The 72,089-nt window shown below is 34.1% G+C and overlaps 1 protein-coding gene and 1 long non-coding RNA gene across 2 annotated transcripts; one reads left to right on the top strand and one right to left on the bottom strand.

Moving 5' to 3' along the window:
* The first annotated feature begins 34,151 nt into the window (after positions 1-34,151).
* On the top strand, positions 34,152-71,711 carry OSTN (osteocrin). Its single transcript, XM_006188868.3, has 5 exons — positions 34,152-34,447; positions 46,110-46,208; positions 49,424-49,638; positions 65,466-65,562; positions 69,066-71,711. The coding sequence occupies exons 2-4, from the start codon at positions 46,110-46,112 to the stop codon at positions 65,548-65,550; spliced, it is 399 nt and encodes a 132-aa protein (XP_006188930.1). The 5' UTR covers positions 34,152-34,447; the 3' UTR covers positions 65,551-65,562; positions 69,066-71,711.
* LOC116664290 lies at positions 49,499-58,379 on the bottom strand. Its single transcript, XR_004320729.1, has 3 exons — positions 58,071-58,379; positions 50,911-51,133; positions 49,499-49,613 (listed from the first exon to the last, which is right to left on the bottom strand). It is a non-coding gene; the product is annotated as an uncharacterized LOC116664290 (long non-coding RNA).
* Positions 71,712-72,089: the final 378 nt, after the last annotated feature.

Raw genomic sequence — 72,089 nt, 5'->3', positions numbered from 1 at the left:
TATTGGAGGTTTATAATTCCTCTAAATTTCTACAGCTTTAATTATCTATAACACAAAGAATATTTATCATAACTGGAGGAGGGCACTTCCCAGTTTATGGACATCCAGTTTATGAACAATGTAATTCCTGTTGAACATCGGGGGAGCTAACTATTAAAAATTCTAAGATGTGAGAAATGTTCCCTGAATGCGACAATCTGTCGTCTACACTGGTGCTTTCTTCATGGATCCAGGAATATGGGAGGGAGCAGCACTATCTCTAATGTCTTTAAATGGTTTCAAGATCTGCAGTAGCCGATCGAAGCTAGCACTTGAGTTTCACAGGTCCTCTCCTATTGTGCCGTAAGTGATTTTTGTTCTTGTAGTATTCAAACACCCTGAGTTTTCTAATTCCTTCTCATTAATTATTCAACCAGAGAAGAGTAACGAGATCAATTTTACTGTTCACTTGACATGAGTTAAGTTTTCAAAATAGATTGTCAAGTCACTTGGAATCAAGTAGTGACCTAGGAGAGAAAATAACACAATAGCCTAAAATGTCCATATATATATATACAATATGTATATGTGTGTGTGTGTGTATATATATATATATATGTGTGTGTGTGTATATATATATATATACACACACACATAATCTTACAGATCATATAGACCAACAACAACTAAAGTTCAGAAAAGTGAAAAAAAAAAAAAAGAAAATTATATAAGATCACCCAGCATATACCTAAGGTTGGAAACCCAGGTGTTCTGGTTCTAAAACCAAAGTTGCTCCCTTTCCACCTGCAAGTGTTAGTAGCACTGCCAATAGTTGCAGTTTCCTGGGCCAAGATCCTACCACCATCTTATAAATCTCCTCTCTACAGTGATGATAAATTCCTTCTAAGGTTGTAATTAGTAAAGAGCGCTGAAAAGAAGGACAAAAGAATTGTTTCCTTTCCTGAAAAATGTAAAGGATTTATAGGACGTGGCAGGAAATTAGGACCCTTAAACAGCACCCAAGTATCTGTAGATGACTAAGCCTTTTTACGTCCTGGAAGCCATGGTGTGATACACTCAGGGTGTTGTTGAGTTCTGAAACATTCTTCAGCCTAAACTTATAAATAGCTCCCAAGTGATTGTTTGATTTCCTGACTTCCCCTGAAGGTGACTGGCTCCAATACACAATCCTTCAGTAAACTGGCAAGTTTAAGTAAACACTGAGGTTGGCAACAGTCAAGGATATAACAATTTAAGGAGATAATAATAATGGCACCAACATATGAAGCCTTCAAGTGCAGAGATTAAAATTTCAGTAAATTGGCTTCTCATCTCCTCTACAATGATCCTTCCATTCTCTGATTTTATAATGTTAGTATAAATAAATGTTAGATACCATTATTATCACTTATATTCACTATTATTCAAAAAACATGGAATCAGACCTGAATCTTACACAGCTTACAGTTCAAATAGTAAACATATATTGATCATCTAATACATGCCAAGTATCATGCTAGGCTCTGAGGATATAAAAATGAAAAGAAAGTTATTTTCTTTGAGGGATTTGCACGTCAGCAATTCCAGAATACTTAGAAGACTAAAACAGGAAATTACAACTTGCATTTATTCATTTATGAGAGAAGCAGCAAAAAAAAGTTAACACCTTAGTTCTGCAAGGCAAACATTGAGCTGCAGAGATCAGATGCTTCCTGAATAAAGACATCATGAATTAATTTATGTAAAATTCCAAATCTCAAGCCTAGCAGGTGAAAATACAAATGAAAAGCTATAAATTATCATCCTTTAATATCTCTAAAGAAAAGAGAGGTACTACTTATTCTTTACAATACTGGTTCTTTATGAAATTACAAGTGGACAAATGAGGCATTGGTCCCTTAAATTCTATTCTAATATATTTAAAAATCTAGCAAAATAGATGTTTAAAATATATAAACATTGCTCATTTATATCTATATATCTATATATTTAAATACATGTTATTAGGTCTATATATAATGTATATTTAAGTATATATAGATATATAAATATAAATGAGCAAAGTTTATACTCAAAAAGGCTATAAAACTGAAAATTCAATACTACCTAAGGAATATAAAAGTATATTTAAAGGTGTATTTTGACCCAGAGGAACAAACATTTCCTGTTATGTAAACTCTTCTAAATCATAAATTGTAGATAGAAAACTCCTCAACTCACTGTAAGATACTAGATACCAAACCCCCCATACACACACACTCTAAACAAAGTCCCATATGTATACTTAGATTCAAAATCTCCTGAACAATGTATTTCTAAAAATCTGACAAGTAGTGTCTTGAAGGAGTAATATATTCTGAAAAAATTAAAAATTACCCAAGAGAACAGTGAGGATATCTTCTTTCCCTCATCTGATGTTTCTGTAATTTGTTAGAACTTGTTAATATAGAAATTCAACATATGAATTGTTCACTTCACTTTTAAACATTTTAAAAGTTACAATTGTCTCTTCAGAATAGCATTGAACTGGTTATTTTTGTTTGTTTTCTGTTAACTTGCTAGCTCGATTTTACCCAACTGAAAATTGTCTGTCTTTAGAAGGGGAGAAGCAACGCTTTTATATTTACTGTGATCCTTATCTGTCAGTTCTATTTCTCTCATCCATTTTTTTCTCTAAGTAAATAGAAATTTGGAAAAGTGGTTGTGTTTTTTGTTTTTCTCCTTTCATATATTTTGTTGAAATTTATAGAATTGTCTCTTCAACATTTGTACCTCTGGTGATACATTATATCATTGTGATATATTGACATATCTTGTAATTTCCAGTCATTATAATTGAATTTAAGTTTTTTTTCTATTGCCATCTAGGTTTACTTAGTATCTATATCCATTGGATGAGCTAAAGAAACCTTAGCTCAATTTTTACTTTCTTTCTTCCCTTCACCCCATCTCAGGTATCTCTCACTGTACAGAAACCAGAAATTTAATTACAGATTTCTATTTATACCATTTTTAAAATTATTCATCAGTAATTATATAAACTTGGCTTTACTGAGTTCTTCACCAGTGTATTGTACTCTACATCTTCCCATTATTGTATTCTTTTTTAAATTTCATTAAAATATAATTTAAATCAGGTCCTTCAAAATGATCTGAACCCTTGATTATTTGAAAATGTCTTTGTTTTACCTTTCCTCTACGATGCTAGCTGACTATGAATGATTTCAATTTCAAAATCATTTCCTCATAAAGTTGACAAGACTATTCCGTGTTCTCTAAGCAATTATTGTTGCCAGTAAGAACCCTAATGCCAAGCTGCTCCTTTTGTAGGTAACCTGTTGTTATCCTCATCATCATTATTGTTGTGTTTCTAACTTCCTGAGCTTTCACGGCAACTTCACCATTCTCACTCTTATGTTCATTTATTAAGCTTGGCACTTGCCATCTTATATTATCAGCTGTTTTGCTGGTGCTTTTTTTTTTTCCTTTTTCTCATTACTAATGATTTCTCTCCTACATTATCTTTACACTCTCCTTTTGTAACTCCATTTCACTGATGTTGGAATTTCAGGATCCATGCTACTCGTCTCGTATTTTTCTCTCATACCTTCTGTGTCTTTGGCTTTTAGCATCAAAGGGCAATCTTGTGGTCATTTATTTGTTCTTAATCTGTCTTTATTCTAAAATTCAACCTTATTGTTGAGGCCTTTTTTAACACAAATATATAAACATTCAAAGGAAATAACTAATAATATTCACAGCAAATGCTGAATATTTTGTCTCAGTTGTATTTTATAGGTGGATTTGAAGTCCCTTCTAATCACCACCTTCTCAGTTCTCTTCCCTCATTTGCTGAGGTAACTACTATCATGAGAGGTGCATATCTCAAGTCACATTTTATAACTGTTACCTAGGTAGGTATCCTTAATAATATGCAGTCTGTGTTTTAAGCAATACAACTATCATTCTACAACAGATATTGTTTGTACCTTGCTTTTTCATTCAATATTGCATTTTAACTTCTAGCTATTTTGTACAGGTCAGTTGTTTTAAATATTAATATGGTATTCTACCATATAAATATACATTATTTTATGAGTATATTTTCTTATGAGTGGAGTTTTTCCAACAAGTTTTGCTACTATGCGAAGTAAACTATGCTTGTATGAAGTAGGGACACTATTTTGTAATGCTTCAATTTTTGGTAAGGGTACATTGAAGTGAGCACTCTATAAGATTATTGAATATCTTATTCACTAGAATGTACCCAACTGCCTCAAAAGTATCTTATGTGTTTTTTGAGTTATGATTTTCTGCAGTCTTATTTCAATTGCATCTGTTTTTTCTTTCCATAATTCTTTAACTATTATATATGCTTCCTGTTTTCTAGTATTGCAATGAGATGTTATCCACATATAGAAACATAAGTGTGTATTTTTTCATATATATTCATATATTTTTTCAATCCAACCACTTCTGTTTACTTTCTTCCAACTTTTCCTTCACTTTCTCTGTTCCAGCCATTGTAGATTTCTTTTTGTTTCTCACACATTCTGAACACTTGTCTTAGAGTCTTTCCATATACCATGCTCTGTGCTTGGAAAGCCATTCCCTGTTTGCTATCATCTGCTAATTTCTTCTAATTTCTTCTCACCATTTTATCTCAGCCCAGCTTTATATTTGTAGAGGAGAGGCTCAGGGAAAAAATAATTTTCCTCTTCTCTGTAGGGAATAGCTGTGTTGTTGTGTTTCTAAGGCCTGGGGCCTCCCTACTTTAGTGTGAAAGTAAATAGTTTTTATGAGGTGTTAAGAGTTGAGCCCCTTCCTGATGACAGAAACTAAGCTGAAAGATCTCTTGTGTCTGTAAGGACCTAAAGGAGAAGGGTGAACCTGGAAGAGGCTGGGGGAAGAACATGGATAAATAGTGCTAGGTCCCAAATTTGGATACCTGAGTCCCATCTAAAGAGCAACTCAGAGATCAGCCTGTGACCTGCAAGCACCAGGACAAGGGGCTGGAAGGGAAAACAGGACAGCATACAACTGCCCAGGCCCATGCAGGTATTGATCAATGATTTCAGTGCAGGGGCCTAAGGCTGTCTTGTTAAGGCAAGATAAAATTATGGCTGCAATTCTGATTATTCAACTTAGTGTTTGACCTCGAATAAGTCCCTTTATCCTTTTATCATCTACTAAAGTGATAATCTTGATTTTATAATTAACTAGAACCTCTACAAGACTCGTATTCTTTTTTGTTTTTCAAAACAAACGACTTTTTAGTGAAGCATATTTGATTTACAGTATTGTGATAGTTTGAGGTATACAGCAGTGATTCAGTTATGCATAATATATGTACATCCCTATTGTTTTTCAGATTCGTTTCTATTATAGGTCATTACACAGTATTGAATATAGTTCCCTGTGCCATACAATGGGTCCTTGTTGTTTATCTGTCTTATATATAGTAGTGTGTATCTGTTAATCCCGAATTCCTAATTTATCTCTCCCCTACTTTCCCCTTTGGTAACTATAAGTTTATCTTTTACGTCTGTGAAAACCTCAAATTCTTGACAAAGCTGCTTTTCTCAGACTGCTTTTGTGGTCACTTAGGACAGCATGAACTGGAAATTCCCAAGGAAAAGAGGCCAGTTTTAGGCTATTCTAGGTTTGTTTCACCTTGTTATCATTTTGCCCCGTATTTGAGAAGCCAGAAAAGTACCTGGTATAGTCCTGTCTTTCCTGTTCCCCTCAGGTGACTTTGAAATGATTGCACCAGACACAAATTACAGATCCTGCTTAAGCTTTCAAACAATAAAGCTGTAATTTTAGAAACAGCCAAGAAGTGACCCTGTTCTTGTTCTTTAATTAGCTAGAATGTTTAGGGTTGTAAATCTTTTTGGAACAATCCCTCATGCCTAGTTAGTCTTGCTTGTCAGTTTATATGATAGGTCTCTGGGTGCCAGAAAAACATGTCAACCCTGGAATGTGATTTTATGAAGAAGTCCATTAAACTTTATGTCTTCACCTGGGTAGCCATTTCTATGAGCAAGATTTCTAAATTGGCTTACAATGTCAAGCATCACATTTAGGATGCAAGTGTTTTGGTGGTCTGAACAGTGACTAAAAAGGGTTAATAGCAATCAGGTGCACGCAATGTCCATTGAGCTGACGGCTTGCAAGCAGGGCATACTTTTGAATATCAACTCAACTTGTAAAAATAACTTGGACTCTTAAACACTTAGGTCTGTATAATAATTTATGGACATCAAATTAAAATCCCATAGAGTGCTTTGGAAATTTATTTAGGTAGAATTTATTCCAGGAAAATCTCATCATGTAAGTTTGATAGCTAAAACAGTATGCTAAATGTTCCAGTCACTTGCCTGCTGCTAAGTTGAAATCTTGTACACTCAGTATAAAAATTATGGCCACTGAATTGTCAAGAAAAAAAATTTTTAATTTAATTTTCTGTTTGCAATTCCACATTGTATTTATCCTCTAAATTCATAGATCCAAAGAATTAAGAATAAGAATGGATTCAGATACCATCTGACCCACTCCCTATTTTTCATATAAGAAAACAGAGGCCTAGAAGGGGAAAGAGGCTAATATGGCTACAGAAACATTTACTGCAGAGCTAGGAATACAACACAACTTCCCACACCTAGTCTTGTTTTAACTGTACCCCAAATCATGACAAGCTAACTATACAAAAACATAGTTATGTCCATGAATGTAAAGTTTCAGCCTCTAGTTCTAGTCTATCAACTACTAAATTGACACAAATTCTTCTTTCTCTCACTCAAATATGGTAAAGTAAATAGTTTTGAAAGAAAACAATTTTCAACATATTTTTCATCGTTAATTATCTCACTGGTTAGGAAAAAAAACAACCATTTTATCTCTGAATTCTAATAAAATTGGATTTTTTTAAATAATGAATTTCAAGAGTGGAAGGAAAATAACCTAAAAAGAGGAAACAAGAAGCCTTCTAGGGATGTTTAGTCAAATGTAAATAGATATCCTTTTAATATGCCGTATCTGTGAAGTTAGAAGAAATAATAGGGGGAAAAAGAACTTGGAAGAAAATGGCTTCCTCACTGAGTCTTCCAGTTTACTGGGTTATACTATGTTGCACTGTGGTTTAAAATATCATGCCGAGCAATATATGAGGCTAGGAATTTTTGGATATTTTATAGTCAAATAAATTAAACTGTAGATTTTTTAAATTCAAACATACATCATCCTGCTTGATTTGTATTCAGACTCACTCAAATTCAAATCAGTTCCTTCTATAAGGGCGTGGGTGGGGTGGAAGCAACAATAAATACCACAGAGGAGGTTTTTTTTTTACTACCTAGAGTATAAACCTATATATTTTTTGCTCTCTTTTATTATTCAATGAAATGGAAAACTGCTCATTTAAAAGGGCAAATACTCGTTACAAATCTAACATTTCCCCTACCTTTTTTAGACTCATGTTTTTAAAGATAATGAGACTGAAAAGGGTTTTTTAACCCCAAACACAAGGTTTTATGGAAATTTTCAGAAAAAAATTGTGACAGTTTAAGAAAATATTGCTTCAGGGCAATGACACTACAGGGAGGGGATTTCTTAAAGAATGTGGAGGTGTCTGACCCATGGTTCTGCAGACTTAGATTTAGGTGTAAATATTATAGCTCCGTTTATTGCAATAGATAATATTAAAGGGTAAAATTAAGTAAATATACCCAGAGTGTTTCAGATTCCTTTCTATTCATTCATTTTGAACTTTTCTACTAATTGAAGGTCATTCATATTCTAAATTATACAGCTGTATCTAATATATCAAACATTCTCTTTTATAAAAAGAAGTATACCTAAATTTTAAGATATTTGTGTTATTTGGATATTAACTTACGAAGGTCAGGAAACAATTTTAAAGATATTCCTCCTTTTCCTCTGTTCTCTGAATCTTTTCTCCGGCCCATGCAATTCATGTAGAATGTGGAATATTACTGTTGCCTAGATAAGTGTTTTTGGTTTTTTGAATGAATGAATGAATGGACCCATGTATATTTAAGCTTAATCTTGAGAAAATATTTGATAAAATTATCATTAATAGTACTTTTATTATTGTCACCTCTAATTTATACTTTCAATTCATTCCTTACAATTAATTCTTTTAGACCCAAATTCCTACAAACAACTACAAGTCATGGATAGTTAGAGCTGGAGAACACCAACATGTGAAGGACATTTATCAGGGTCAGGAGTGGATAACAGCACAGCAACCAGTGTTCACTGTACATCTTTTCTGCATCAAATTCTTTGTTAAAATCCTTTCATAGATTGCTTTATTGAATCATCAAAATGACCTTAGTAAGTGGGTGCTATAAAATACATCCATAATGAAACAGATCTTAAGAAACTTGATCGATGTTACAGAGTTGGCAAGAGGCATAGCTGGTTAGTAGCAAATCTGGAATTTAAACTTAAATGATATGATTCCAACGCCCTAGGCTAGATAATACCAAACAATTTTTTAGGTCGGAGGAACCAACCTATTTAGGAACAGTGAAGGGGACCATGGCCACTTGAGGTAAATGCCCTTAATGTAAACATTTGAGCTCTCTTATGTAGGGTTAAAAGATATCTGTGGAATACACCAAACTGTATTCCAGTAACAATTTAAAGATAATTAGAAAGCAATCTGTTTGATTTTATCAGTTCACAATTTGTGAGTTTACAATCCACAAAGTGTTTTGTCTGATATTTTGATTTCCTTTCTTGCCTTTGTAGCCTCTTTTTCAACCAGTAATAGAATTGTCTTTCTAAAACATAAATCAAATCACCTCATTTCTAGATTTAAATCCTCTAGTGGCTACAGACACATCTAGAATAACTCCCACTCTTTACGGGTTCTGCAAGGCCCTACATGGGCTAGCTCCTGCCTACCTGTAAGGCAGCATCTCCTTCCGTTTCCTCCTTGGTCACCTTACCCTCCACCACTAGAATCATCGCTCTTCCTCAGATACACCCAGCTCATGCTCTCCGTGAAAAGCTCTTCTCTCAGATTATTACATGGTTCAATTCACCTTTTCCTTCAGGTCTCCACATATGATATCTCCTTAGAGAGGTCCTCCCTCACTAACTTATTTAAAAGCCACCCCAACCTCATCACTCCATTCCCTTCGTGGCCTTCACTACATGTTTATACTAAATGACAGTTTGTTTACTTTGGTATCTATGAATTCCATGGTGGCAGAGAATTAAGAGCAGCAACTCTTCACTGCTGTATGTTCATTGTTCTGACAATGCCTGGCACTTAATAAGCATTCATTAGCTATACATTAGAAAATATATTTTATAATCCTGAATTATCAAAAACTTATTTCTTAGGTCTAGGTAGGCACGCTTGTTCACTTTATTTATTACTTTGTTTTTTTAAATGACTCCTTTTCTATTTACTTATTTATTTTTAACGGAGGTACTGAGGATTGAACCCAGTACTCTTGCATGCTAAACATGCGCTCTACCACTGAGCTATTTCTCTTTCTCCTAAATCACAGTGAATGCAATTTTGGAGGAGAACAATGTTTAGGAGACAGCAAATAATTTTATGAAAGCACATTTAGACTACTCATTCGGTCCAAATTGTCTTCTAGTTTTTATATATTCTAGCTTATATTTTTGCTTTATTATTGTGTATAAAGGAAAAGTGATGATAGATAGATTTTATTCCTCAGTCCTTACATATTTCAAAGTGATTCATAAATAGCTGGACCTCTGATTATTTCAAAGACCAGCAAATGGCATAATGAGGATAGATGACTCAGACAGGGCTCTCTGGCCTATTTCCCTCATTTGCAAAATCAAGGAACTGGACCAAGTAGCCTCTAAGACCTATTCTAGTTGATTGTCCTGCAAATTGATTATTGTAATTTAAAAAAAGCCTCATCTGTAACTCTAAAATACAAAAAATAAAAATATAAAATTCATAAATTTCATAAATTATAATTATAAATGACAATAACTCACAAAAATCCACTTTGATTAGCAAACACGACCAACCAGATGCTCCGTTTAACTATGTGGGACATTAAGGAGTACTTTCATCTTTCTATGCCTCAATTCTACCATCTGCAAAGTGGAAATAATTATAGTATGCACCTTATGAGGTAGTTATTAGAATGAAATGGGTCAATGTGTAACCCACCATTGATGTAGTATGCAGCATATTGTTAAGTGCTAAATAACTGTTGGCTAATAAGCGTAAACATAATTAATGGATTCAAGATTTTAAGAATAAGTTAAAGTGAAACGTCCTATCAAATCTTCTTAAGAATACTGATCAACCTCCACACTCTTTTTTTTTTTTTTTTTTTTTTTGAACAGGAGTGGGGATGGGGCAGATATTTCAAAAGCAAATTTAAACATAGATTCGATTTAATTAACACAAATTCTGAATCCATTCATTTCAGACAAAAGATATTATCATGATTACCTATTTTACCTTCAATCAGTTATGCAAATATATTAGCACTGCTTTTTGAGATTTGGACTATGTTATAAGAAATATAAACAGAGGAATTCAACAATTATAACAACAAAAAGTGTATATATCTCTTCTTTAATAAAACTAGGCAGTGACTTATGCCAAACCTCATAATAAGAATAGTTGGCAAATGTTTCAATATTTGAAGTAAATCATAGGAGAACACAAGAACAGATACTCACTTTTCGAAGTAAGCTGTGTACATATTTTACTAAAAGTTTGTGAGAAGCTCCTAAATTACATAATCAGGATTCTTTTGTTGGAATAATTAAAAAAAGAAAACAGAGATATCAGTGAGACAGAGAGGAATAATTTAAAAGAAAAACAGGTATTAGTGAGCCATGGAGAAGAGAAGTAACTCCTTACGGGTCCTTAGTCATTATTTCCACTCCAAGGAGTGTTAGGGAAGGGGAACCTGTGAAAGGGACAGCACAAACATGTGGTCACCAGCTAAAATCAACTTTGTTGCTCTGCTCTAAAATGGCTGAGAAGATACAAGTAATCATTAAGTAAAGCAAGGGAATTCTGATCTATGAGGCTTCACTGTGAGAAATAACGACCCTCATTCGTGTAATCTGCACACCTCCAGAGGACTCAGATTAAACAAACCGCAGCAGAGAACACCACAAATTATATGAAACATATTCTAAAAATGAGCACTAGCTGCCACGGCTTACAGAGCCCACTTACACCCTTCACTATACCACTGAGCAAATGAGGAGTCTGTATGGTGTTGCAGATGGTGAACATTCAGAGATGATGAGAAGGAAATACACAACCTGCAACAGGATACTTTTACTCTTAAGCAAAAGATAAAGAAAGCAATAAAACAAGTAAACAATGTGAAAATAAACAACATACCTAGAAAATGGAATTTTCTTAAGTAAAATTTCTTAATTATATAAAAAAAGAGAATGTGAATTATTTGCTAAGAAACTTCAAAGAATAAGTACAAGAAATAGAAAAAAGTGATGATAAGACAGAAGAAATGAAAGGTAAACTAGAAAAGATCAGGAAAAACACTGAAAATAACAAGGAAAAATATTAAAATTTGAAAATACATTAAGGTTTGCAAGGTATAAAATAGAGAGCATTAAAAGAGAAGCAATGAGGTAGAGGATGGAGTAAACATGAAAAACCAAGTGGAAAAAATAGAGACAAAAATGCTGAAAGACAGCAGCTATGGAAAGCAAGCAAAAGAGACCCAATCTAGACATAAATAGTATTTCCAAAGAAGAGAAAAATACATAAATGGAATGGAAAATATATATATTAAGAGATATGCTGCTCAGTGAAGGACAATATGGCAAAATAACAAACCACCCTGGCTCCGTCTATCATACTAAAACTGTGGATATCAGAGTAGTGGATGAGAAAATTTATAAATCCCAAATGATAAAATAAAATAGAGCATTAAAAAAGGATAATAAATGCAATATAATATAACAAAGGTTTACAGATTATAAAAGATTTTTATCAATTAATAAACAGAATGCATCTAAATCAAATCATATACATGAAAATTACATAAATATTTGGATAATAATGCAAACATAAAGGTAAAACATTTCTTATAATTTTATCATTTTATATAAGGTAGTAAAAGAATGTCATCAATAATATGATAAATAGGATTCAATGGAAATTTGCAAGATTTGAAAACCTACATGGACAGGATAGAAAGCTATCAAATGGAAAACTGGACACACGAAAAAAAGGAACATTGACAGTGTCCCATAATCATTCTTAAAAATTGAAAGAGCAATCAAAGAACAACTCCTCCTCATTCTGAAAAAAAAAGTCTCCAAATCAAAACAGTTGTATGACCAATTCTCGCAAACTTGCTTTAAGCTCATTGTTATGAAAAAAGGGGGGGAGGGGGGATGCTGTGCAATCCACTTTATAAGGAACCCACGCCTGAGAGTGGAGTGAGGACAGCACAAAAGTCATAGCTCTAGTTCACCAATGAAAATAACTGAAAATCCAAGCTAAAATGTCTGATAGGCAGACTCAAAAGTACTTTAAAATAATATATGTAATTCAGTAGATTTAACTCAGAGCTTCAGATTATCTATCATATTAGTGAAGTAAAGGAGAAAATCAAAGGACTGTTCAATAGACACAGAAAAAGCATTTGAAAAGTATTAACAAATATTTATGTTTAGATAAAGAATCTAAAGCTAGGAATATCTGAAACTTTCTTAATTAGATCAAAAACTCATAGGAAAGCTCATGATTCCACGTAAAACTTTAGGTGTCTATATTATCTTTAAACTCAGAAACAAGATGAAAAGCTCAGGAAGCACAGGCTAATGGTTGGCACAAAAAAAAAATTAGAGGATAAAATGATAAGAAGGGAAGAGACAAAACTGTTATTATCTATAGATGATAGAATTAACTACATTGAAAAGTCAGTAGAGTGAAAATTACTTTAGAATTAGAGAGTTTAGGTGAGCTTCTAAACACAAAATGAACTTTAAAAACGTAAGAGCATGCTTTTAATTAAAAACATGTATTTATATTGGTAATATCTAACTAGATTAGTATAGAGTATATATTAGATACCATTCATAAGAGGAAAAAAAGACAGAAATTCATCCAACAAAGAATTAACCCTGGACAAGAAATTTATGGAGAAAAAATTTATCTATTTAAAAAATAAAATAAATTAAAAATAAAATAAAAATATAGCAAATCATATGGTGTATCTTTTCAATATTTTACAATTTCCTATGTCAATAATACCATAATAAAGCTGATATTTCAAATATATATATTATAAACAAAATAATGCCTTCTTCGTAGGGTTTTTTATAAGGATGAGTTGAGTAATGCACTTAGACCACTAGTGGGTGGAGCGTAAGTGCTCAATAAAGATTAGTTATTATTAATTCACATCAGAAAGGAAAATGTGTCAACTATGTCACAATAAAATTTTTTAAATAAATAAAATAGAAAATTTTAAAAAAGGAAAAAAAGAAATGAAAATGTGCATGCTTTAGTAGACACAGTTGCAGATACTGGTGCACTATCTGGTAAAAAAAGACACTAAGAACTCCAGGTGAATTTTGTAAAATTAAGTATGAAAGATTAAATTATAAAGCTAATAAAGATAATTTCTTTTTAAATTCTGAGAATATAAATCATAAGATATGCACTTGAGGAACTTGATTACCTTAAAATTCACAATTTGTGTTCATGACAGATATAGACAATGTTAATGGAAGGGTAAAGGACTGGGAGGAGATATCTGCAACATGTAATGCTAATAAATATCTCTTAACTATAAAAAGAGCACATAAAAATTATTAATATCAAAACCCACCAAAATAAACAATGATCCAAAATAATTCTAAATGAATGAAGTTGTGCTATGAAAGAAAATCCCGTAAGCACTGAATTCTTTTAATTATAAATAATATTAAACAGCTTTGAAAATTATGGTCATAGAAGATGATGTAAAGTTGTAAATCATCACACTGTAAAAATACCACTCAATAAAAATTTAGATGATGGAAGCAAGTATAGGAGGTAGGAAGAAATATGTACACGAATTCCTCATCCTTTGAAAGCAGAGAAACAATGGTGAAATAGTAGATAATGTTCAAAGTTTATAAATTAGGAAACAGTTTTAAGTAAAGAAAAAATAGCAATCAGAATATAGCTGCCCAAATTACCAGAAAAATACAAAAGCAAAAGCACATTGAAACAAAGCAAACACAGACTAAAAGTACAGGAGATCAAAAGAAAACTGAAAACAAAATCAAATATAAAACTAGTAATCCAACATATGGAACATGTGCTAAATTTCCAAAGCGGTCATCTACATTTTTTAGTATGCTCCATGTTTCTTACCCTATAGTCAGCATCTTGAGAGCTGGCTTGATAGTTGATTCATTTCCATTCCCAGTTCCCTGCACACAGTAAGTAATAAAAAAAAATCATCCATTTATAATGAATGTATACACAGTTCACCCTTTAACAACGCTAGGATTAGGGGTGCCCCTCCGCATAGTCAAAAATCCGCATGTAATTTATAGTCAGCCTTCCTTAGTGGTTCCTTCACATCTGCAGTTCCTTCTTATCCACTGTTCCACATCCACTATTCAAACAACTATAGGTGCAGATGATGCTGTAGTGTTGCAGCAACTACTATTGAAAAAAATCCATGTAAAAGTGGACCTGAGCAGTTTAAACCCTTGTTGTTCAAGGGTCAGCTGTATTTAGAAGCTTAGTTAAAGGGTGGCAAATACTTTTAAAATAGCATTTAAAGTTGATTAATTCCTACTTCTGATGCCAATATTTTAAGGAGATTTGAAGACCAATTTGGAATAACATATTAACCCTTATCTAAGTAGTTCAGTCTAGATTCTTAGCAGGAAAAAAATGGCACACTCAAACTAAATAATTGGAGGAGGGTTTCAAAACAGATTATTGTCAAAGCTATGGGTCTAAAAGAGGGAAAGTATGAGAAATAGAGCAAGAACCTAGGACTAATAACAGTGGAGTTACTCGAGAGTACCATCCCAAGTAATTTGGGAAAGAGGTGAAGTGAGCAGTTTTTTCCCATGGTAGGCAAGTAAATATATTCTGTATTAATAAATATCATGTGTTGGTTCTGAGCTTCTATTTGACACATACTTGCAATCTCTTTCTTCTGTGTATCTAATATCTTTTCAAATAAAATGGAAAAATTGGGTCTATGATCTGGTTTCTGGTCAATAAAAAATAAGTTATGAGTGACTGAGATAGTTTTCTAGTCAACAAAAATTGTCTGACAAGGCAATTCTCAGTACGGAAAAGTTTTTTTTTTTTTTTTTTTCTCTGCAAAGCAGATCCAAAGAAGCACCTAAACAGTATCTTCTCTGTTGGCTTTTAGGGTAACCAATCCTTTGGTGCCAAATCTTACATGACCCTTTTTACCACATCATTAATAAGGACAGATGTTTTGAATTGAGAATCACACAAAAGCCAAAATATGCTGTTGACCTTAAAAGACAGGACCAAACTTCCACTCTACTGTAATGCTTTTTTTCATCCAGAGACATTTATTTTGGGATGCATTCTTTGTGTCAGAAGATTTCTGTCAAATGAATTGAAATAGTTTCTTGGTCCCTCTTAGCTGGTTAAATTTGAGCACTACAGAAACATTTCAACCAGGCTCAATAGAAGATATGGTCACCTAAGAACTGAACTTTAGGTCTCATGTTAAAAAGGGGTAGCCTTGCCATGATATTTTTTCTGAGTTCCTCTCATTTTTATAAGAATTCACGTAAAACATGTGCCAAAGTATAGTTCTTCACAGTAGAGTTCAGAGTTTATGCTGTGTTTTCATATTCTACTCAATTATTTTCCCATCCACCCAATCATGATTTCAAACATTCTAGTCAATTCTCTAATTCCTTTACCTGCCTCCTTTATTCTCAACCTCCATGGCTTATCTTCCAGAATGCAGATCTGAAGAGTTAAGAGATGTCTGAATAGCTCCACCTAGACTGTCACATTGGCACCTAAAACTTCTTACTTCTTAAGATAAGCCTTTTTTTCTGTGATTCCCTATCTCATTAAATAACCTATCTATTACCCAGTTTTCAAAACAGAACCTCAGCCTCATAACCAATTGCCATAGATTGGTTTCCCTGGAAAGCAAACTCTCAAGCAGAAATTAGCAGCCATATATGAAGACATAATAGATGAGAATTATCCAATGATAAAACAAAAGTTATGAAGGTATATGAGATCCAAGCAATTCTTAACCAACTACATTTTACTCATACTCTTGAAAACGTGAAACAAAACTACTATGTAAAAGAAGCTAAAAAAATTTTTTTCAAAGGAGCAATATGTGGACTGAGAGCTGAATCATCAACAGAAGTAATAAAATAAAATGAGATAAATATAGTGAAGCACTATTTTTACAGTGCTAAAATAAAATAAATACAAATCTAGGTTGCTATACCCAGAAAAAAAAAATAAAACAAGCATCTTCGAAAATTAATGGGAAATAAAATTACCTTCATATAAGTAAGATTCTGAGAATCTTTCCCAACAAACAAAGTGAATTATAAAGAAGTATTTTTCAAGCAGAAGGGAAATAATCTCAGATGGAAGATGAGAGGTACAGAAAGGAATAAAGAAGAATAAAAGTGGTATATATCAGGGTGAATCTAAATAAATATATACTATATTAAATAATAATTACTATATCAAATATTAATAATGCCTGAAATAAATGTAGAAAGAGGGGAGAGGGAATTAAAATATATAACAATTGCACATAGATAAGATGTAGTGCTTAAAAGAGTTAAAATGTTTTAAGTCTCTTGGATTTTTTTAAAGGTAAAGTGCCAATCAATTTTGACTAAGTAAAGAATATTACATTCCTAAAATATTCAGAAAAAGAATAATAAAAAATAACTTTCACCTAGCAGAGAAAAAAATGCAGCCATATAAATATATAATCTACCCAAAATTAGCAGAAGGTAAAAATAAGACAAGAGAGAAGAGAGAGAAATGAAAATTAAATAGGAAGATGACAGATTTTAATACAACCATATCAATAGTTATATTACTTATAAGTGGACTAAGTGCTCTAATTTCCTTAATTAAAGGAAAGATATAGGTCTCAAAAATAATAATATACTCCCTACAAGAAACATTTTCTAAAATATATGAGTACTGCTGGGTTGAAGTTGAAAATTTGGAAAAATACATAGAATATAAACATTAACCAAAAGAAAGCTTTTAAATTCTATCAGTGTCAGACAAAGCAAACTTTAGTACAAAACATTGGTATTAGAAATAAAGCCAGACACATCAAATGGTAAAAGAGTACCCACTAGGGTTATATAAAATAAAGACATAAAATGTGTATTTGTACACAGTATCTTTGTCTCAAAATATGTGAGACAAAAAAATAACAGATTTATGAAAAGAAATAGACAAATACTTGATGGGGGATATTTTAATGCAAATTATTCACTAGCTGATAGAACAAACAGAAAAAAGGAAATCAGTAAATGTAGAGAAAATTTGAGAGGATTAGCAAGCTTGACTCAGTTGAAATATGTAGAACACCTCACCCAACACTTGCAGAATACACATTCTTTCAAAAACACTTGGAATACCCATAGGAAATGACTAAACAAAGTAATTTAGAGCATAGGATCTTGGCATTTTCTACTAAAGTTGAAATAATACGTCTTGCCTGTATGATGGAGGAATTCTGCTCAATATCATATTTTTAAAAATCATACATAGAGGCATCAAAAGACACATACAAAATTCTTCATAGGAGCCGTATTCATAATGGTCAAGAATTGGGAAAAAAACCAATAGCAGAAGGATGGATATTTAACTAAGAGCACATTTATACACTGGAATAGTATGAAAATAAACTATAGTAAAAGGCAACAACGTATTTGAACATTATTAACCAAATGTTTGTCTAAAGAACTCAGTAAAGGATAATATATGTTGTATTTTCCATTTATATGTAATTCAAGAATGAAAGGATAATAAAGCAAAACCTAAGAGTAATATTAGCAGTTAGTATTATCATTATGTTTATTCAGAGGGAAGAAACAGTGAATGGAGGGAGAATGGGTGCTGGCAATATTCCATTTCTTCAACTGGGTGACAATTACATAGATGTTCTCTCCGTGACTAGTTAATTGAACTGTGCAAATATGTTTTCTCTACAATCTTTTTCATATATGTGTTATACATTAGAATTATATATCGGAATACATAACTATATATGTATATATAAATAAAAATACATATGTATATACATACACATAATCAGAATATGGAGTATGAGACAACATTACTTTCTCTTATTGAAATCATCATACTATCAAGCCCCTATGACAACTGATAATGGACAGCACTTGACCTTGACAAATAAAGGTGTCTCAGTCTCTTCTTTTTTAAAATAGTCTATTTTGGGGTGTTAGACTGGATATAGCATCAGCTGTCCTCTCTTCTTTGGCCCAGATCCCTTCCCTGACACAGTAGTCAGCATCTCCTCTAAATTAATATTGAACAAATATATAAAGACTATAATATTTAACCAGTGCTAAAATAGTAGACCTCATAATACACCTACGTGACTTACTTGAGTCAAAAATAAAAGGAAATTTAGACATGAAAACTGCACTTATGGGAAATAATATTGATTTGGGGAATAGAATAGGTTTATGTGGATAGTTTATATACAGGCTTAAGCATTCTGTTCATGTTTTTTGTTCAAGTTTACACAGAAATAAAAAGAATTAAATCAACTCAAAAGAACAAGAGGTAAATCAACTGTTGTGTCTTTATGTTAAGGTTAATTTTTTGGCTTAGTTTATGCTAAATAATCAAGATTATTTTCTTGATTCTCACCTGCTTTTCACGTAACAACATGGTAAAAAGGAATGCTAAGATCACCACAAGTAATACGTGTGGAAGTATTTCCTTCAGCAATTATATTTGCAAGGTTTTTCCACTTTCACCCTAAGACTTGGTAGTTGATGGAAGAAGGGGGGTTGGTAACAACAGTTGCTAGTGGTAGCATACCCTGAGGACAAACAGGAGGGAGATCCTGGGAAGTAGCATGGAGAGAACTGTAGAGTTACAGGGAAGGTATCAAAGTAAAAATAGAATAATTTAGAAATCACCATCTTTCTTTGAATACATACCCTGGTAGTCAAAGTCCACAAACAGAAGCTACTTGAGCCAAGACTTCCTTTGAAACCACTTCTGTTTCATGGAAACTAATTTTTAGAGTGCTCAGTGGTTTAGGAACATGCAGAGTCAGTTTACAAATCATCATCCACTTCATGAAAAGAAGAAGCAAAAGAAATCATCAAGAATCCAGACTTTAAAACCATGTACCAGAGTCAAACATTAAGTCATGTGACAAATTAGAGGGACACCGGAGTAATTTCAACACAGTCAAATCATCAGCCTTCAGTCCTCATAGTGATTATGCTCTCAGCTTACATATGTCTCTGCATTACTGTGGCCTCTTAATAACATCTGTTAAAAATCCTGACATGTTGGTAATGTGAGGAGAGGACATCCTTCCGTGTACCTATGCCAATAAGCAAAGGTCTGGTCTAGTTACTGAGGTTTTAAGTCTTTCTGACTATACAGAGCCCATACTTCTCTAATCTCCTTACTTCAAAATGGAGTGTATTGAATAGCCCTAATCACAGGCATGAGGGGAGTGTGCATAAAAATCTGGACTTGGTAGGAGAGCTGCATTAAATTTCTCTTAAATATGAGACAAGCATCTTGTTACTTATTTAAAATTTTTAAATATTTTATGTCTAATATTAAGAGATTTTGCCCCCAATTATTGTATATTCTAGCCCAAATTGAATACCTTCTTTTCCTAGAATGTGCACTTTAATCCACAAATACATAAGTGTTCCTCATCACTTAGTGTTTTTAAACATCCTTCAAATCTTAATGCAAATATCTCCTACTTTATGAAACGGTCCTCCACTCCCCCAGGCAGAGGCAGTTAGGCTACTTCCTTCACGTTCCCACTGAATTTACAGCAGCCATTGCACTTATTACAATAGCATGCTTATTTGTCTACCTCTTCACTCAGAATGAGTTTCTCGGGGACAGAAGTGGCCTCTTGAGCCTAGTTCTGGAACATAGTTGAGAAAAATAATGATTTGTTAAAAGAGCCAAACTACCTTTTGGATCTTCTTTCCCATAGCAGTCTCACCCCAGTATCACATATGCATTTTATTAGACTTCAGACAGTGGAAGGATATTTGCCATTTCACACTTTTTGTTACAATCATTTGGTTCAAAGAGTGGTTCCCGTCTGCATGGCTGAGGCAGAAGACATTCATTGATAGACAGTATAGGAGACCTGTTCTCTGTTGTCTTTTTAGAAACTATAGAAAGCTGCCTCAGCTGCCAGACCTTCTGCCATCAGAGTGTCTTCATCTACATCACTGCCCAGCTCTATGTGAACTTGCCAATACTGCTGGGAAAGATCAACCATTAATTTCCCTGCATGTTAGTGTGCTGATACTTTCCGGTGCACACATTACCTGAGAATGAGAGAAAAATTTGCCCAAGGTTCAAGACAATCTCTGTACTTTATTGGATATGTGATTTGGAGTTGGCCACTTCAATTTGTCTCAAGTCCTCAACCGAAAAATATGATAATGATAGTCATTATTTTATAAAATTTGATTCAATATGAAACTGTGATGATTGTCACCATTTATTGAATACATATTAAGCATTTACACCTGCTTTACATATATTATTAAATTTAATCATCCCTATAGCATTAAGGAATAAGTGTCGGCATCCACCCTCTACAGAAATATATGTGTGTGTGTGCGTGTGCACATGTGTGTATAGGAGAATATATCTAGTATAGGAATCCGGCCATAGTTAGTTGAAATACGACAAATGAACAGGGAGAGAAGACCACTCAGTTAATATGGATTTTTATCAAGTATAAAAATAAAGTTGCCAAGACAATAAACCAGCAATCAGCTTTCAAACAAGAGCTGTTTTATTTTTAACAAAATAACTTAAAATCTAAGAATATTTTAGCAAATAATCAAAAAAGTGATCATGAGATGGAAACTCAGAAGAAGCTGTATGATCCTGGCAAAACTAAAACTGATTGTCACTTGGTTAAGGGAAAGCTTATCTTTCCCTAACACATGTCAGGTATCAAGCTGGACTGCTAAGATGGAAATGAAGAAGGCTTGATGCTGCTGATACGGTAGAGGATCTTACATAATCTAGCGGAGGAATCCGAGATGTAGTAAAAGATTTAAGCTAATAGCAAAGAGAAGTAAAAATATTTGTGTTATGGAATGTCAGAGAAAGAAAGAACTAATCCAACTGGAAGGAAAGATTAGGAAGGTCTTACAGAAGAGATAACATTCATGTGATCTTTGGGAACTGAGTAGTACTTGATAAATGGGGAATAAGGGATATTAAACATAAGGATTATCATGTACTATTTAGATATATCTTCTTGAGGATCTAGTCTATTTGGAAATTATTGAGGTGCTATATTCTAGTTAATGTGTATCCAAAAGACATGTGTCCCCAGAATGAAATCTAAATTCTGGTCAGATGTAAGGAATTGTTATCATATGACCAAAATATATTAATCATCAGAATTTAAACCATAAAATAAAACACAGTTTCACAATTTATCTAAAAAGTATATTCCCAGACAGCACCAAAACCTGTAAAGAAACAAATATAGCTCATGTTTTGCATTTCTTCCAGAAATTCAGCCAAATTTGGAGTGCAAAACAATCAGATTTAGTTTCTTTTTTAATAAGATCTATGAAATGGGAAATAAGAATACTGTCTTTGAAGATACATTAATTATGGAATTAAATGAAATTCCATAATTCTAACTAAGTTCCATCATTCTAATTTAATATTTAGTGAATAAATTTAGTTTTTCACACCAGTTCTATGGATATTTCTCTTTCCAAGCACTATCCCCTTACTTTCTTCACATTTCTCACTCCATGGTGGTAAAGGAAAAATAATTTCTATTCCCTTGTCAGATGGAATATGAGTGAAAGGTGATTCCAAGTAGGACATGTTTCTTACAACTGAAATATAGCTTAGAATGGGAAACTTTTACTTTGATAACTTGAAAATAGAGAGAGGAAAGATCCCAGAAGTCATGCACCAAAGATTAAAATCCAATGGCAATTAAAAAATCAAATAGTCAAACCAAATATTAAGGTGACCAGTGGGAGCCAATAACAAAACCAACTGGTGAGATGAGAAACCAGAAAAACTAAGGATAAAAAGTTGTAGAGTGGACCAAAAGGAAGTGATCTGGAAGTGTTCCCCCGAAGTGGATCAAGGATGGCTTCAGTAGCCAAACCCAAGACAGGTAAGGCTTTTGTGGGTCAGGAAGCATCTGATAGAGCCTGAGAGGAGCAGGGAGGGTGCTCGTCCTTCATATCAGAAGATGTGAACAGTGGATACCAGAAATAAAGCCACCTTTTAAATTTCTGTTTCCATGTATTATTCAGTCTACTTGGTCTGTCTTACAGTGTCCTTGGAACTAAATCTCTTCTTACAGCAGATGTAAACTTATCTGAAAAGAAACTTTTGGAGAACCAAAGTTTTCCTCTGCCTCAATAAGAGTATATATAGGAAAGAAATATAGGAAATATAGGAAAGAAAACAAGACTTTTGAGATAGTAAAAGCTATTTAAGATGGTCTAAATCGGATGAGGTGATAACAAAAAGATTGCACTGCTATTCATCTTTAAACTCATTTTTAGTGCTTTTGAATTTAAGCGTAAAATGTTATATTTTGAACCCAGAATCAATATTTTTAAATCAACTAAAAAAGTTAAATTAAATTAAATAAATCAATTTTGCTTACTGAATTAAATTCGATTAATAAATGAAGCTTTAATTTTAAGATATCAAATTAGCCCTCTTCTTTGCAAGACCTTAATTTACTTGAGGACATGGGGAATAATGGCCAGAAACCTGGCCTCTGGACCATACTGAATCTGCCGATTAACCTGAGTATACCTCAGTTTCCCTATTTTCAAAATAAATATAATTTTAAAATTAACTTCATAGGATTATTGTGATGATTTTAAATAAACTGGTGCATGTAAAACACCTTAGAGCAGTATTTGGTTCAGGATGAGTAATCAATAAATATTAAATATTTATTTTAAAATGTATTTCCAATTCCTAAACATTGAATTATAAATCCTTCAATATGCCTCCTAACCTGAAACTTGAAAAGAAATTTGGAATTTAAAGAACTTTCAAATCACTTATAACTCATTCTCTCTTTCCTTCCTCAGTTTGAGTTCATTGTTAAAAAGACAGACAGAGAAAACTACGTCTTTTTTGCTTGAGAAAACAAAAGTTTACCCCTCCAGAACCGGTTGCCTGTGGTCTGAGTAAATCAGTATTATTTAATATCTGGAAGTAATACTCAGAGGGAAGAGCGAAATCTGACAACGAATACTCCTGACTAGGACTTACGTTCATACCTGCTACCTGTCTACCCCGATTGGAATTGGAAAATTGTATAATTTTGTGAGCAAATATAATGTAATAGGATAATCAATTCTGAAGCAAAAGAGATTAATGATTGTGTCACATATTACACGTATGTTTTATTCAGCCAGTGTACTTGTTTAGGTGGCAAGATGTAAATTGACTTTATGGTAAAGAAGAGCATTATCAAATGAAAATTTATTTTGATTTGCCCAACATGTCTGGCAGCCACACCAGGGTGTGTGTTTTATATTTTCATACTTTTACATGGTAATAACTTTGATATATATGACAGATTATCTAAACAAGCCACTCTTTGTCTATTTGAATATGTTTGCATCTACTTTTCATGGTTGTTAATACAATCACAGAGCTTAGAAGAACCTTACCAATTCTCTAATCTAACCTCCCTTTTGAAGTGGCAGTCTTTTCCTTCAACACTCCAAGAAATCCCTTTTCCTAAGTCCCTTTTGTTGTGGGGGAGCTAATTGCTCTTTGAGAGAAATAATTCTATTGTCAAAACATCTAAATAAAAATGTTATTTATGAATCTTTTGATTTCTATTGATTTCAGATCTCCCTTCCTGTATTTTACAACTCCAGATAAGTATTAGGACTCTACTGTTTTCTTTCTCCCCTTCAAATTAAACATAGTCCATACTTCAAAGTGATTTTTAGAGTAACTGCCTTCCAGATCCCGCCCTGTGCTGAGTCCCCATTTCAGGACACTCTGATTTGTCTGTATCTTTCTCAAAATATGATACAATCTGACAAGCATAGACTATTATCTTCATCCTTTGGATATCATGTCTTCGTCAAAAGTTCTTAGGCATCCATACCATTGTTGATTTGTACTCGGTGTTTTACTTAGAGTCATGCTTTGCTTTATTAGATGCTTAAGAGAATTTAATAACCTTGTCAGTGGCATTTCCTACTTACTTAAGAAGTTCCAGCTTTCTTACCTTAGTTATGGCATATTGAACAAAATTTATTTATTTTGTGATGCCGGAGGCTCCGTCACAGTGCAAGTTCATAGGGATGAATTTCAGGGATATATAATTCACAGAGACACTACTTCTCCACAATGATGGAAGTTGATGGCCTAAATAGATGCATTCCAGGAATGTCAGGGATGCTGGCGCTGTCACATTGACCTTTCAATGTCACTGGTGTAGTAGAGTGGAAAGTGGTGTTGAGAAAGTTGTAAATACAAGGTTTTGGAGTGGCCCTTCATGAACACAAATCCCAGCTCTCGCATTTATACCTCCATGGCTTTGAACATATTCTGAACCTAGTTTCCCCATGATTTAATTTTGGATAATTCTTAACTTTGTAAAATGTTTCTAGGATTAGATGGAGTGACCATACAGTGTAATTGTTAAAAATATGAGCTTTAAGATCAGAACAATTTGGTTTAAATCTTGGCGTTACCACTAACTAGTTTACTGATTTTAGCTAAGTTTTTGTTTCTCCTTTGGTAAAGGAGGGTAATAATCATTTCTCCTTCACTGTATAGAACTGAAGATTTAACAATAATGCTGTCACATGGTAAGTTCTCAATTAATTATGTTGATTATTACAATGACTGTTAAAAAAAAACCTATAGTAAGTACTTGTCTCATAGAAGGTAATCAAAAATGGTTATTCTTAATACACAGTGTCCACCCCTATTTTCCTATAACTGTACCATAAAACAGTTTCTGACTCAACATGAGAGACAAACATACTTGATATGATAATTGGTAGAAAACTTTCCAGAGTATCATGAGCTCCATTAGGAAAAGAAACACTATGAAAATGATGCAAACAAGAGCTAAATAAGGGTGGAGTTCCTCAGAGAATAGTATGGAGTTATTTACATTTCAATTTTGCCTTCCTTATTTGAATAAAGGTTCTTAGAGAGCAGGACCACAAGTTCCACAGACACAGCAGAATTCCTTGCACATCAAAGGGGACAAGGAAATACAATTCTGCATTTGGTGCTAATAGTAGTTGGTGGTGTATAATGGTGTTAATAATAGTTGCCCCATTACCTAAGAATACTCCTGTATCAACAAGAAAACAATTATTATAGCAGTAATATAAATTATAAACAGATTTGTAAGTTTTGAAGTGCTATTTGTTGATAGGCTGTGATTACCATATTAGATTAGTACACCATTGTAGGCAAGTGATTTTCTCCAGGAGGTCCCTGAATCTGTGTGTGTGTGTGTGATGAAACTGAGGAAATACATGGCAATTGGTCTTCTACTGTGGCTTCCAGCATTCCTTGCTTTTTCACGTTCTTAAACTGATCAAGTCCATGATTTGAACTGTAAGAATTCAGCAGATAGAATCCTGTAGTTAATGGAACCAGCAGGGTATGATCTTAATAAGGGAAGATTGTAAAGGGTGGAGGTATCAAATGGCCAGGGCATTCCATCAGGGTCAGCAAATGCTGTGGCTGTAAAAGTTCTTGAAATAAGGCCAACAAGCCTAGTTGAGGCTCTAGCCCTATAAAATAAAGGTGAAAACTAAGCTCTTTGGCCAAAGGTCCGCTGTAAACCTCCAGTCTGTTGTAAAATCCCCTACCACAGCAACTACATAAATGCAATGTGCCCTGTATGTGGAATATATCAGAAATCAATGCAGATCAGAGTAACATGAGGAGTCCTATGGAATCCAGAAGCAGAAATCAGTCTTCTGATTGGGAGATTAGAATATGGAAATATAACCTTCAGGGGTTCACTTCAGGATAAATACCAGGGAAAATAGGAGGAGGCTTGTGGGTACAGTTCTCACACCTCTGAATTCCATCATTGCAGGGATGATTTATACAGATGAAAAATGCAGTGGGAAAGGTAGGGCTTAGCCAAGAGACATGCCTTGCATCTTATTTCTATAGGGTGAGTGCTTTAAAATCCGTTCTCACATCTACAAAATTGGGATGATAATAAAAACAATGTTGCCAGAAAAAATAAATGGAAAGGAGTTATTGAAATGTTGTCATAACTGCAAAACAAGCATAAAAATATATAAGGAAGAAGACTTGTGCTTCTGTTTAGTATATAGGAAGGTTAAAGACAATGTCACTTTGACAAAATTATGCAAAACTTTGAACTTTTTTTGATCCCTTCTGGGAGTTGAGGTCAATAGACAACCAAGGATAATAAATTTCAAATGGTCGCAGTTTCTTTGAGGGGAGAGAGGGCACACAAATTGTTTCACCTTCGGTAGGGCATTTTAAGAAGAGGAAGCCAACATAAAAGTGGTTAAGAACAAAAAAACAGTTGACATTTTAACAAATTTTTAAAATAGGTGTGTAGGCTGCATTAGAGTTTAGAGTTCCCAGAAGCCCAAGATGTAAGTGAAATCGTCATTCATATGCTAGGCCTTTAGTATGCTAAAATTAAGCTCCTTTTTTTTAATGGAGGTACTGGGGATTGAACACAGGACCTCATGCATGCTAAGCATGTGCTCTACCACTAAGCTACACATATACCCCTCCCAGTACGCTAAAATTACACACAAACACACACACACACACACACACACACACACACACACACACACACACTATGAGAGACTGGAATAAGAATGGAAACAGTAAACTGAATTTTCAGCTAAATCAATAGAAACTATTTCAACTGAATTACAGGAAAAAAAGATATTTAAAAAATCAGACCTTCCAACAGGTGTGGGACAATATCAAATGATTATGTAGTTAAAATAACAGAAGAAAAAAAGAGAATAAGACAAAAAAATTGAAGAGATAATGGCCACTTTTTCCCAAAATTAATGAAAGAAAACAACCAAGAAACTCAGAAACCCTCGAGATAAATATAAAGAAAAAATACAGCTAAGCACATCTTAGACAAACAGATGATAGCAGATGTCCCATCAGACACTACGCAATGCAAAAGAAAATAGAATGTTAACTTTAAAACACCAAAAGAAGAAAAGCTATCACCGCAGTATTCTATCATGAGCAATAATAAAATTTTTAAATGAAGACGAATTAAGCAGTTTCTTTTACAAAAACATTGTAAGAAATGTTAAAGAAAGTTCTCCAAACAAAAGGAAAATAGTGCTACTTGGAAATATGAACGCACACACACAAATACACACACACGCACACACACACACACACACAAAGAGCAGTATCAGCCACAGTACATGTAGGTAAATATAAGTGTTTTAGAGATTTAATCACTAAAAATTATTAACAGTGTAAAGCAAAACTAGAAAAATGAATTGGATTTATAACAGGGAAAATTAAAACATGTGACAAATAATACTCCAAAGGATAAGAGGTATAAAATGGAACTATACTATTGAAAGATTGTTACATTCTAAGTGAAGTGGAAAAATATGATTTGAAGGAAGGCTGTGACAATATAATGATGCATTCTGTGAGCCTATAGCAAAAACTTAAAAATAAAACAGAGGTATAAATAATAATCTAAAATAAAGCAGAATGAGAGGAAATAGGGAACAAAGAATAGATGAAGTTTTAAAAATTTTTTTAAGAATTTTTTATTTATTTCTTTTTGCTTAAGATATTTTTGGGAGGGTAGTAATTAGGTTTATTAATTTATTTTAATGGAAGTACTGGGGATTGAAACCAGGATCTTGTGCATGCTAAGCATGCACTCTACCACTGAGCTATACCCTCCAGCCTAAAAGAAAAACAATTTTTAAGATGATCACTTAAAAAATAAATTTATCAATAATTATACTACATGCAAATGGTCAAAACACACCAATTACAATTTAGAGATTGTCAGATTGGGGAAAAGAAAACAGAAACCCATTCTACCTTCTCTATAAGAACACATTTTAAATATAACGGTATAGATTGACTAAAAGAAAAAGGATGTGGGGAAAGATACACCATGCCAACAATAATCAAAAGAAAGCTATATGAACATATTAATATCAGACAAGGTAAACTTCAAAACAAAGAATTTTAGGGGTAAAAAGGTAAATTACATAATGATAAAGAAGATATGCACCTAATAAAGTGCTCAAGCATTCATAAAGCAAAAGCCAAAAGGACTGAAAACAGAAGTAAAGAAATTTTAAAATGTACTTAAAGGCATCAGAATGCCTTTCGCAGTAATTGAAATAACAAGCAGACAAAAATCATTAAAAATATAGACTCGAACATTATCAGTCAACTTAACTTAGCTGAGATTTAAAGAACACTCCACTCAATAATAATAGAATGCACATTCTTTTTAAAGTCCACATGAAACTTCACCAAAGTAGACAACTACATTCTTGGCCATAAAATAAATCTTGACAAATTTCAAAGAATTGAAATAACACAAAGTATGTGTCCTGAAAATGAAACAATTAAATTAGGAATCAATAACAGAAAAATATATGGAAAATCACCAAGTATTTGGAAGTTAAATGACAAATATCTAAATAACCAATAGTCACAATTTTAAAGAAAATTAGAAAGCAACCCAAATTAAACAAAACATGAAAACAGAGCATATTAAAATGTATAAAATACAGCTAGAGAAGTGCTCAGAGGAAAATTTATAGTACTAAATGTCTGTATTAGGAGAAAAGAAGTGAATATAACCAATAATCTAAGCATCCACATTAAGAAAATTTTAAAAGATGAGCAAATTAAACCCAAATCAGAAAAAAAGAAAGAAAAAAATAGCCAAAATCAGTGAAATAAAAGGATAAAAAAGGATAAAAATGCCTCTTAAAGAAGATAAATAAAATGGATAAAATTCTAGAATGACTGATCAAGAAAAAAGACTGAAGAAAAAGAATACCAGAATTGAGAATAAAATAGAGGACATCACCACAGACCGTACAAATAACAAAAATACAATAATATGAATAACTTCAATTTAATAATTTAATGCAATGGACTTTTGATGTGAAAGATGTAAACTGTGAGACTACACTCAGGAAAACTACATAAAATGATTAGCCCTAAGTCTATTAAAGAATTTGACATTTTAGTTAAAAACCTGCCCACAAAAGGCAACTAATGCCACAGATGACTTCACTGGCAAATTCCACCAAACATTTCAGGAGAAAATAACTCAAATTCCATACAAACTCCTCCAGAACATAGATAAGGATTGTTGTGGGCTGAATGTTTGTCCCCCCAAATTCACATGTTGATATCCTAACTCCCAATGTGATAGCATCAGGTGGGGGCTTTGAGAAGTGATTAGATAATGAAAGTGGAACCCTCAGGAATGGAATTACTGCCCTTTTAAAAGAACTCTGCCACACTCCCTGTTATGTCAGGACACATTGAGAAGTTCATCGTCTATGAACCAGGAAGCCCCCGTCAGACACCAAATCTGCAGATGCTTTGACTTTCCACTTCCCAGCTTCCAGAGCATGAGAAAACAATGCTGGTTAAGCCTCCCAGTCGATGGTATTTTTGTTTTAGCAGCCTGAAAGGACTAAGACAGGGGTGTGACTCTTCTCAATCAGTCTATGAGCCACCACAACCCTGATCCAAAAGCTGACAAATATATTTTAAGGAAGTGAAAGGCCTATATCCTTCATGAATAAAGATCCATAAAAAATATTAGTACTCCAAATCCAGCGATGTAGAAAAAGGACAATACATCATGATCAAGTGGAGTTTATCTCAGAAAACACAGTTATAATTGATTTTCAGAAAACTAATAACAGAGGGAACTTCTTCAACCTGATAAAGGGCAACTATAAAAAACCTTACATCAACATGCATAATGGTGAAAAAATGAATGACTTTTTCACCCCAAAATCAGGAACAAGTCAGGAATATTCACTCTCCACTTCTATTCAATATAGCACTGAATGAGCTGGCTGAGACTAGACAATTACAAAGATATAAGAGACATACAGAATGAAACAGAAGATGCAAAATAGTTTTTCTTCCCAACCAAACAAAAGTATTTTATACACATAGAAAATCCTGTTTAATCTACCAAAAACCACTAGAACCAATAAATAAGTTTACCAAGATCACAGAATGAAAGATCAAGACACAATAATGAATTGTATTTTTGTAAATGAAGAATGTTCACCTGAAAATTGAAATTTTAAAAACTACATTTATAATAGCATCAAAAAATTAAATAATTTGTGATACATTTAACAAAATATGTACAAAATTGGTATGCTTTTGAAATTTAAAAACATTGTAAAGAGAAGTGGAAGATCTAAATAAAAGAGAAACATACTGTGTTCACATATCAGAATACTTTAAAATGTCAGTTTTCCTAATAACATCCCAGCTAGCTCTTTTGTATACATTGATAAGCTGATCTTATAATTTGTAGGGAAACGTAAAGGACCAAGAATAGCCGAAAGAATTTTGAAAACCTCTACAGAAGGAAACAGAAGAAAAATTTTTGCAAACCTGAGTGAGGGAATGATTTCCTAGGGCACATAAAGCATGCTCTGTTTTTTGGCTAATTGTACTTCATCAAAATTATAAATGCCTGCTCTGTGAAACAAACTGCTATGAGAACAAAAAGACAAACTACAGAATGGGAAAAAAAGGCAAAACACAAATCTAATAAAAAGTCTTGTATCTAGAGTATATAAAGAATTCTCATGACTGAATATTGAGCAAAAGATTTGAACAGACCCATCACCAAAGAAGATATACAAAGGAGCGGTAATGAAAAGATTCTCAGCATCATTAGTCATTAGGGAGATACAAGTTAAACACAGTGAGATACCAGTACGCATTTATTAGAATTGCTGAATTTTTGGAAACGGCAATGAATGTCAAATGCTAACAAAGATTCTGAACATCTAGAAAGCTCATTCATTTCTGGTGGGACTGCAAAACGGGAGAGCCACTTTAAAAATCAGTTTGGCTATTTCCTACTAAGTTAAACAAGCATTTACCATGTGATCTAGGAATCCCACTTCTATGTATTTGCCCAGGTGAAAGGAAAACACATATCCACTCAAAGACCCCTATATTAATGTTTATGGACGCTTTATTCACAATCACTAAAAACTGGGAACAATTCAAATTGTCACCAACTAGTGAGTGAATAAGCAATTTGTGGCACATCTATCCAATAGAACACTCTTATTATCAACAAGAAACCAAGTGCTGATACATTTAGCAACATGGGTAAATCTCAGAAGCATTATTCTGAGTGAAAGAAGCCAGACACCAAAGAGTACATACTGTATAATTTCCTACAGCCTTCTGGAAAAGGCAAAATTATAGGGACAGAAATCAGATTGGTGGTTACCAGGACCTGAGGGTAGGGTAGAGGATTGACTGTAAAGGGCAGGAGGGAAATTTGGGAGTGAGGATTGTAGGCATGGTCTTTATCCTGATGGCAGTGGAGGCTACATACTGTCCACATTTGTCAAAACTCATCAAACTGTGCACTTTAAAAGGGTGGGGTTTTGTATATAAATTACACCTCAATAAACCTGACTTGATAACAAAGAATCTCATTTATATGTCTCTTAGCACAGTTTTGAGGTTAAACAACGAGCTGGGTCCTTTATCACTTGGGTTTGACCAAAGATAAACACAACAGGAGATTGTATCCGGGAAGCAGAGTGAGATCTCTGTTTATTTCATAAATGTTTATTTCATAAATTAGGTCACTCTTGCCTAGCTGTGTCCCTTGATGAAAGGTCACACCTCTGTCAGGGAACTTTCTCCACCCAGATCCAGGTCCCCGTAATCACCTTTAACCCTTCAGGCTTAAGAATGCCTGGCTATTCTTGGGGGTTCAGTGTTCTGCACTATCCATTCTGATTCCTCTACACCCTGCCCACATTAAACTTCTTCTCAAAGTACTCAATTTGAATGTGCCATCTTTGTCCTGCCAGAATCCTGATACTGAGAGTGAGGCTCAACTCCTGGTCTCATTACTCTTAAGCTTGAGCACTTGGGCTATCCGCTTCACGTATTTGAGCTTCAGTTTTCTACCCTGTTATATGTAAATAATAATACCCCTTAGCAAGGTTGTTACGAGAATTAAATAATGATACAAATTTTCAGTCATATTTTCTCCCTTTCTCTTCTTAGATTCTCCATCTATCACTGGGTGTTCCTCTTCTCTTCCTACTTCTTCATATGCTTTTACCTCTACTTTAAAGTAACAGAATTTCTCTATCGTGTGTCATTGCATAAGTAATTTACGTAGGGGTATATAATGTGCAGAAGTCTGTAAAATGGCTTAAATGTACCATGGTTTTATTCCTGGAATAAACTGTGGCTATGTCTACTGCTACAGAACAGTTAAGTCAAACCTTTGAATTAGGTCAACAAAATCCACAAATAGGGTGGAATCTTTGGACTGTCTAAGCAGGGACAGATCTGGAATAAATCAGCCACAGATATCACTTGCCAGCATGCTAAGGGTTGCGTTTCAAATAAGAGTAGAAGGTACGTCAAGAAGATTGGCTTCTAGTAGCATTATAATGTGTCCGCTAAGTCTATATTGAGAGTTTTCCATCATGTGGATTCAAGTTAACATAATCATTTTATGGCAGTAATGTCTAAACAAGGATCCACAATTAGGCTGTATTTTTATCTTGACTTGTGAACTATCACTGCCAACTACTCAAATTTCAAGCTTGTTGAGACATATGTTATCCCTAGAAACTCTTCATAAAAATGAAGCATTTTACTGTCCCACCAATTCAGTGTGCTCTGGTCAGTTCTCCATCTAGATCTAAATTAACCATGTAACAGTTCCTACACTAGTGAACAGTATTTTAAATGGCTTTTAAAGCAAAAACCTAAAAGAGAAAATGTATTTCTATTCGTGCAAAAACATAATCTGACTTGGGTTCTCTTTTCCAGCTTTTTAAATAGTGAGGCAGAATGAAGTCAGTGGGAAAAAGACTGGATATGGGATTAGGAAAGTCTGTATTCGAAATCTGGCTCTGCTGCTACTTCCTAGCTGTGTGATCTTACAAAGTTACCTAACTTATCTAGCCTCAGTTTCCTTATCTATCAAATGGGGATCCAACGGTGAATTAAATGAGCTAATAATGACCTGACAATATAACAACCTTTTGGACTTAATAACTTATTTTTTTAAATTCATGTCTGTAATGTTGCAAATGTGATTAGTAGGAAATGGGAATGAAAGAAACTTTCAGACAGAGGCAGGAATATTTTGGTTAAAAGGAAATTAAAGTACCAGAGAACAAGAGCAAGATAAAAATGATTACAACGTCTGCATTTGTAGTCCACATGCCGCAGTTCAGTATTTTTAGGTTTCTTAGTGACAGCCTTCCCAGTATAGCAACGTTAATTGCAAAGTAGCTGTCAGTTTCACTGACAAGCTTGTGCACCTGACTTAGGGTGAAACTATTCACCGTTTCCATACATGATCATTTAATTTAAGGGTCGAAAGTATCCACCAATAAATCAGGTTGGGTTTCTGATTTTGTCTTCCTAAATTTACTTTGAAATACCCTAGTGACTTATTTTTAAAACAAATCTTAGTGCATCCTATTTCCCAAATGTGATTTGTAATTATCAAAGTTGTACTAAAACCTCAGGAAGGGGTGATGGGTCTAAGGCTGAACACTGTAATAAATGTGTACTTAAATTTTCCACAGCTCATTCTCCTATTGCTACTTAAATGCCATGATCAAAGCAATAGATAGAACAGATTTGGAGAGGAAGAATAGGAGAGGACAAGAGAGAGACAGGGATTGGGAGAGAGAGAAAAAAAGAATGAGAGAGAGAGATTGATGAGAAGCTTGGGAAAATATTCAGTGGAAAATCTGTAGAAATGATGTAAGAGAAAGCAGAGGCAGGGATTGGAGTAAGGGGTGTATAACTGAGACTATAAAAACTCAGAGAGAAAACTCACCATCAGAGCTGAGTTTGGGAGAAACTGCACAGAGAGGAATCTAAAGTTAGAATCTCCTGACTTTTCACAAGGTAAGTTATTTAAAAGCTGATAAGATTTAGGTTTTTTTATTTTCCTTTTAACTTTTTGAAAAAAGTTTTTTTCACATACTTGTTAGATGTCTTGATTATACCTTGATTTTGTTAAAATTAGAGTCTTTTTTGATACTATTTTCCTCTCTGAAAATGAGTAAAAACTCTTAAGATATATTTGTAATGCAGAGTGGAGATAATTGCTTGCTCAGGCATTTTATATTTATTACATTATTTTTGTTTTATTTTCCGTTTCAAAACAAAGAGAAAGGGAACGCAGGATAATGATTCTATATGTATGTTAGATGTATTAATTTTGCTTTCATCAAATATGTCCAGTGTTAGGAAATTCTTAAATGTACAAAGTGGTCTAATTTTTTAAATGCAGGTAGAAAAGAAAGGTTTTCTCTTATCTTTATTTCTGTCAATACTGGAACTTAAGAAACATCCTTAAATTAATCAAATTCTAAATTCCATCTTCTACCTTCTTCAAACCCACACTATCCTCTGTTTTTCTTCTTATAAAACTCAAATAGGCAAGTGTGATATTGCTAACATAGGTTAGACTCAGATCATGTCTCTTCTTCAGTATTTAAAGTGTTCTTGCTATGGAGTTAGTGAATTAAGAGTTAATCTCAAACACACATCTGAGTTCTGTTTAAGGAGAAATTTAAAATTTTGTTTTAGGTTTTGATCGGTGGAAGCTGTGTATACTCAATAAATTCAGTCTAGCAATACCAAATATTGCTCCTTTGAATCAGAATCTCTAGGATAGGAATGTGAATACTGTTTGTTTATAAGTTACCTTCCTAGAAATTAGATAATTTTAACAGTGACTTATGATGATGTTAATGCCCACATAAGCTATAGAATTGACAGGACTGTGTTTAATGGTCTCCCCACAAACCTCAGGCACGTCTTGTGTCTTCTCTTTACTTTGGTACTATGCTTCAGAACCCTTATAGAACTTTTCTAGGGAGAGCCTCCTGTAGATATGAATTCATCTTCTCTTTCTAAGTGAATTGCACTGTGGCTTCATTCAGTAAGATATTTAAGGTGGACATTTGCCTTCTCCCTGTTATTTTTCAGGGTTTTAAACTGATTTTTACACAATGAATCATGGGCAATAAAGAAGCAGATATGTTCAGTGAACTAGGTTTGGGGATCTCAGGGCTATAATTTTAACTTCTTATTCAAATACTGTAAATGATTTGAACATCTGTTTAATAAAATTAGATTAATTGAGCTTGTCTCCAAGGAACAGAACTTAAAGTAAGCAGTCCCAAAATATTACCCCAACTCCATCACTAAGCAGTCGTGCAGCTTCAGGCAGGCTTAAGCACAGAGTAGGACTCAACAATATTTTGCTGTTATTGAAAGAGATGAAAGAACTTAAAAGTGCCAGGGATGCCAAATGCACCACTGACCTGGGGCAGCTCCCAAGTCAGTGTTCCCTGAATTAGACAATGAAGACTGAGTATCATGGAATCTTGAGGCTAATCTTCAAACATCATCTAGTTTAATCTCCTTGCCAATATTTCATCCACTGTGACCTCTACCCACCAGACAAGTTTTGCTTAGGTTCAATGCTGTCATTGGAGGAACACAGCTTTGGAGTCAAACTTCTAATCCCAGTCTTGACTTCAGTAGCTTTTGCTCAGCCTCCTAGGGACTTCCTCTCCCCTCAGTAAATCTGGAGTCCATGTGGCTACAAAAGGTGAGCCACAAGTTCCCTCCTAGCCCTGGGCACGTCTCTACACAGGCCAACTCCCATGTGTCTGAAGATTAGAGCTATTTTTAGCTGAGCCCTCCTTCTCCTTTCTCCAAATAATTCTCAGCACCTCTCTGGAGCAATGGTTAGCATCACCTGCCAGTAACTGCTGGTGCCTTGGTTGGCTTGTACTGGCTGTTGCCGCTCTCCCTTATCGATGTCTCAGTACTCAAGCCTCAGCACAAAGCACCCTCTCCATCCAGGAACAACTCCTCTGCCATGCCTCCTCCTGCCCCCTACTCCTCTCCATCCATTTTATATCTCCCCTTCATCTCCTCTCCCCTGGACAAGTTAATTACCTCTGAGTCTGACTTTCTCCATCTACTGACAATGGGTAAATTCCACAATTTCTAACGAGCGCCCCCTTCCTTTCTAAAATTCTATGACACAGAAGAGTTTAAACACGTGAAAAATGCACTTTTAAAATATCACCTGGGCTCCTCCTGATAACTTGGCTACTGACCCACCAAGTGATGGCTTTCCACGGACCTCCCCGTGGCTTCCCGGTGGTCCCACTTTGGTGGTTGCATTTCCTTGCAAACTCTGACTTGTCCATTCACACCAGGGCTCCAAGAGGATTGGAAAGTGACATTCTCTCTTCCTCTACCTCCTCTGCTGCCCAATCAGTCTCCAGCTGCTCCCATGCTTGTGTAAAGCCGAGTTCCTATAACAAGGTCCTTAATTCCCATAACGCCTGCGGTGCCTCTTCTTCCATGACACAGCCTGACGATGCTATACTGCCAATACTGAAACACTGTGAAGGCCATGACTCTAACAACACAGTGATTTATTAAATGAAATCAATAGAGATATCTTGTGAACTATAAAACAAAATATATATCATATAAAATTATATTAAAATTCAACTAAAAATTTACTTTTGTTGATTTAATTAGACCTTGAAAATAATTACGTTTTAAGTATAACTGAGGTATCTTCCCTTTGTTCTCTTCTCATTATGGTATCCTTTAGAGTTGTATGTATTAATGATAATGTATAGTATACTGTAACGTTAAATGTCAGAATGATTGCCACTTATAACTCTTTTTAACAATATTTCCTTTCACCCAATCAGTATTACCTTCTTTATTATATTCCTATCACTCTGCTATAATTCTAGATTCCAAGGACTAATTTTATTCCTTAAAAGAACAAGGATAAAATTTTTTTCATAAAAATTAAAAAGCAGAAAGACATATTTTGAAAATTTGCCATTTTTAGAAGACAATATCAGGATAATAACTATTGCTTTTTGAGTAACCACTTTGTGCTAGTCCCTTTATCCGTATTATTTCTAATCCTTACAATAAATCTACAAAGTAAGTCTTTGCCCCATTTTCCTGACGAAGACACAAAGACAAAGGGGCTAAGTAACATTTCCAGTCAGGAGACATATCCAGGTCTGTGTAACTGAAGACAAACCAGTCTCTTTCCACTGACTGCTTTTGTTGTCTTAGGAAGTATGCATGCAAGACCAGGAGTCAGGAGACGAGCGTTCTAAAGTAGCCCGGGTTGTGTCAGTTCATCTATTAAAAAAAAAGGTTATAAGATTTTCCATACAGATTGAACATGACTGTTGTGAAGATGAAAGGAGATAGATGGATTTCAAAATAATAAAGTACTATGCAAATGTTTTTAAAAAAAAAAGGTATTTATAACAATTGTACTTGAAGGAAATACACTTGAACAATTGTACTTGAAGAAAGAGTCTGCTCTTGCAGGAGGAGGTCCTTGGCTGGGCAGGGCAAGCGGTTGGAAAGCTTTCACCTCCATCAGGCTGTGAGCAACTAGATGACCAGGAGCGTGTATTTTCATGTTTATATTCCTAGTGCCTGATATACAGTGTATACCTCGTATTCAACATCTTGTTGTTGAGGATTATAAAATTTATATTTTGGGCTCTTCATTTATATTTTAGATTACTTTTTGTTGATTATATTGGCTAGTTTAATGTAATTAAAATGTAATCTAATAATTATTAATATTATATGTAAGTACAAAGTGGGGTAAATGGTGAAGGAGGTGTTAATATTCCACATTATCCTGATTCCTATATATGCCATAGGTAACTGCGTCTATCATTTAGGTATCAACTTTGCCCTTTGAAAGCCTTTTTATACCACATAAAAATGACTTAGGTGTCAAACGGCCAAGTAGCTTGTTTATGTGCAACTCTACAAGCTTTTCCTTATCTATGGTCTTAAAGATTCTTGTTTCCACCATTACTAATTATTAGAATTAAACAATAAATTTGCTTATCAGAACTGTACAGAATCATACACAAAGTTCTCTTCTATTCTTAGAAGACATAGTTTTATATGACAAAGCATAATAATTCAGGGATCTAAGTGCAAATTAAAATTTGACAAGGAGAAATCTTAAACTATACTGGGATAATTGTTAGGGAATATTGATACATGTTCCTTTCATTAGAATGAGAATCTGTGATGTGAAACATTAATGGACATACCAGGATTCTGGCATGAACTTCAGCACATATTACTGTGGTTTTAAAACCTGGACAAATCTCTTCACATCTCTAAGCCTCAGTTTCTATATCAATAAAACTGAGACATGTATAACTGTCCCACATTTCTGTTTACCTACCACATAAAGCTGTTTCATTCATTCATTCATTCATTCATTCATTTATTCAACAAATGATGTCGACTCTATGCCAAGCATTCTGTTGGGTGCTGAGATACAATGGTGATGACATGGTTCTGACCCTCAAGGAGTTTACAGTAACAACTAAACACTTTGTTAAACACACATACATGGACTTTTTAATAATGAGATCTTCCTTTAAAGTATCATGGTAGGTTTCTGCCTTCTTAAATGTTTACAAGAAAGATATTAGTAGTATGATTGAAAATTCCAAATAGAAAAAAAATTAAGATATTTAACCACAAAATTTTATGATTTTGGAAGGCAATTGTGTCTGAAAAAAAATGAAAATGATACCAGATAGAATAAAAATCAGTTAACGCATGTATACTAGTAAATTATCATTCTTCCTGATTTGTAGCATTCAGGGAAGCTCATTTTAAAATGCAAGTGTCTGCCACATTAAGAACATCTCATCCATAAACATTTTACTTTATAAGCAAATTTGTTTTGGAGATGGGAAAATGTTTTCTACTTCTACAAATAGGTTATACTTGAAGGAGCATGAAACTGAGAGTCTTACAGTGTACACTGTTGCTCCAGCTCTTCCTCTAACTGGCTTTGTGACTTTGGAAAATTTACTACTGTGATTGAAGAGCAATGAGAAAGGAGAAAGAACACATTCCTGACATTTTAAGTGTTTAAAAAAACGGAAATGTTAAATTTCTCGGTCTCAGTTTGCACCTTCCCTGCAAAATCATACTCAAAATACAAAGCAAATGCCTATCACACAATCTACTGAAAATAGCAAATTTCACAAAGAGACTTTTAAGTAAACGGCTCAACAGCAGGAGTTTTCTCAGATGTGTCTTTGTGAGAATGGCATAGATGATACACATGTCGATGACAGAAGCCGCAAATTGTAATTCAGTTGCTCTTGGGTGAAAATCTCTCAACGATTTTAAATTTTACATCTGAGTTTACGAGGATCAGAAACTAACCCCCCACTTCCGAAGTTCTAAGTGCCACAGCCACACTTGGTCCTCTCGTTTGTGGAGCCGATGGCACTAAAGACTGTGGAACTGCAGTGCCAGTAAAGAAGGGACTTCAGCAAGAAAGTGTCTCAAGCCCCTGGTTGCTTCTTTCATCAACACCATGTTCAAATGTCACTCATTGAAGTATCAAGATTATCTGTATAATGTCAAACTGTGATGTATCCTCTTGATTTGTAACATGAGCATTGCTGATTGTCTCTGTGAATGGCTTCCAGTTCCTTAGGTAGTTGCTGAGTATAAGCTTTACTTTCCCTGGACTTGACTTGTAACACCTGCCTTCAGCTCAGTAGTAATCACTTTTATACCATGTAGTTAATCTTTCCACATTACCTTATAGTTTACAAACTGTTTTCATGCAAGTTCCCATTGAAAAGTTTCACCTATGATCAAATAAAAACAAAAAAGATGCAGTATTTTTTCACAGATAAATGTACATCTTTATACATTTTATTTGCTAATAATATTAAATATAAAATTAAATGTTTCTATTGCTCTTACTTGGCAATAAGGCAAATCCATAATGATTTGTTCTCATTGTAAATTAATTAGTTTTAAATTAACTAAAATTAATTAATTAAAATGTTGTGAATTCATAAAATGAGTTTTATTGGACAATTTTGACAGTTAAAGTATCTTGCTGAAGGTCACCTGGCACAGCAAAGACACATTCTTAACCTTGAAATCTAATTCTGAGTTTTCCTCACCATCACAGAAATATTTTTCTGATGCTGAATATCTATTTATTGACTGAAAGAGTTTAATTTTTTTAATTAGTGTATCTAAAGATTTTTGAAGAAACAGCATGTGAAAAATGTATGTGCATATGTGGGTGTATAAGTGAAACTGGTGGTGTTTCAGATCTCTGAAAATTCTTAGTATCAAAAATTCCAATTGGAATTGGAATTGGAATTTTTGATAGGAATTTTGTGTTCACTAATACAAAAATTTGTGATTGCTGTGAAAATTGTCTAATGATTCTTTTATCTTGATAGACTATTTAGTACAAATGCAGAGGAATAGGGATTCAGTAAAATCTTTACACTTTTTAGCATTGATTATGTGATTTTAAAAATTCATATCTGATAATGAGTTAAATATTGTACTATCCTCTCTTTCTCTGAGCCCAAAAGAGGGGCTATAACTACTGCCTGCTATGGCATCTGGATCCTCCCTCAGCTCTAACAATTTTTGTTGTTATTATTTTTTGGATTTTGGGGGGGAGGTAATTAGGTTTGTTTATTTATTTTTAATGGAAGAACTGGGGATTGAACCCAGGACCTCATGCATGCTAGGCATGCACTCTACTGTTGAGCTATACCCTCCCCTCTTCTAACAATTCTTGTTTTGAAAGTGTGGAGGAATTGAGTATAGTGACTTAAGCATGATGGAAAAAAAAAACTCAAGTAAACGTTTGAAAGTCAATAGATAGACCATATTTCATCCATTCTGATGCACATTTAACATCTCTGAAATTAGCATGAGTCTTATACTTGATAGCACATCATAATTTAACTGGTAGCATTTTTTCTTTCTTAAAATACATTTTAAAAATGGGATCTCTTACCATAAATGACATCTGAAAATCAAAGATTTAAAGTTTGCCCAGAGTCATTCAGTAAAAGAGCAGTGGAGCCAAGGCAGGCCTGAGTCTCAGAACCCCTGGATCAGGTCCCTCTCTATCACAACAAGCCACACAGATGGTGTGTTAACCATCATCCCTTTTTTGTGAATTAATTAAATAGTTTTCAATTCAAATTAATTAGTTAGAATGTTGTTAATTCATAAAATGAGTTTTCTTAGACAATTTTGACCATTTAAGCCTCTTGCTTAAGGTCACCTAGCACAGCAAGGCCATTAGCCCTATCCTTCAAGTCTAATTTTAAAATAAAAAATGACAGATACTCTGTTATCTACTATCCTGGAAGCTTTTCTCTGTTAACAAAATGACCTGAGTGATCACGACTTTACAGGGCAGGTAAAGGTACATTGAAGAACTCACTCTTTCTTAACAGATTTACTGGGGGGCCCAGCTGACTCACCACTTGCCTAGAAGACCACCTCCACCTTCAGAGAAAGGAGATTGTGGGACTGTTGTGTGCAGGCACACGCAGTCATTTCCCCATGTCAGAACTAGGGACACTTCATAACACGTCCTGTTAAATCTCACTTAAATGTCTGCAATGTCAAAGTAGAAGGAGAAAGTTTTTTTTTTTAAGTTAATTACTTTTTAAGTCGCTTACCTTTAATTAAGTCTTTATTTTTAATTTCTTTTGAAAATAAGGTGAATAGAGTCTATTTTGAATAATTCCAATCAAGAACTTAGGATAAATAAGAAATTCCCAAAAATCATCAGGATTCACTTCCAAAACTCAGTCCTCTTGTGAGTTTCTAATGGTTCGATCTACTATCCCTAAGTCAGACGTTGTTGAAGATCAGTTTCCTTAGTCACCTGAGTGATTTGTTTCTCTTCAACACCAGCCCTCAAAGGCAGAGAGCTTGGATCAGTGATTGCCAATCTTTCCTTTTTCTGCCTCAGCCCACTTGAGAGATTTTTTTTTTCCCACAGTAACAATGACTCATTGCAGCACCGATTCTCAATAATGCAAATGCCTTTCTTCATTTTAACAGGCTTCTCATTTAATCCTAGTTTAAATATAATTAAACCAGTTATTTTACTACTAGACTTTCAGAGCATTTAAAATGTCAGTATGTACTGTCATTGTTCTAAAGGAACATACAATATGTAGAGCTGCATCCCATACTTCAGTGACAAACTTCATACCTCCCCACCTTGCTCCCTCCACCGCCTCTCCTGCCAGAGATTGGAGGACCCCCCTTCGGGATATAATGAATTCTTACATGTGAAAAGTCTTTGAAACAGTTTCACTTGGTAGACCAACTGGCTGAAAATGAATGAGCTACACATCTAATCTTCTTATGAGGTGGATGCCATGCCCACTGTCCCTCTTAAACTTCCTCACATCAGAGGAATATTATTCAGAAATTACTCAATAAAAATTATCATTGTACTGAAAAAATTGCAAACACCTTCACTATGGTGTAGTCACACAGTGAATATCCTTTGAGTGTCATTTCTGCGATCTGGAGTGTGCATGGGGCCGAGTAGATTTTTAAGTCACTGGCTATATTTACCCACTATCAACAAAATAGGGAAACAGAGCTGAACGCAGTCTTTTCCTTCCCTCCCTATAATTTCCTCTGTTTCTAATTTTGTAGCAATCAAGTTTCAACTAGTTAATCAAATGTCTTTTGTGTGGCAGGTGCCAGGGTGTTTGTTTTCATTAGTGTACCAACTGCCATATTTAGGAACTTGGCCTTTTGGTTAACTGGCTGCAAGCATGGCTTAAACCATTAAATGTGTGTATTTAAACTCAGCATTTATTTTTACATCTCCCTATCCAAATAATCAGGATGTGGTTATCTGTAAGACGATGCATTATGACTTTTTTCCTATATACACCCAAGCACAAAAATATATGCCTCAGACATAATCATCAATATTATAAACACCCATCATCCTGTACCATTCATAAGACTGCAGAGATGAAGGGAAACCTGGTTAGTAAAATGTGCATAAAAATAGTTGAAGGAAATCCACATGGAAAGGCTTATAAAATTGAGCAATTTCACACTTTGTAACCTGTTTTTAACATGATAAAAAATAAGGAAGGAAAACATGGCAAATTGCAGTTTATCTTTGATTGAATGAGAGAGCTATTTTTTAAAAAAAGATATGCCAGAAATATGAGATCATTTTAAAAACACAGTTATGTTTTTAATATATCTTCCCTTTTGTGGAGAAAAGTCAGAGACATCAGCAAAATCAGAAGGAAAAAATATGTTCCAAGGCTGGTCTTTTTAAAGGAATAAATAATGCAGTTTGGGGTTGGTATTTTTACCAGATAACTGATACATTTGTTCTTGTTATTTTTCTACTGTCTCAATTTAGAGAAATAATCATGATTAATTGTTTTTTGATACTCACCAAAAAACTCAAATATCAAATATCAATTTGTCAGAAAGAGAACACAAAGAATTTCCTGCTCCCTTCCAGAAAGTGTTGAATACAGAGAAGCAGCTAGTGACCAACATTATGTGACTAGATTCCAAAATAGAGTAATTGGTGACATAATGAAGAACTAGTTTAGACTACATTACATGAAAATTAAGATTCTATTTGATAAGTAAATAATATAGATAATGCTAAAATACTTTATTGCCATGTTAAGTCTTAGTATGCATGGTTAATAAGATTCTACTCTATCAACATAGAACACTTATTTGTCTGTATTACAGAGGATACATTTATTACTAAAATCTGCACTGAGATTTCATAGTAACAATATTTTAAGGAAATGTCATAAAAGAAAACCTTGGGTCACACCAAAGAAAATGTAGTTACCAAAGAAATATTCAGTAACATCTCATAAATGTTCTTTCACCTACACATTATTACAAATACTAAACAGGATGAAAAGGTTATGCATGAATCAAGTCAATCCTCTTAAAGCTCCTCTGAGGTGAGAATTACTCCTCACTTTACTAACACGGAAAATGAAGTTCATGTTAAATGACCCACACCCAAGGTCAGACAATTACTAAAGCAAAAATGAGTCTCAGATCCAGTTTTTCAGTTTGCTCTTGGCATTCCTTTCTCTTCGCGCTCTGCAGATTTCCAAATGCTTCTATTTTTAAGGAAATAAAAGTTTACTGAGACTTCTCATTCAAAAAGGATGGCTTGAGGGAGTTCTAAGTGCCACGTACTAAGTGGGGAAGTCAAGCCCACTCTGTTGTAGTGGACACCCCGTGATCTCCTCCCAGCAGAGCAAGGCTTCCCACTGTAACCAGTGGTCAGACTGGCCACCAGCAGGCCTGATCCAGATCGTAGATAAGCTTTAGTTGGATTTATAGTGTTTTATTAGTACAAAAATTCCTAAGTGCAGAAATGAGACACCTTTGCACTTACTACACAGAATTGACAAACGTAATCTTTTGACATGTTGGCTTTAAAATATGTACATAGATAAAATCTGAGTCCCTTATGTTTCTTCCATAATCTTATTTACTTCCCACTCTCCCCAGAAGCAATCATAGTGATTAATCAAGTTCCGTTGGTTTATATTTTAATTATATGTATAGATTTCAAAATAAATGAAATTGCTTTGTGTTATTTCCAATTTAGGTAAATGGTAGCATGCCATATGGATTTTTCTGGAACTTCTTATTTCCCCTCAAATCTGTTTCCTTAAAAATCCATTCATATAAGTACACATAATATTTAGGTCATTTGTTTGGAGTAGATACACATATATTTAAATTGCTTGCTTTAAGTCCACAGTATGAATATACGTCAGTTGATAAATCCGTTTCCTCTTGAGCAAGGTAATGGATTGATTGGGTTGGTTGGACTAATTCAGTTTTTACTACTATAAGCAATGAGACTGAACTTTCAGATATATGTCTTCCTATAAATTTTGGCCCATTTTTGCTTACTTGTGTGTCTCTTTTTAAAATTTTACTTATCAGAGTTACTTAGATGTTCCAAATGCTAATCTTTCTTTTCTATATCTGTTGAAAATATATTCCACCTGTAATTTGTTTTTGTTGTAATTTATTATATCTTATCATGCAGAATTTTTTGATTTTGATATAATGAAATTTTTAAATGTTTTCTATGAGATCCACCTTTTGAATCTTGCTCAAGAAATCCTAACATACTGCAAGGACATAAAGATATTATCCTACTGGATCTGTGGTGTTTTTTGAAATTTTGAATTTAATTACTTTTAAACATGGCACATTTTCTCATGTTCGCCATAGACCCTACCAGGCCTCAGACTCTCATACCTAGCCAATCTAACACATTTCCCTTAGGTACATGACTTTGTGATCTGTAGATTAGACAGTCAAAGGATAAAGTTACACAAACTAGATTTCTCGGCTGTGGGTTACTTTGAATTAAATTATGATTTTGGCTTTACAACCTGAGTCTAGGTTTCCATGAAAATGAAGCCTTGATAGAATTCATTCTGGAAGATTGACATCTTCTATTAAACGTAATTTAAGTTTTCCCAAGGTGCACTCCAGCACATAGAAGCTGAATAATTTAGTTTATCACCTGCCTATAGCAAGCTTTATAGTTTTTGTTTTCTACCTTTGTATGTATGCCAAACTAGTAAATGTGAACCCTGATGCATGTGCCCCTTAGATGCTGGACTGGAGATTGGCAAGTGCACATTCTATCCTGGCTTTGACGGTGATTCTCTGGAGCTCAGGAAAAGTGCTCTCAGTGGATGTCACGACAAAGGTAATGGAAACTAGCTTAAAGGACCATATATTTCTTATAAACATTAGCCATGTTTATCACTGTTAGAAACAGGTGCCATTGACAACTAGGGAGATGCCTTGATAATACAAAATAAAGAAAATAGACATTTCTTTCTATGTCTTGTTCTCACTGTGGATTCAGAAAAAGCCAGGTATCTGAATGTTAAAATGAAAAAAACTAGAAGTAATAACAAAGATTTGTATTCCATAAACCAAAAACTATAAGAGAAAATTCATTATCATTTCAGCCATATTTATAATTAAGTCAGTTGCATAAAGATGAAGTGCTTTTCTGTAAAGTTTGAATTTGTTTATATGTCAACATTTGAGTAGTTTGGCCAAAATTTTATCACTGTACAAATGTTTTCTTGCTGCCAAGACTAAACTACAAAGGAAATGAATTGTTAGGACATCTCCACCCAGAGAAAAGTTAACTTGGCTCATTGGATCTCAGTAGAAACATACATTCTTTGTACTTCTTAAGTAACATAAAGTGGGAGTCTGAAATGCATTTTACTGAAGGATGAATTTTATACAAGTTTTGTGGCATTTTTTGCTGAGGATTAAGAATATCTTTAAAAAGAAAAAAATATCTACTTTGTATGTATGTCAGTTGGAAGAATGAACACATTTTTTTGGAGGAAACTCTGAGAGATAAGAAAAGATCTTGTACCTTTGCCCTTTGAAGTTTTGTCTGCTGCTCTTCAGAGTTTCTTTTTCGTGATCATAGCGTCCTTCCCCTCTTCAGTTTCTTGTTGCCAACCTTATATGGGGAAGTGACAGAAGCTGGGATTTTCAGAGGAGTTTGGAACCATATTGTGGACTTTGCACTGTAAATAACAAATTGCTATAGAGATTTTTATTTTCTCTTTATCTGATGAAAGTAATGGTTGGGGATAACTTCATGGCAGCATTCAGGATAGATTAGAAAAGACAGTGAGAGAGGAGATAAATAAGTTATAAGGTGATGGCGAGTGTACACTAATCAGTTAAGAGGGTCTGATATAAATCATTATCGATGTGAATCAGAAAGAGCAGGGCAAGAGGGGTTTTCCAGGAAGAACTGGCCAGACTTGGTACAGATTTGGTTGGTTTAGGAAAGAGGAAGCTCACTAACTTTAAGTCTCAAGAACTTTGAGGCCAACTCTAAGTGTTCCGAACAAGAACTGTTTGAGCAGATGATGAAAAGGCTACGAAAGTGCTAGTCTTTCATTTTATTGGGGGGGGAAAAAGGAACAGAATAGAAAGAGAATGAAATAAATAATTTAAACAGAAAAAAGGAAGTGAAGACTCTTACCAAAACCGAGTCTGACAAGAATGTGACCAAAGAGGAAAAGGGAAGAAAAGAACCCTGTGGTTAACGTTTCTACCCACAGAGGAACATTCACAGGCTCCTGGGAAAGAAGTCACATCTCCTGGACTATAGAATAACTCCAGATCGTTAATAGGAGCATTTTTTAAAATGCTCTGATTGGTCCTAAGAAAGGAAAAGACAGGCTCACAAACTGTACACCTACATTTTTATGACTTGAATGACATGTCAAGCGGCAATATGTGTAAATAAATAAATAAACAAGAAATTTGACATGGAACAATAAAATCATTGGGCTAGCTTTGCCTTATCACAGACACTCACAAATAGTTGTTAATAAATCATGTGGGTGGACAGAATGGCCATCATTAAAAAGTTTACAAATAATAAGTATTGCAGATGGTGTGGAGAAAAAGGAACCCTCCTACACTGTTGGTGGGAATGTAAACTGGTGCGGCCACTAGGAAGGACAATATGGAGATTCCTTAAAAATCTTAAAGTAGACTTTCCATATGCTCCTGCAATCCCACTCCGGGGCATATATCCTGAGAAAAATATGATTCAAAAAGACACATGCACCCTAATGTTCACAACAGCATGATTTACAATAGGCAAGATGTGGATACAACTTAAATGTCCATTGACAAGATGATGGCTAAAGAAGATGTGGTATATTTATACAATGGAACACTACTCAGTCGTAAAAAAAGAATAAAATAATGTCATTTGCAGCAACATGGATGGACCTAGAGAGTATAATAGTAAATGAACTAAGTCAGACAGAGAAAGACCAATATCATATGATGTCACTTATATGTAGGAATCCAAAAAAAAAAAAAAAAAAAGACCCAAAAACCCAAATTTGATTTACAAACCAAAATTAGACTCACAGACATAGAAAACAAAGTGTGGCTACCAAGGGAGACAGGGGGCGTAGTGATAGATTAGGAGTTTGGGATTAACAGATACACATTACTATATACAAAATAGATAAACCACAACAATCTACTGTATAGCACAGGGAACTGTATTTAATTTTTTGTAATGAGCCATAAAAGAAAAGATACTGAAAATATATGTATGTATGTAAATGTATAACTGAATTGTTGAAACTAGCACTGTAAATCGACTACACTTCAATAAAAAAATAAGAATAAATCACTTGGGTAGAGATGCTAAGCTCCCTTAGGGCAGAGACTGGATTTTGCTCATTATTATATCTCTTGGGTGTAATGTAGAGCCTCCTCGCTGGATTTAGTGGCTTTAATCAATAAGGAATGAATGAGTGGCAAAAAGAAAATAGCATGAGGTTAGATATTTTTCAGAATTTATTCAACAAATATTCATCAGGAATTTACAAGTGCTAACTATGAGCAAAATATTGGGAGAGGCATTGGATAGAGACTAATTAGACATAGTCTTTGCCCTCAAGTTAGTCACAATCTGATACGCAATACAATTACATTGCAGCCGATCTAATACAAGGGAAAATGTAATGAATGCAGTCAGTGATGCAAGAAGTGTAGGTACAGTGCTACGGGAGTGATAACGAAGGAGGCAGCTGTTACTGGGAAAGAATCTGCAAGACAGATTAGTTAATGTACTAAATTGGAGAGGCAGGCCTGGAGTACATGCTTTTTTTTTTTCTTTGTGTGTGTGTGTGTGTGTGTGTGTGTGTGTGTTTTGTTTTCTTTTAATTTCCTCTGGATATACTTCATCTCTATGTGTTTTTGTCTCCCAAAGTCTTTCCCTCTGGAGCATAACTCCATGAGAAGTCAAGTGTCATGATAGGCATGTCAGCCAAAAATAGCAAAAGCCAAATGTAGTTGATCGTACAGATTTTCTTTCTCTTAATGAACGGGATCACCCTCCCCGCCCGCTAGGCCTTTGATTCTGGAGTCACGGGTGTTCAGTCACCACCCACAGTCAGGGAAGAGAAATCAGCCACTGATCTGGCAGCAAAACTCTTACTTCTTGATGAACTTGTGTCTCTGGAGAATGATGTGATTGAAACAAAGAAGAAAAGAAGCTTCTCTGGTTTCGGTTCTCCCCTGGACAGACTCTCAGCTGGCTCTGTGGATCACAAAGGTAAACAGAGGTAAGAGACCTCTTGGAGAAGGAACATTTTCTATCTCTTCCACTCTGGGTTCAGAAATGTTACTAACTACTATATATAAAATAGATAAACAACAAGTTTCTTCTGTATAGCACAGGGAACTAAATTCAATATCTTGTAGTAATCTGTAATGAAAAAGCATATGAAAAGGAATACATGTATGCATACATATGACTGAAACATTATGCTATACACAAGAAATTGACACAACGTTGTAAACTGACTATACTTCAATAAAAAATAAAGCTAAAAAAAAAAAGAAAATTCAATGAAACCCTGGTAGGTAAACAGATTTAAAAGTGTGTTAGCTAATTCTGAGTTTCATGGCATCATATCTTGGAAGTAGCTGTTTAGGGGTCAAAATGACTGCCACGGTATGTGTTAATATGTTTGTCCTAATGTTTTCTGAGGGAGATTCTGCTGCGTGCAGATATGAAATAGTTGCTATAAGACATAACAGCATTTGGCAGGGGGGAACATGTGTGCTCTGACATAAATGTTCTGGTCAACTGAGTTTTTTAGTTAATAGAAATAACCAGAATACCATTTTTATTTTTACCCATGATACAAAGCTTTCCAAATGATGTGAGTAAGGCCACTCCCCTATACTAAGAAGTAGTGAAGAGCTCTCAGAACCTGGAGTCAGAACACATGTGTTTAAGTCAAATTTCTGATCATTTCTAGCCATGTGATTTGTATAAGAATCCTATCCTCTGTGATCCTCAGCTTATTTGTGTGTAAAATGGGGATAATTACTTGCCTCCATAAAAAAATCAAATGAGTGTGTTGTAAACTGTTAACCATTATAACTGAGTTAGAGTCATTAACTTTCATTACTTTAATCATTGACTGTCAGTTGTTTAAAGCAGTCATTCAAACTGAATTCATTTCCTATCCCCTCAATATCTGTTCCTCGTGCTGTACATTTCATATCAGCACGAGCACAAAAGACCACCCACTGACCATAGTCTGGAATTTGGGGAATTTACTGGGATTCCTTTAGCTCACCTTAAACATTCCAGTGTTCACAAAATTCTCTTACTCTTATTTGTTTTATATGTGAAATATCTTTCACTTTAAGGCTGTCCGAATTCTGGTCTAAATCATCCTTTCCACATGTCTTCTTTCTCCAGTCTTTCCTCATCTCTGCTTCCACCCCCCTGCCCGCCCCTTTATCACCAGTGTATCCTTTACTTTGCTGCCAGGGGATCAACTCACACAAAAATCTGTTCAGGAAATGTTCCCATTACTTACAAGACAAAAGCAAACTCCTTAAGGAAATTCTGTGAAGAATTTCATAATCCAGCACTTAATTTCTTCATGCACTCGTCTCCACATCACTGCTTGAGTTGCGCCTTGTTACGGGTAGCTCCAGAACTTGCCGTGCTTATCCCTGGTCCATGACTTTACTCTGTTCCATGTTTCTTAGCATACAGGATGCAATTTGCTAGACTTCTGTTCTGAAAGGGTCTTAAAGCTACAACAGGAAATAAAATCATCACTTTGGGACTGTAATTTATCCTACCTGTACTTGAAACAAATCCCACACCTGTATCTTGAAATTCAGACCCTCGTTTATTTGAACAAATTCAAACGTGTTCCACTGTGTTTTAGGCACTGTGGTGGGTTATGTTGTACAGAGTCGAAAAATAGTCTTTGCCCCTCAAAGAAATCATATACCAATAAAAAACATGGAAATACTTATAATGAATTATAACATAATGCAAGAAGAGATATGTTTAAAGGCAATTTATAAAGAAGTCCATGGAAATCCCAAATATAAGTGAAGAAAATATTATGCCTTCTAATAAATATTACTTGCAACGTAGTCTACTAAACTTGAGCCTTGCAACATAGTCTACTAAATAATTTGAAAATCAACATATAAATGTTAATGTAAATATGTATACATGAATTCATAATAGCATATAAGCATATACACCAAATTGTATTGCATAAATATCATAAATATATATAAACTACATTGAAGTTTCATCATAGTTTCATTAGGAAGTGTTATAAAGAGAGACTACACTAGAAGATATAGTTCGAAAATAGTTCAGCTTTCAAGAAATAAAGGGAAATTGGCAAGCATTTAATATGCACTTGAATAGATTTTCACATATAAAGGCTAAAAATAAACTATTATAAACAAGCAAAAATTAGAGAATATTGTTCTCATGAGCACTTCCTGAGTAAGCTACTTAGACGAATTTCTTCAGACAATCAAAATGACTGGAGAAATATTATCATAAGAATTGGTTTGAGCATAACTTTAGAATTAAATTCAAATGATAGTTGCAAAAAAAAAAAAAAAAAAAAGAGCTCCCAGTGTTATAGGTATACAGTCTGACAATATAGATACAGCAAATTATCAAACAATTCAGGGACAATAGTGAGAGCTTATAAAAATTTGAATGAGTTTTTGATTGTTTCGTGGCTATTAACTGGGAATAAAGGGATATTATTACCACAGATAGTTGCTTGGGGACATGGAGAAGAAGGAAAAGAAAAGATTACAAACTAAGTTTAGTGAATCTTTTACTAAAAAAATAAAAGACAAAAACTGAAAAGAAAGGTGACCAAGTTTTTTATATAAAATATGAATACAAAAAATAACCGTAAGAATAAAAATAAAAATTTTCCTATAAAAAAGAGAGCAACATAAAATAAGACAGTGAAAAACTATATGTGAAAGAATCATGTATAAATATAACCTTTAAAATATGATGAATTCAAAAAATATTGATCATATCAATAAATGTAAATGGAATTAACACTTATTTTCAAATTGGCTGATAAAGAAAAATTCAACTTTTATGCATTTAAGTGACACAAGTAAAAACAAAGAGCTTTAGAAAGATTGACAATAAAAGAATGGACTAATTATATAAGAAAAACATATAAATTAAAAATGAAAGAGAGCAACAATATATATCAAAGGAAAATGCAGAGAACTACATTCAATATCTTGTAGTAACCTATAATGAAAAAGAATATGAAAATGAGTATGTGTATATAGGTATGACTGAAATATTATGCTGTACACCAGGAATTGACACAACATTGTAAACTGACTATACTTCAATAAAAGAGAGAGAAATGATAGAATTAGTAGATGAGGTAGAAATTCCTCTTTAAAGAATTATTTCAGCTAGTAAATGAAGAAGGAATGATAGTATTAGAATGTCTATTTGGCAATCTCTAATGAAATGATGGTTCTAGACAGTGATCATCAATTTCTGCTAGCATCACAAGAGGAAAAATAGCAAGTCATTACATGCCCCCTGATGGAAGAACTCAATACTACCTATAAAACAGAACTGAAAAAAAAAAAAAAAAAAAGTCCAAGAAGAGATGGAGGGGGAAGGGGATCCAAGAGATTAAATAGGTTTAAGGGATTTATTAACCAATCATACTTTGGGGGGGAGGTCCTAGTTCAAACAATGATATGTTTTAAAATTAACATATATGAGGCAATGGTGAACTGTGGCTACTTGATGATTTTAAGTAACGATTGTTTACTTTTAAATATGTTTACTTTTTGAAGTAGGTCAGGCAGAGAAAGACAAATACTACATATCATTATATGTGGAATCAAAAAAAATATAAATGGGTATAGCTCAAGTGGTAGAGCGCAAACTTAGCATTCACAAGGTCCTGGGTTTGAGCCCCTGTACCTCATCTAAAAATAAACACATAAATTACCTCCCCACTCCAAAAAAAATACAAACAACTTTAAAAACAAAAATTTTTTTTTAAAATACAACTGAGCTTATTTACAAAACAGAAACAGACTCACAGACATAGAAAACAAAGTTATAGTTACCAAGGTGGGTGGAGGGATAAATTAGGAGTATGGAATTAATAGATACTCACTTCTATGTATAAAATAGATAAACAACAAGGATTTACTGTACAGCACATGGAACTATATTCAATATCTTGTAATAATGGAAAAGAATGTGAAGTTGTACACCTAAAACTAACACAATATTAAAAATCAACTATACTTAGTAAATAAATATGTTTAATTTTAAATTATTATTTAATTTTAAAATACTGTTTACTGTTAAATATGATCACCAGAAATTAATGATCATTGTCTAGAGCCATCATTTCATTAGGGTTTACAAAATAGAGATATTCTATCATTCTTTCTTCATTTATTAGCTTAGAATAATTCTATAAAGGGGAATTTCTACCTCATCCACTCATTCTGTGGATGAGTTACGTTAAAGTTAGATTTATTGTCATTTAAATATTTAGTTGAAGGTATTTTTCTAGGATTTGCTTCAAAATAACGCAGGAGTGGGAGTGGAATAAATTAAGCAAGACCTGCCATAATCAGTAATTGTTAATTTAGAATGATGCACACGTAAGAGTCAGTTATTCTATCCTATTTTGGTCCGTGTCTGAAATGCTTCATAACAAATTAAAGAAATAAAATTAAACAGTGAGATAAACCACAAAGCAGATCTGGCAGAAGAGTAAATACATTTATCATATGATAACACTGAGAAAATGACTCAGAATATATCACAAAAATATGGATAATAGAATGGGAAATTATAACATACAATTTAATCTAATTAGAGTTTAGTGGGGAGAAAAAGAACAGAATCACTATTTTTTTAATTATGCAGATTTTTTAGTGAAGGTACTGGGGGTTGAACCCAGGACCTTGTGCATACTAAGGACCCACTGTTCCACTGAGCTATACCCACCCCCAGGCATTTTTTCAATAATGTTCCAGAATTGATGAAAAAAGTTGATTTGTCAAATTCAGCAATAACAACATTTTTGGCCCGAATAACTAGTACCATGTTTGAAAAGTTAATTGGGTAAGAACAATTATTCTGTTAAAAGGCAGTCATGTAAGTGATGGCTTAGAGGCTCAAATATTCAGGGCATGTTCTTGGGAGGACTAAATAGCATGATGTGGGCTCAGTATCAGGTGAAGCAGGACAAGAAGTGAAATTGGGAAGGACAGTTGGGACCACACAGGGATGCTGTATTCAGCGATCATTCAGGTTGTCACCTCTGGACTATGCAGTACAAAACCTCTATAACCCTAGTCAGTGTCTCTGGAACCAAACTGTGATGGTCCCATCCAGTGTCGTATAAAGAAAGAAAGAATTTAAGTAGAGTAATTGATGATCTTCAGAGGTCAAAAAGTATCAGTTTTCTTTTCCCTTTTTCTCTCTTTTCCTTTACCTTCAACTATTTTCAGAAGGTTGGAAGTATTAAAGAGAGCTTATTTTTTTATTTTTCCTTTGCATAGATGTTTGCCTCAGGGGCTTGAAAAATTGAGGATTTCCCCTAATCTATACTCTATATTTTGCTTCATGAGTGCCATTAGATCAGAACACAGAGACTGCTCCTTTGTACTCTATGGCTTAATGAGAGAGGTGACCTTCAATGTCAGGATTGTTTTATTTAGAATTTATTTAGAGTGACATATACAAATTAATAATTTTCTTTTTACTTACAATTTATGTACAAGTTTTTTATATTTTTATTTTCCATAGTTGATGTTTTACTCCTTCAAACTAGATTCCAAGGATACTTCCTATGAAATTTTTCTTCAGGATTCACTTTTTATTACAATTCTTGTTCTTGGTCTTAAAGTAAATATTAAATTTGTATATTAAAGAGTTGGAAAACAATGGGAGGTAAGTAATAGCTACTGCATAATGGATTTCTATACACGTTCTTGAGTTTTAACTGAAAAATAATTTTAGATTTCTTTCAAAGTATAATGCTAACTCAAACAAAATTAAATGTTAAATTTTTCTATTGTCTGTTACAAAGATTATTTGAGCATCATTTAAATATATGTAATAAAGTCACAGGATTAAAATGAATGTTTTTGCATATTTTGTAGCAAGAATATACAGTTTAGAGTTTTGCAACTATTTTATAAAAAAAAGGTTCATAAAAATTATAATAATTTTGCTTAGGAGAGCTGTACATAAAGTTATTTGCTGTTCTTTGATTACATTACATGAGATAATAGCTTTGGTCCTTTAGTCCAGATAGCTTTATTTCTTCCTTACTTGTTTTTGAATTCTTCACAAGGCTGGGAATTATCTTGTTACCTTACTAGCATGAATGTATACAAAACACTTTCTTTGTTGCGTATAAACAACTGTGCTGTTCAAGTATATGTCATCAATTTTTCTGCTTCTCAGACATGCATTTTCTATTTTCTTATACTCACCAAGACAAGATTATAGATCTGAGATTCATTTTCTACACTGTAGCTCAAAGATCTCACCCATCTCTTAATCCAGGAATTCATAAGCTTTATTTGTGTCATGGGCCACTTTGGCACTTTGGTGAAACCCATGAACCCCTTCTCAGAATGTTGTTTTTAAATGAACAAAAGTCGTAAATTTAAAGGTTACCAATATATAGAAACAGAATTATCAAAAGACTTAAAAAAATCACTTTGTAATACGACAACATATATGCTTCTTTATTTAGGCATAAAATAAGATCTGAGATGTTTCTAAAAAAGAATGATAATTTCAAATAATGCGGAACATAAAAACAATTTCAAAGTATCCATAATGACAAAAATGTGATCTGAATGTATCTGTGATTTCTAATTGTGGCATGGGTCTACTTACTGCCAATACTATTGTGACTTGTTTTCTGCATTCATAACTGAAGAAAATGCTATATTTCAATAGAGGATAATGAAACTGAAGATGTAACATTTCCCATCCATGTTTATGGATCTCTGAATTACATTGGGACATGGTCCTGGGTTTTAAAACTCTGTCTCAACCATAAGAAATGAATTGTTTTAGTTTAACATACTATAAAGTTTTCAGAAAAGAAAAATTTTAAACTCTGCTTTTAAAAAGGTCTATAAGACATGGAAATATAAGAATGAAAGAACAGCTAGGGGAAAAATAAAAAAAGAAAAGAAATATTTAAAAAGTTAAACAGGGAAAAGTCAATATCAGATCATATTGAAATGAAGCAGACAGCCATCTATTGTTTCCCATTTTAAATTATATTCAACATTTTTTTCATCTAAACATGACCCTAGCTTCATTTTCAATTGGATGTGAGAATTACTTTAACTCTCAACACAAAGTTAGCTCAATCATTCTTTGAAATCCAAAATATTTTCTTCATTCAGTTCACTTGCTGAAAGCCTGAAGTTAGTGAACATTCAGTTTACGCAAATAAAAAGAAGCAGCTGTGACAATATTCCTGGCAAAATATTATCTACTCTTTGAAAAAACCTTTTAATTAGAAAATGTTGATGATTTGCGTGGAATTCTTCTAAAGGATGGTTTCCCTCACTTCACACAATACTGAAAATGCCTTGTAAAACATTAACAATAGTATAATACTTTATATTTGAATTTAATTGCCAGAAACATTTTCACAACTCCTATTGTTTTAATTCTCCCATTAATATCTTGAGGTCAGCAAAACAGTAATACTATTGTGTCAGTCTGGGTTCCTGCAGGAAACAGGTAGCATATTTGAAACAGGAGAATACAAGGATGGTTAGACACAGCAAGGCTATTTTCAAAAGGCTGAGTAGAGACAAATCACAATGGATGGAGCAGCAACCCAGGACTCTGGCCTGAAGAGTCAGATGCCTTGGAGAAGCCCTGACCTTTGGTTAAGAGGAAGTGATCTTGCAAGGAAGGAGTGAGGGGAAAATTATTCTGATTTTCACTTCCTCTCTCCTTCCGGTCTCTCCTGCCAAAGCTGCTCACTGCCTGCCCCAAACCAAAGACAGGGAGCACAGGAACTTCTCTGGGATTCAGACAGGTTAGTTTTCTGGACTGAAAGTAGAATGAGAAAGGGCAAAGAATATATCTGGTGAGCAGACAGAAGATACTCAGCACAGTTACACACATTCTACAGAATCAGGTCAATAAACACTTGTATCCATATCATTGTTGTTATAACTACTTAATTGAAAGAGGAGGACTCCATAGGACATAATCAGAAAAGCAGTTTTATCTCCCACCCACATGCATTCAAACACATTCAGTGCTAGCTGTTTCCTATCTCTTGGGTAAAAACAAAGGCAGGTACTATGGCTCTGCAGGTCACATTGAAATAACAAATATCTGGCCCCTCATTTTTATTAGAAAAATAACTATATTTAAGTAATTAAAATAACCATTCATAGTCCTAGACTAAACTCTGAATATTATAAAAGTTTCTCCTTTTCAAGCTGGAAAGCTGCAGTGGAAAGCGGTTTGCGGTCAGGTTCTCCTCACCCCTTCCCAGCCGCAGTAAGCTGCCTTCTGTCTCCCCAGGCACTGGGGATGGAGGTGCAGAGAGGTAAAGAAAAGTCGTGCATGACTGATACCACCAGTGACCTGATTTGTATGCTCTCTGGCCTCAGGAAATGCTCAAAGCTGACAACTTACCATGGGCTGTTTTTGTGGGGTCATTGTATAACCCCCGCTGAGAACACTGACATAAATACCCTTGCCTCCAGCAATGCTTCTCTTCAGTGCAGGTCAGTGTTCCTCCTCATTGTCACCCTACCCTCTCAGCTTCTTCATCTGACACCACCACCAGCATCCTGCTGAGGTCACCTCACCCATAACCCCAGGCAGGCAGCCCTTCGGGGAAGCTGCCTTTTATGGTTAACCTAGACCAGCTCTACCCACATGCTTGCTCTTTATCTGCTCCCCAGAAAACCCACATCCTTGACTCTGGTCACTGAAAGGAAAGTTGTTCTTGTGTAAACCCATCTCCTCACTCTGTGCTTTAGATTTCACAGTCTGTTCTATGGGGTCTACCCGGCTTCAGTGGGTATATGTCAAGCTTTTCTTGAAACTCTTTCTCTATCAAAAGAAGAGGGAAACTGTCACTGTTCTTCAATAACTTGCTCCAGAGAAATCCTCCTTCTGTAGCTATTCAATATCATTTTTTAGTGGATTAAAGTTGGGAAAAACGATTTGTAGCAAACTCCTTTACAAATACTGCAGAAGTCTAGCACCTCACTTTGGAATCCAAGAGGAAAGACTACTCTCTCTCTTTTTTTTTTCTTTTTGCCCCTCAGCTTTTCTGGGCCACAGCCAAAAGCTGAGATAGAAAGAACCCCATTTTAACATTCTGGTACAATTTTTTTAATCCCTATAATGCCCTAAGAAAATATTATCCTCATTTTATCGGTATACTTTCACAGATATAAAATAATAACCCTGAGATAACCTAGCTTGAACACCAACGACTGTCCACTTAAATAAGCTGCTTATGTAAAGAAATTAAAGTTATGTGTGAATAAGGCACTTGTCCAAGGTCAGTAACAGTGAGATTCATCTTAGAATGCATGCATTAAAGAAATCGTTTTGGAAAAACTATACAAATGATATATGTGTTTCTATCCGAAGCCAGACATAAAAGTTCAGGCTAAAGTTGAGAATAACAATTCCAGCTTTAATTTGTCAGATACAATTGCCCTTCTCGATGACAGGGCCAAAGATTAAAGGTTAAAAATCCTAGCACTTCACCTCTCTAATTCATCAGGAAGCCATGCCCCAGACCAAGGCCATCCTAGGTATCTCACGATTGCTATTTCTTTTCCAGTTCTTAATTGTTAACTCCCAAAGGAAGAAGTTCAAAAATGGGTTTCATTTCAGAGTGGAAACCACAGAACAAGGATTCAGAGTGTGGTGCCCTATTTCCATGTTTTCTTCCTCATATTTGAAAAGCCTGGCTGTGCTCTAGGAAATGCCTTGAGCATTGATCTCGGGCCATTTCTCCCAATAACTACTCTCTACTGCTTGCCTCTTTCCACCCCATCTCAACTTCACAGAAAGACACAGTTGCTTTACTTTTTCCCCTCTACCCTAACTCGTATATGAAGGTTTAAAACTTTCTCCCAAAAGGGGTAATACTTGATTCTCTATATGGACTTTGAAATGTACATTACACACTCCCCCAAAAAGAAAATTCTAGAAGACATTTTTTGTGTAAATTCATTTGCTGGATAGAACTTTCAAGTGTCATTAGACTCTCAAAGAGGTTCATGAGCCAAGCAAATGAAAATCCTTTCTGCCTAATCCAAAAACCCTGCAGTAGTTTCCAAATCAAGCATGCCTGGGTACTTTACAGTAAATCCTTTCAATCTCATTATTTGATTCCAGTGCTCCTGGTTTATTTCTGAATGCCTGTGATATCACTTAAAAAAACAACAAATCCAAAAAATTACAGATCTTTATGGAGAAAATTATAAAAAAAATAAGAAAACATTAAAGATAACTTAATAACTGATCTTGGATGGCAGGGTTCAGTATTATAAAGATTTCAATTTTCTCCAAATTTATTTATACCTTAACTTCAATACAATTCCAGGTAAAATTGTGAAAGGATTTTCCATGAAACTTGACAAGCTGAATCTAAAATTTATGAATAATTAGCTACAGATATAGAGAAAAATGGAAGAAAGGAACATGACCACTATGTCACCCCATAAATAAAAAATAACTTCAAAAGGATTAAAAATGTAAATGTGAAAGGCAAAACTTCAAAAAGATTTTAGGACAACATGAAAGAATATTTTTATAACATTATAGAGATGATTTAATAAACAAAAAGTAAAAATGTTGATAAATTTTAAGACAACATTAAAGATTTTCATAAAAGACACAATAAAAAAGATTAACCATAAATGGGAAAATATATTTGCTTATAACTGACAAAGTCTAATACTCAGAGTATAAGAAACACTCCTACAAATCAATATTTAAAAGAAAAACAAACCAATAGAAAAACAGACAACAGACTTAAACAGGTACTTCCAAAAGCAGAAACCTAAGTGGCCAATAATCGAAGGAAAAGATGTGCAACTTCATTAGTATTTGTAGAGAGCAAACTAAGACCACAATGAGATACAATAACAAATGCATTAGTCTGGCAAAATTAAAGGCCCACAATGCACAAGTTAGCATAGATTTGAAACAATAAGAACTGTCACACACTGCTCTGGATGTGTAAATGGATATAACAACTTTGGAAAAGAGTCTGGCACTAGGTAATAAAATGAATTATAGGCAGAGTGAGCAACTTACTTCTAAAAGTATACCAGAGAGGAATCCTTAAACGTGCATTACAGACATGTGTAAGAAATGTTTTAGCTGAACAGTACGTAAGAATAATAACAAAAAGGAAATGCCTCAAATTCCCTTTCACAGTAAAACACAGTAATGAGCCATTGTATGTTCACACAGTGAATTACTTTACAACATAAATAAAATAAAAGAACTGCATCTACACATGTCAACATGGACAAATCTCAAAACACATAATATTTGCTGAAAAAAAGTCAAAGAATTCACACATAACTTCTTCCAAATAAAATTCTAGGATCATCTAAACTAACCAAGAATACATAAGGATTATAAAGAAAAACCAAGGGAGCTATTGGATCAAAATTCATCTTACAGATTACATCTGGGAGTAAGCCATGAGAGGGAGTCAATTTGGGAGGAGGAACACTGAGGACTTCTAAAGCACTGGTGATACTTTATTTCTTAACTTGGTGCTACCAATAGGGATGTTCATTTTATTTTTTCAACTGCACACAGATAAATTTATAGACTCTTGTCTGTGTGAGGTGATTCTATACAAAAAGTTTAAATCCAAGTTTTCTGATAGTTTTTTAGATTGTCAAACACCTTTAGAAACTGAATTATCAAAGAATATAAATTTGAAAGAAAATCTTATTTGGCTCAAGAAGTCTATATTTTAGCGTGAAGTTCAAAGTTATATTTACAATCATCCATCTTCCTTATATTACTTTGATAGACATTCTGTATCCTTAAACTACTTTCAGAATGTTGTAGAAAGGAAAAGGTGGATTGTTTTAAATGGATACATTATGTAAGCCGTGTTATACCGTTATTTTGTCACAAGAGGGACTAGATAGTCAGAAAGTACAGTTTTCCCTCTTGGTCTTAAGAGTATTTTTCTATGTTAACATTTATGTTTTACATACTGTGTCAGGGTATGTGTTGTAGAATATATTACTGTTACATACGTTTCGTATCAGCAAGAAATGTTAAATACTGTTTTGCCATTTGGCTTCTGAATAGATGGAAACTATATAAAAAGTATTTAACTTACTGAGCTATTGTTGTTTTTTGATAAGTAGGAGAAATAAATAGAATCAAAGTCAACCATCTCCTGGTTTCTAATACTTTTTTTTATCAAATCTGGGGGAAAAAAAGGAAAGGAAAGAACAGGGAATCAGGGAAGAAGGAAGAAAAAAGAAGGGGTTAGTTTTGTTTTTCACCATACCACAGCTCCCTCTCATTTACTTGAGCAGGAAAAGTAGATTAATTGTAGTAATGAAAAAAATGTTATTTTCATTTATTTTACAGTCACTTTTGAAAAAAATACATTGGTAGTATGGACCAATAAATATTCTGTTCTAATTTATAATGATGTATGGGACTATCACCCTCCTCTTTAAAAAAGTGAAAGGATTATTTTTTGTGGCGCCCTCCATTCTGCAGATGCTTTGGGAGGTCAGCTCACATATGGGGCACGACTTTTTTCCCAGCTACCAAGTCCTTCCTCTTCTCACCAGTCCTTTAAACATCTGGAAGGGCTGGTTTCTCACTTCCTCTTCCTGTTTGTCTGGGACTTTCCTTGAGCACTATTCTCCATCCTCAGGCAGCTTCCACCTTACCCCTTCCCTAGACTTATAATGGGAGTAGTCCGTGAAGGAATTTAAGGTTTCAAGGAATAAAAATCCCATCAGTTTAATTTGGGGGGGGGGGGGTATTAGCTACATTACACTTAAACATCAGCCCTAAATCATACAAATATATATATGTATTTTTTTATTGCTATGGTAATAAATTATCACAAACTTCTGGACTGACAACAACACAAACTGATTATCTTACAGTTGTGTAGGTCAGAAGTCCAGTATATCCTCACCGGTCACCACATATCGTTCTGGCCAACACTGACATGACTGATTGCCAACCAGTGGGTGGCCCCTAAGGCTCCTCTGTGTGCTGCTCTGGGCTCTCTCTTTCAGCTGGTCTACCAGCAAGGCACAGAGGAAGTCAGGGGGTTGGTGGGCTGTGCCCCGTCTTGGAGGCTCTAGGAGAGAATTTATTTCCTGCTCATTTAAGTTGTTGGCAGAATTCCGTTCCTTTTGGTTATAGGACAGAGGTCCTCATTTTCTTTTGAGAACAACCAGAGGCCACAGCGTTCCTTGGTTTGTGGCTCTTTCCTGCACCTTCCAGACCAGCAACCTGGTGGGTTAAGTTCTCAGACTGCAGCTCTCTGACCCACTCTTCTTCAGTCGTCCTCCACTTCTAAGGACTAGGCAGGGCCTTCCAGATAATCTTGGATAATCTTCTCATCTCAAGGTTTGTATTAATCCCATCTGCAAAGTCCCTTTTGCTAAGCAAGGTGACATATTTACAGATTCTGTGGATTGTGACACAGACATCCTTTACAGCAGCAGAGGTGGGGGGGGACCATTACTGTGACCACAGGAAAACAACTGCTTAAGTAAAGAGTCTATAAATTTACTTATGTGAATAAAAATAATTTAAAAATATAAAGAAGACATTTTTTCAACAGTCGTTATTTATAATTACATCAGAAGACCTAAAGCACAATTCATGTGCATGGTTTCCTATTTCTCTTGACAATTAATTTTGGGCTAATTTTACAGATATTTCCCAGTTGATTATCAAATTGAAAAATATGTAGTTAATTTATCATGAAATCCAGAAGTGCAAACAATAGGCACCACTTAAGAGGGTGTGTTTTTCAGAAATTTGAAGAGTAGAATATGGATAGGTTAAGGATAAGTACTAAGTATTTTTTCCCCAAATTTTCCCCTGTTAATCAAACTGCTGTCTAAGAGACAGTCTTATAAGATCATGTATACAATGCTATCTGCACTGACTAGCAAAACTAAGGGCCAACCTAGAAAGGAAGACCGATGTGAATCAGCAGAAAAGAAGGCTACATTATATTAAAAAAAAATAATATGACTCTATTTCTATAATATCACTTGAGGGTAAGCTCCCCATCAGGTTCAATGCCTATTTTTTATCATCCTTCTATACACAGCACTAAGTACAGTACTTAGCATATTGAAAGCATTAGATAAATATTAATTGGCTTCAAATTAATTGTTTTAATTAGAATTAAACAACATTTACAAAACTTTCTATATGCAAGATACAGTAATAAAAACCTCTCATTTTCATTGTTCTTTATTCTTTTCAGAGTTTTTAAAATAAATTATTTACCTAATAGTGATATGAGAAAAATTGAAAAATTTTGCCTTAAGTTAAAAACCTGGCATCAAGAAAAATGAGAGGATTTTTCCTTCTACTATTTTTATAAAATCATTGCCAATATTACAGTACTTACTTACAGGTTTTTGAAAGCAAAGACTATTTCTGACGTATTGATCCCAAGATGACCACAAAAGGAAATTTATACATAGTAGTTACATAGTAAATGATACTATAAAAAAATCATAGATATTGTAGTTTTCATTCATTTTTAGTGTTTAAATCATGTAGTATATATTGACAATATAAAAGAAGTAAGTAGAAAAAACTAAAGAAGCTGCTGAAAATGTTCTGAAACAAACCTTGTTTAACTATTTAAGCTGTTGAATATTGACTAAGGTTGTCTTATAAGGTGATTAGCCCTTCGTCACTGAGATTTTCAAGTGATGAGCTGGTCAAAAATTGAAGCAGAAATTCTAATATTTGGTGGGAGAATAACCTTTAAGACTCTTTCCTATTCCAGAAGTATTTAACTGCTGGTAGTGTTCTGTGCTTGATTTTGGGTCCTTATTGTGCTTGTAATCTGTACATATATAATAATATTCAGTTATAAAATATTTATCCTCTTTTTGCATGTATATTATACCAATAAATAGCCTAACAAATCTGTAAGTCAACTGCCATCAGCTGTGAGACAAGTCACTAACACAGGCTTTTTAGCTTCTTTCAGTTTCTATCTTTACTAAGACGACTGATAACTTCTTTTAATTCCAAGGTCAGTGAACATTATGCACTCAAAGTTCTGGGACCTTTCCTGCTAAATTTCTTAGCACCAAGTGATGACAACCACAAATCAAGCTAAAATGTTTCTTTTGAAAGAAATAATTTATGGAATATACAAAGCGTAAGGCCTCCTGAAGGAATTTTTTAAACTTTATTTTAATAATGAAATATTTTTTCCCAAGCAATATTTGACGCAGAGCTTGTATAACAAACGTAGACCATCACAGACAGACGAAGCTCCTCTGGGTAAAATCTGAGCGAAGACGCGAGAGGCCCACTTAGTCCACACTCAGTCTTGGCATCAGTGCTTCCCTCCCCCACCACCGCCCTTCCAAAGAAGAACCATTCTGAGAAAGGGGTTGGGAAAACCACTGACCTAGTGTAACCTTCCTCAGTTAACAGAGGAATACACCAAAATCTTAAAAAGGGAAAAGGACTTACCCAAACGAAACACTCAGCAAGTTGGTATGCCGGTAAGACCTGGCTTTTCACCTAGGCGACTTGATATTGGATAAGTTATTTAATTTCTCTAAGCTTTGGTATCCTTAGAAGAAAACAGAGGTAGTCAGACCTACTTCAACAGACGCTGAAAAGATATGAGCTAGTGTCTAACACAGAGCGGGTGCCAATGAATGAAAGCTCTCACGGTTATTTCAACCCCGGTAGAAAGCCGCTAGATCTATATGAATTAAAAGTGTGAAAGTGACGATTGATGACTTGGAATTTAGCTTAAAAATGTTATTTTTGGTTCGTTTTTAGGAAAGTAGTAGATAATCCAAAAAGGCGATTTGGTATCCCCGTGGATCGGATTGGCAGAAACCGACTTTCAAATTCCAGAGGCTAAAGGATTGCAATCGTGAGTACAATTTGAAGAAGTGACAATCCATGCAGGCTTTGATTAACATCTCACAATGGGCCAATTGACCCATCTTGGTTCATAAGTCCCCCTTTTGATTTCTTAGCTTATGAATTCTCTATTTCAAACATTTCTGTAGTCAATCAGTATATTGATGCTAAATAATTTAAATGATATTTAAAAAAACAATATCTTAGATCTACTTCACCCTAATAAAAAGACTTAAGAATTCTCACAGATTCCTATATAATTATTGAATATTAATACCCAAAAAAGATTGCAATTCTAATTAATAATAAATCACCTTCATAAATATACATTCACGCATAACCATACTTCTATCATGAAGAAGACACATCCTAGTGACACATATCATTTTGTTGCCAATAACTACATTACTAGAATATCGTACCATGGAACATAGGAAAGAGAATGATGTAGAAGAAAGAGTATTCGCCATGGAATCAGGACACGTAATTCAAATCCTGGTTCTGACATTCATTATCTTGTTCCCATCAAGGCACCTTATTTCTTTGTAGCTTGTACATTTAAATGATAACATAAAGGTTTTGTGAGGATTAAACTAGATGCTTGTACTAGTCCTAGGATGTATTGGACACACAAGTGATAATACCTTATATTACAGTCCTGAAAATTCACTCTGTGCTGACCCCAAAACTTAGTGCTATACATACATTGTTTCATTTAGTCCTCGTGTTCCATAAAGTAAAAACTATTACTATTTCAGTATCATTAAGAAGTAGTACATTATAAGGGTAAAAGTAGATCAGGCTTTGTGGGTCAAATTCCAGGTCATCTATCTGTCAGCTGTGGCAACTTGCTTAAATTTTGAAACTCCCTTTCATGAAATGAGGATAATAATAATTTTTACCACATTGCATTGTCCTGAGGACAAATGAGTTCATATACATTAAACACTTAGAATAGTGCCTGACATGTATTAAGTACTCAATTATTATTATTCTTATTATACAAGTAAGTGGAAAGCTTAGATAATTATCTCACAATGCCACATAGCTAGTAAGTGATACAGGTAGCATTCAACTCCAGAAGGCTTAAATCCTTAGCCTGTATTTTAAACAATATATGTAATCACAAATATTATATGTTTTAAACACTAAATATTTGTTGGGTGTAAAATCTAGGCAATGTATTTTCTCCCAGTAGGGCTTACAGAGGATGTAACCTTCCTCCCAGACAGATAAGACAACCCGTAACTGCTTTAACAACTTCAGGCTACAGAGAGAAAACTCTGCTTTCTGGTTTTCTCAAGATAATCCTCAGACACTGACGATACAGAGGCCCCAGAAGCGTTACATGAGCCTTGACCCTCTTTGAATTTAAATCATGCCATTTTTTTTCTCCTTATCAAATACTCTAAACCACAGTGAAAAGTCAGCATTTTGTGTCAGCTTTCTCATTCTCAGAGTGACTTAGTTAAAATAATTGTCTTTTTTTTCCTCTGTAGAGTCTTTGATCAATGAAGTGATGAAGTTACTGAATGTCCATAAATACAGGAGGACTTACTGAACTTAGCCAATAACACTGCCTTTTGAATAGCACCATCTTCAAAACACTCCTTGAACTCCTTATATCTAGAGCTATACCAAGTATGGTCCCTCTTCAGGGTTGTTAAAGATCACCGCATTGTATCTGAGTAGGAACTAAGCGCTGTTAAAAATCAAATATCTCCTTGACATCAGGGCCACCGTCCTGTAGTTTCTTTCTGTATTAATAACATCATGTCACTAAGTTAAAATAATTAATTTCAATTGGTTTCCACATGTATCCTTCCACCTTTGCAACCCTAGTATTTATTACCATTTTAGTATTTCTGAATTCAACCAAAACAGGTTATGATTTTTAAAAAATCATACAAGAAACTCATTTTTCCTATAAACTTTTATATGAAGTTTTAGAGAGTAAAAACTCCAGAAAGCTACTAAATTATGAAAAAGGAGCTCAATTAATGTTTCCTGAATCACTGTTGAGTGAAATCCAAGTTAGGATATTATCTCCTTCACTTAACAGATTTTTTTTTTTTCTTTTGAAGTATAGTCAGTTACAATGTGTAAATTTCTGGTGTATAGCACAATGTCCCTGTCAGGCATATATATATACACGCATACTCATATTCATATTCTTTTTCATGAAAGGTTATTACAAGATAGTGAATGCAGTTCCCTAACAGACTTTTAAAAGTATCATGACAGTCGCTGTCCTTACTATTAAAATCTCAAGCTAGTAATATCACAAAAGAATAGGCTTAGAAAAGAACTTCACGTCATGTGCTTTCTAATTCCCTTTTGTCAGTCATTGTGGGCTCACTTGCTCAACTATTGTTTCTTTTCACTATTTCCTGCCACCATCACCAAGATTTCTCAGACACTTTCTGACTTCCTCATGTGAAATTTCATGTTTTATATTAAATAAATTATAAAGGCCATAAAAACATATTCTTAACTTCCTTTCAACTTTTCAAAATTCTTTTTTGGTATATTATTTCTTGTTATCACAATATTCCTTTGAATTAAACAGAGGCATAGTATGTCCATCATTTAATAGATAACTTGAGTCATTAAATAACTTTCACATAATCATGCAGCTAAATCATTAGAGATTCAAGAATGTAAAGTCTCATTTAATCTAAATCTTTCTTTAAAAACAAAGTGAGGACACTGGGGCAATGAAAGAACACTGATTTGTCCCCAATTTTGTGAACTCTCGGACAGAGCAAGATCTAGGACCCACGCTCTCTGGACTTCTAGGTCATCATTTTCTTCCTGACCATTCGTAAGGTCTAGGTGCTAAATTGTCATTGCTTGATGCTGACTTCACTGCTAATCGATTTCTAAAACAAACAGAAACAGTATCTCAGATTTTATGAAAATCTTTATTTCACTTCTGTAGGAGGTAATAAATACCCTTTTGGAGCAGTTTTATTTGTGGGTTTTCACCTTCTGGGTTTCACTATAAGTCTTCACACTGAAAGTGAAACTGGCACTAATCATGGAAGTTTTTCTTGGTTTGAGGTCAAGTCTAGATGCAGCTGCTGTGTCTTACTTAGTTTCCGGAACAAATACTGATTTCTTTTCCCCATAGGTATTTTGAGAAGAAAGATAATCTGATTTTAATACAGTGTCCTCCTCCAACCATTCATATATTGAGCCAAAGTTTTGAATTTTTAATAGGCTTCAGTTCTAAGATTGAAAACTCAAAATAAATAGAGGTACCTGAAGAAAGGAAGTGTGGGTTCAGCATCAGCACCTAGCTGTTACATTAAAAATACTCTTTTTTAATGAATTTTGATCCAAAATTATCATATTGCATTATTGTCTCTACAATAAAAAAAACCACCTACATAAAAGCTACAATGAAACCTCATGTAATTAGTTTTAGCTCTTCTCTCCTGAAGTTGATGGATTTCCCCTTATTTACAGAGTTCTCAGTAGCTTTAACAATTTCAACTTTCATTTTTGCAGACTCAACTTCCTTGGGTGAAATGTCACAGAAACAAGGAAGATGCTTCAGTGAAGGTCTTCGTACTCCTTATTGATTAAACTTTTAAGAAAACTTCTGTAATCCTTTCCAGAGCTTGAACTTCAGTTCATCATATCACAGTATTGTTATAGTTTCAATTAAATTATGCAGATAATTTCAGTGCATAGATATTTTAAAAATATATATTTTAATCATTCTTAAATGGTTGCTTGGCCCCAAAACTTAACTTTTCTAAGAAACAATCAAAAAACACAATATAGTGAAATGCTTTCTATATTCATTTACCATTTACATATATGCAGTTGAAGAATAGTGGCTGAAGACTGATTTCCTTCTGTAAAATTTAGGCATAATCCATTTGTTTATTATTGGGAAACGAGGAAAGACAATGTTGGATATTCTCTCTTGAATACCTTCACTTCTCTCTTATCCTTTGTCTGTGAGCCTCTTGGGTAATGATTGTGAAATTAGGCTTCTCTTATATTCAAATTTCAATCAGGTTGAACCAAATGAAACACAGTCCCAGTTCCAGAAATAAGAGAAAACAGGTCTCTGAGCAAGACAAAAATAGCAGTAATGAAGCCCATAAACTTTATTCTGCAAATGAACTGAGAAACATTGCAGGTCAGAACACACAGACTTAGAATTAGGAAGTGAAGGATATTACTCACTTGCCAAGCTTGGCTATCTCGTGTCTTATAACAGCTTTCCATTTCTCTAAATTATAACTTATAGTTAATTATGAGCAGCAATGGCTGATTGTGAGGAGAACAACTACACACAGAAGTAACAGATGAAAGTGTAGAGGAAGTCAAAGAATCACCAAATGGGAAACCACCAGAGCAGCTGGGGCCAGTTAGGTTCACCCAACTGTAGCACCGTATGTTTTAGCGCATTGCAATAAGCAGTCTTTTTGATGTTAACCACTCAGCCAAGAATCCATTTAATCTGTTTCATATACTGTGGCAGTGAAGAATATAATATATTTAAGAATGATTTCTTTAAAATGATTCAAATTATTTTCAATTGGCCTATCAAAGCATAAGGTTTGATATTCTGGAAAGCTCCGTTCTTGGTAAAAGCTGTGCTGTTGTAATTTAGGTGTGTGTTGGATGTGCTTTCAAAACATAAAGACAACTTATTCCTTGGACCAGAGATTTAGCAGAAGTTAGCAGAAGTTTAAAAATCCTTTGGAAATACTTCTTTAAACCCCAGTAATCACTGTCAAATGGACCTGATATTTTGGAAGGAAGAAGTTTGGCCAGTAGGTTTACTTTAGCCTAAAAGGTAAGAGTGTTAATGAGAGGTTATATTCATACTAGAAGAAGAGGAGAGAAGTGGGTAGCTGTTGACCTTAATTAAAAATGAATTCATATAAGATCCAAAGAATAAATTAACTCACACATAGAAATGAAGATGTATACTTAGAATACAGAGAGGTTTTGTGACATAACTTCTTCACTTGGGGGAAGTTGCTGCTGAAAATCTTTAAATTTAAGTTTAGGAAGAAACAGAAAGTGAATAATTAAGAGGCCACAGCAAAGAGAAATGAATTTTGAGAAAGCTAGCCGAGTCTGTTTTTCATAAACTTGCATTCGAAAGTTAGCAGTGGCACATAGACAAATATTCTGCAGGGCCCACTATTTGGAAGAATTATTTAAGTTATCATTTTCTCGTCCAGCTTTCCAAACTTTCTGATGAATTATAGAAATATGTCCTCTTTTTTGGAAGCTCTTCCTTTCCTTTCTCTCCCCTTTGGATATTTCTCAGCTGCTAATCCAACTGGATGCTGCTGCTTCGTGCTTTGACAAGAGGTATTAAAACCGACTTTAGCTTCACAAGTTCTCATGGTAGAGATTTAAAGTTAAATGAAACAAATTGATTTCCCATCTTCTTTACGTTCTTAAATTCAAAACTACACCTATGGCATCCAGTGTAATTAAAGAACTCACAATATATTCATGTATACTCTATTCTAATGTGTAATGCATTTGTCTCATCACATCGAAACAAGACTTCCATGAAGAAAAGAAGAAAAGTGGTTTCTCCACCTACAACTATTTTATTTCACATTGTAACTTTTACCACTACTTTATACAGAGCAGAAAATAAGTCAGTGGTATGCTAGTTTAAAATAGGGCATTCTTTTAATGTAGCAGTAAATTAAGGCATAATTTCTGTTAAGAACATGATGAGTCATGTCATCTATTTGTCCGATGTACATTGCTAAATCCAGCTATACTTTATTGAGAAGTCAGCAGCTTGAAGGGACTTTTCATTTAGTTTCAAAGAAATATATCACCTTTTATTTCTCTTTGTTCCTGTGTGAAGCTTCTGTGGGCAAACTGTGAATATAGATATCTGAGTTCTGGCATTAATTATATAACCAGTTTTTTAACAGGGGATGTTAATTCCTGGCTATACACACAAAAAATATCTAGCAATTTCTACATTTCATTGACAGATATCCTTAGGGAATTAAACTTTTTAAAGCAAATTGTTAAAAGATAACTGAATGGGTTCTTCTAAAAGTAGAAGTATCAAACGCTTCTTTGAATGGCATTACCCCTAAAGTTTAAAAATGCTTGAATGTTGTTCAACCTCTCCAAAGTTAATAAACATGAGATGATGAAAGCAGGGGTTTTGTCTTTCTTTATCATAATATGTTTGTGTTCACAACAGATGTAAATACACGGGAATATTCAGGCGTTACTGAGAGACTAATATTTACGTACACTTAAGCAGCTCCTAATAAGTATATTTAAATCACTACAGGCATACTACTCAACTTGGTCTGTTTTATATATTTTTAATACTTTTTTTTTAGTTTAAGCAATATTGTCCATTCTGTCTCATGAGATAGTTTTATCTTTAAGCACTACACAACTAACATCAAGGAGATAAACTGTTTTCCCCATACTGCAACGGAAGGGAATACCTGCAGACTCATCTGGCCAGCTTTTCTAATCATGGACATTCTTTCATTATAAAGTTACTTCAACAAT

The sequence above is a fragment of the Camelus ferus genome, chromosome 1 (assembly GCF_009834535.1).
Source record: "Camelus ferus isolate YT-003-E chromosome 1, BCGSAC_Cfer_1.0, whole genome shotgun sequence".
Taxonomy (NCBI): Eukaryota; Metazoa; Chordata; class Mammalia; order Artiodactyla; family Camelidae; genus Camelus; species Camelus ferus.
Note: the sequence above shows the minus strand (reverse complement) of the source record. Positions and strands in the feature narration are given on the sequence as shown.

Coding starts and splice junctions, on each gene's coding strand:
- OSTN (XM_006188868.3), top strand. CDS start 46,110: ATGCTGGACTGGAGATTGGCAAGTGCACATTCTATCCTGGCTTTGACG. Junction 46,209..49,423: donor CAGTGGATGTCACGACAAAG/GTAATGGAAACT, acceptor CCCGCCCGCTAG/GCCTTTGATTCTGGAGTCAC. Junction 49,639..65,465: donor GATCACAAAGGTAAACAGAG/GTAAGAGACCTC, acceptor GTTCGTTTTTAG/GAAAGTAGTAGATAATCCAA.